The sequence below is a fragment of the Anabrus simplex genome, chromosome 7 (genome assembly GCF_040414725.1).
Source record: "Anabrus simplex isolate iqAnaSimp1 chromosome 7, ASM4041472v1, whole genome shotgun sequence".
Taxonomy (NCBI): Eukaryota; Metazoa; Arthropoda; class Insecta; order Orthoptera; family Tettigoniidae; genus Anabrus; species Anabrus simplex.
In genome coordinates this window covers 99,570,644-99,642,732 of record NC_090271.1, presented here as the reverse complement: position 1 = coordinate 99,642,732, position 72,089 = coordinate 99,570,644, and the positions used below count along the sequence as shown (strand labels likewise).

Genomic DNA, 72,089 nt, shown 5'->3' with positions numbered 1-72,089 from the left:
GTCAGTCACTTGTTGATTGTTAGAAGTGCTGGGCACACTAGTGCCAGTAACGTTATCTTTGAACAGGACGAATATTAGTCTGTGCATCATAACGGTGCTGAGATACTGCTTATCACCCACACAGTACTAACATGATGTCACTAGTAACGTTACCTTTGATATTATCAGTCTTTGCACAACGATGCTGTGAGACTCCTTATCAGCCACACAGTACTAAAATGATGTCTCCGTTTTCATGGGACACAATACGTTGACGCAAGAAATGCATTAGTGATTAGTACAACAAAAATTGAATGTAAGCTACGAATGTGTTTATGCTCAGGACAAGGCATAGCTTAATACACGGCGTCTTTGACTGCGGAAGTACATACAATTTTCCTTGCTGTTTCATAAATGCACCAACCGCATGAAACAGTGGATACAGCCAGCATCCTGTCACACATCACGTAATATCATTGTGTGGTGTAGCGAAGGAAGAAAAACTACATGATCTCAAAGTACGGTAAACATCAGCATACATGAGCAACTAAATACTGTACGTTAACAGAAGACAGTTGTCGATCCACATGGGCAGGAAAAAGTGTGAAATTAAGGAAATATTTTCACTCCTTAGATGATGGTTTTTATTTATTTAGCGTACGACTTTCAGTGCCGCGAGTGTCCGAGGACATGTTCGACTCGCCTGGTGCAGGTCTTTCCTTTTTGACGCCCATTGGCGACCTGCTCGTCTCGTTGTGAGATGGTTGTGATGATGATGATGATGATGATGATGATGATGATGATGATGATGATGAAGTAGGGAGAGAGAGAGAGAAACCCGCTGTCGGCTCAAAGCCTGCTCCTATCGGATAATACCAACAGGTCTGCTCAAAGCTTTACGTCTCCATCCGACGGACGAATCACTATCAACAGCGTCATATGCCCTCACTGCATATAAACACTGCGGAGAGGTGTGAAATTGAATCCAGGCTTTTGGCATGCAATCTTAGTTATTAGAAATTGTATACCATCACCTCTGTATCCTACCAGCCAACGTTCTGGTGGTTATTTTTCCACCAACGGGAATCGAACCGGCTAACCACGGCGTCAGACCAGATAGACTTAACGTCTTAACGATCATGGCCACGAAGTGGGTTGCTGTAATGTTGAGAAGAGGCTAAAATGTATGATTAATGATTGTGCGGTAACTCATGTATGTAATGTAAGTTTATTCTACAGTGTACAGTAGATAAAATAAATTATTCATTTACTATACACATGTTTTGTAACAGACATTTTATGAGTAGACTCATTATTTTACTATTGTGTTCATGAATTTTATGTCGAGGATAAAGTACATTTACCAGTGACTGAATAAAATTAATATGAATTTCTCACAGCAAAAATAGTAATCATACGTTGTCAACTTTTTGTACAATAGGTCTTACCGTAAGTAACATATACTGTAAAATTTACATCAGTATTTTGTATGTGTTCCCCTTACATCCACTATGGCCTTCTTGTCATGGAGCCTACACGTTTCGCTGTCGTTTCTTGGTCATTACGAGACCATTCTTCTTTCAGATGTCTCACGAGACCTCCCCTTGATGGACATCTCCTTGCGCGCTTGTTGCGCTATACACCGTTATTCCCTGTCTGTTAAAGTTCTAGGTCGTCCATATCTCGGCTTATTTACAACAGATCCTATACTTCTGACTTACTAAATACATACTGGAGAGTTGCATGATGGTGGTGGTGGTGATTATTGTTTTAAGAGGAAGTACAACTAGGCAACCATCCTATATAACACTAATCAGAAGGAAAAATGGAAGGGATCCGACACTTCGAGAAATGAAGATATCGGCCAAAGGAAGACAAGGGCCACGAAGGGCGTGAAAATTAAAGACTCCCTAACCCTAGCAAACCTAATAGCGTCGGGGTCGGAAAAGAACAAGAGTTGACCAAGGGAGGTCGGATAGGATAGATAAAATTTAGGAGCCTGGCACAAGTAAGTGGAAGCAATGCCACGACTCAGCTGAGGGCCCCGTGGTCGCCAATCAACGCTCCAAAGTTCACAGCCCCTGAGGCCCCTTCTAGTCGCCTCTTACGACAGGCAGGGGATACCGTGGGCGTTATTCTACCGCCCCACCCACAAGGGGAAGAGTTGCATGAGATACCCCTTCTTGTCACAAGGAACCAATTGTGCATTTGACGCCAGTGGTCGACTCAAACTGTCGGCAACTCATTGCACTGTCTGTCGCTTGTAATCACTGACGTACTCTGTACACGTGTGCTGGACTGGCAGAAAAAGTTATAGTGGGTGCAGTTTATGTAATATACTTGAAAGCATTGTACTGAGCGGAGTGGTTTGTGCGTGTTAACACGCTACGACTATGGAGCCCAGCTCTGCATTCGGGACACTAGTGGGTTGGAACCCCACCGTCAGCTGTCCCCAGAATGATTTTCTGTGATGTCCTATTTTCAGTTGCAGGACATTTCTGTCAACAGGCTATTGCCGATTCCTTTCTCCTCCTTACCCAGTTTCATTCACCATAATTTATTTCATCTTCGTTAACTCCTTAACTGAGGTTGGCATCAGGAATTGAAAGGTCTGGTGCAAGAGGGGGAAACTTCATTTTAGCATCTTTTTCAGGAGAGACATAAAACTGATTAACGTCTTTCATATAGCTTGAATAGTTCGGAGAGAAGCACCTAACTTCAGACGGTAATGCGTGGGTACAGTTTGAAAGTTCAGACTGATTAGTATTATTTATATTAATATATATTTAAAATGGAGTTACCTCTGTCTTGCACTAAAATATTAAACATATTTTTAAATATTTGAGAATGTCTCTTTATTTAAATCATTAACGCGGAAGATGATAAAGCGAATGTAGAATAAAGGTCGTGCTCTTTGAATCCAAATGTACAAAAGAAAGAAAAAAATAGCAATAGCAAGTAGAATGTTCAATATTTAAGCGTTGTCTTCGTCTTCTGTAAGAGAGTCAGTACAGTCTTCACTTGCCTCACGCGAGTTACACTTCAGTGCTCGCAGTAGCACACGTCATTACTTGGTACGTACTGTTCCGCCAATGCCATCGTGTCTTTTAATTTCGCGAGTTTTAACGGCAGCTTACCTTGGTATGCTCATGGAGCAGTAAGGGTAATATTCTGAGATTGCTTCAGTAGCCTGAGCTTGCAGAAGATAAGCATGCTTGCAGATACACTACATTCTGCTACATCACTATTGTGAATGTAACGAAACCCTCGATAAATAGACACTAGAAATCTGTCTTTGGTATCACTTTTAAAGGTTTTTAGGAATTATGATCTTAGATGACTCACACTGATTACATGGAACTTCGATGGTGACGTCGTTTTCACTATTTTCTCGTATTCCGGTGGCAGAAAAATCCTCACTGTTCTGCGCGTGTCCTCGATTAGACCAAAACACCTATCGCAGGGCATAAAACTATGACCTGGTTCAAGAAACCGGAGGGTAATGTTTTCCAGCCTGCCAGCATTAACATAACTGAACTAGTGTCGTATTCTTATTTTGGGCACAACAGTTGTCTGAGAATATGTATAGATGTCTAATATCTCCACTCAGTATGTTCTCAAAGTAGTGGTTCAGAAGTCTGATTACCTCACTTTCACTTTTCTTTCCAGTCGATTCATTATACATATAAAAGTGTGCTGTCTTATTTTTGGTTCCATAGACACAGAAGTTAAACACCCAAACTTCAGTAGATGCTACCTTGGATAATGGCATGTTATGCTGGTAGTCAATACACATTGTTTCAACAGAAGTCTCCTCCCATGCCTCGCAGATTTATTTCTCATTTCATTGTAGAAACATTCAGCTTTTCTAAGATGCAACTCTTTCTCAGTTGCAAGTTCCTTCTGTTCTTCCTCAGATGCAGTACTTTTGATTTGGTTTGTTATTGTGTCATAGGTTCTGCAGGTGTCCGTCCGAGGGCTCTCAAATGCATAATTAAAGCTCTGTTGAAAGTACCGGTAGTAGAAATCTACGAGACAGTAGGTTTATAGCCTTTACCCTCTACTTTCAAAATATGCTGGTCTCGCTCATATTTTTCTAAATGCATGTCATACATCTTGCTCACATTTAACTCAGGAGACAAATAATATTTATTACTCTGCTTCCTGCAGTAGTGGGATGAACGTTTTGGAAAAGTTGTAATGTGACAGTCTATCGGTTGTCTAATGATTTATGGAATGGCATTGGGCCTGGTTACACGTTTTCCTCTCCTGTCCTGTGAAGGTGTAATGTTTGCTGCTATGTAACTTCCAAAGCGCTTTACACGCTTTTTTGCTGATCTCAAATATTGGACCGAATGTTATTTTGCATAGCCTAAATTCCTTTGGTCCCACCCTAGCCTAAAAGGAAACAATATAGGTATGAAACTCCACTACTGTACATAGCAACATATAAACAGTCATACATTTCTGAAAGACTGCAAGCTCGACAAGTCGTAGTCCCTGTTGTTGGTCTGTGTCTCACGACGCTATGTACCGTTATTAAACCACTCAGGTATGGATCTTGTTGTTCTTGATTTGGTATTTTACAGTTAGATGTCGAGATATCACTTTTTTCATCATCTCTTTCGACAAGCAGTTTCCCTTGTATTTGCAGTCTTTAGCAGGCTTCCTTTTCAAGCAACACCTGTATATTCTTCGCCCCTAGCACGTTTCAAATTCCTCAGATTCCTTTTCCACTTCATTGGATTTCTAAATCGCTTTTGACGACTCACATTTATATATTCCCGCGAAGATTCACTTCCGGTATCATTACTGGGGTTAAATCCACTGCCTGAATCTGCACAAGGTTCACTCACTTCACTATCATCCGCCATTTCTCCAACTAACAACTGGAGAAAGCAAAGCAACATGCATAAGAGTCGGAATGTGCGTCTCCCTACCGAGCGATTGCTGAACCACTTTGGCGCAAGAGAGAGGTACATCCTGGAGGTCTCTCTCTCTTACCTCAAATGCAAGAGGGAGTAAAGTTCTAATCACTTTTTTTTACCGTCAGTTTCCAGCGTATCTACCTCATTCTTGCATCAAAGATGTAACTAATTTTACTGCACACATAGGTGCGATAAACAGTTTTTCGCGAATTTTGTGTCCCCCACTTGCATCAAACCCTTCAGTTGTCCGGCCGTAAAAACGTGCCATTTAAATTCACCTGACCTCATCTCCGACCCCGTATCGGAAACGTGACTAAGGGGTAGACATACATATACATACGAGCCGCTTATGTGTTATCATTGAATATCCAAAGCAGTTTGGAACCCTATTTTGCATAGTATACTACGGTTATATTTAAAATACATATTCAATTTTACAATGAAAATGAATTCATGTATCTAATCGGTGGAAAATGAAGTGGATGAAGTTAATAAAATATTTGAACAGCATGGCTTCTTAAACAAGTGATAAAGGAGTTTTGATAATTCAATGTTGCAATGATTTAAATGGAAGTTCAAGTCATGCCTTCTTCTTTCAAATGCAGCACATTCAAACAGTAGGTGGTTCACTGTTTGTGAGGATCCACAGACACACATGTAGCCATCAGGACAATTGATTACAAATCGATGAAAATAATAACCGAATTTGCCATGACCAGTCAAAAATTGAGTTATATCAAAGCTTGGCACCAACACGTTTCTTTGCAGGCGGTTGAAAACCTCAGGAAAGAATATTTCTCTGGTGACTTGGCCTCTAGTGGAAGAAGTCCAAATGTTGTTCCATTGATGGGTTACTTGCTTCTTTATTATGTTTTTAGCGTAGCTAGGTGACGTTTTGTCATAAGTAATTTCCAAATTAGATGTAGCCGCTGCTTTTGCCGGAAGATCAGCTTTCTCGTTTCCAGATATTCCACAGTGATAGTGAATCCAGTCAAAACAGATGTGCGGACTTTCTTGAGCTGTGGTTCTAATAGCTACAGCTATTGGATTCATATTATATTTGTTATTTATCGCATTCAACGCAGCTTGCGAGTCACTTAATAACCGAGATTTCTCGTTGTTAGATTTGCACCATTCGATCACAGATTTGATCGCCCACAGTTCAGCTCTGGAAAATAGAGCAAGTGAAGCGAGTTTGTACTGGGATGAGAACTCCTCAGAATCGTATTCATGAACAACTAAGACGCATCCAACGTTGTCCTGTTCATCTGTACTTGGTATGCGAGATCCATCTGTGTAAATAAAGCAGTTATGGGTAATTGAACAATTTTCATGAATGAAGTTTTTGAAGAGACTTGGGTGATCAGACTGTAGAAAATGACAAGGTTGCTCTAGAGTGGTATTCAGAATGGGCATTGGTGTTACTTTGTTTTTCTTCAATAAGTGAGTTCAGCTTTTGCTATCGCTGTCAGAAATAGTGGCCCAATGCCTGCAATGAAGAGCTGCGTCAGTAGAGGTGGTGCGGTAAGCACGGGAAATATGACGAGCAAATCCTCTTTGAATTTGCATCAATTTATACTGAGCCCATTTCTTCTCAGATGTCATTCGAAAAAAGGAAGCACAATACAATATCAGAGGTACAAACGCAGTATCATAAATAATTCTCAGTACCTCTGAATTTAGTCCCCAAGGAGGTCTTCAGGCAATAACTAAACCTTGCATAAACTTACTGCCTTTCTGTTGTAGTTTGTTGAAATGGGCCCTGAAGGTTAACTTCTTGTCAAGCACAACTCCTAGATAAAGAGAATATGATTTTCCATAGTGATATTTTGTCCATTCATTGTAATTTTATTCTTCCTCAGTTTCCTTTTCATTGTAACAAGCATGGCCTTTGTTTTCTGGGGATAAAAGTATATAAAATGTCAAGAGACATATTTGCTCTTAACTCAGGTCCTGCGCATTGTCTGCTTTAATTAAAAGAAGGACGTCATCAGTGAAGGCCTCAACTTTACAACCAACAGGGAGACATACAGTTAGGTCATCGTACAGAATGTTCCAGAAACTAGGACTGCAACTAGATTCTTGTGGGCTCCTATTCAGGAGCTTTGAAGAGACTGCTGATCCGACTTGAAGTTTAACTTTCCGATTTTGGAAATAAGATTGTATTCATTTATATAATTTTTTGGGACAAAGCTTCTTTTTCAACTGAGTCAGAACTTTTGGCCACCAGGCATTACCGAATGCACTGGAGATATCCAGTGATATTAGGATAGCTACTTCATGCATGGAGAAAACAGTCTCAGCCCATTCTACTATAACAAGAATAGCATCTTCTGTCGATTTTTGTGGAGTTAATTCGTACTGGCATTGAGTTAAATGACTGTTGCTTTATAAGTGGTACATGACCCGATCGATTATCAACTTTTCAAAAATCTTCCCAGAACTGGAAGAAGGCAAATAGGCCTAAAAGATTTAGCAGTAAACATTCTTGAAATAATTCCTTTAGGGATTATTTTAACAATTGCAATTTTCCAAGAAGAGGCTAAACACCAAGCAATTTTGCGTTTCTGTGTCGTCATATTTTTCGGAGAAGAAAGAGTTGATAAGAACATCAGCAGTGTCGGAGAAAGATTTTGTAAAATCGGTGTCTGATTCAATTGAGCCAATAATATTATTTGATGTTTTAATATTATTCAAGTTTTCAGGTTTTCTTGTTAATTAAAAAAACACCCAAAGAATTACATTTCGTAGGGAGTGAGCAGAATTCTTTCCATTTTTCTGATTTTCTTATTAACAAATTATTCTACTGTTCCTCAACTGTCAGGTATATTTCTTCGTATCGCTGACGGAGAAGAGGACAACGACTTCCTTTGTAACGTCTGTGACAAGCAAGAACGCGTTTACGCATGACTGTTAACTCTTCGTTCCACCATAATGTTTTTTTGAGGTTTCTGAGATATTTTTGGTAGTTTTGCTTCAGAAATTGTTACTATGGCATACGTTAGTTCGTGTATAGCTTTTTCTAGGGTTTCCGCAATATTGCTGAATTCTATTTCTTCTGATATGTTATGTGTTGTAAATCCATCCCACTTTTTGACACCTGAACTATAGAAACGAGTGATTGTGACATCATGCTGTAAAAATAATTCCTGTTTACCTCTCTCACTGGCAAATGTACCGACGTGAATGTACAGTAATAATAATAGTGGCGAGAACTAATGACTGTACGTTCACCTAGCAGTAATTATTATTCTGAAGTGGCTAATAAGACAGATACATGCTTTTCCATTTCGGATAGGACTCTTAACATCGGCTGAAGATCGTTAAAATATAACTCTCCTTGTCGGGCCTGCATTTCAGACCTAGATAACAGTTCTCTATATCTCACCTGTAAAACTGTCATGATGGACTGAACCGCTATAAATACTGCAAGTCTCCGGCCAGCATTAACTGTTCTCAACAATATTAAGAAACAGCATAACTGTTCCAACACGACGGGAATATAACTCTTTCAAACAGTTATATCGAACAGTTTGGAATCCATGATTTATGCAAATACAAGAGTAATTTTTTGTTAACACTTCAAATGTTTGCCTAATAGTTTTTTTCCTGATTGGATATACGGAGTGTATCAGAACTATATCAACAAAAAAAAAAAGTCAGGGATGCTCTTCGTGTTATGCTAAGAACGATGGTTCAGTCGGATTGGCGGAGAAATTATTTTCTTTTCAAAAAATGAGGTTACTTTGTTGCTTCCGGGCGCGGGATTCAAATGTTCAAACTTGCCGTATTTGTTGTGCCAGAGAGCCAGCCTTTCGCTGCCTGTTGCTGTGCGTCAGACGAGGGAGGGGAAGTGGGAGACAAAGGTAATGCTCGGTGCGAAAGCACAAGTTTCCTCGTTGGACTCGCACAGAATTGTCCTCATCTCTTACAAGCAATATCTCTGTCTCTATCATACACCCCACTTCCCCTCCCTTCCCTGAAGCTCGGCAGTGATTTCATTATCGTTCTTAGCATAACACGAATAGCATCTCTGGGTTTTTAGTCGGTACAGTTCTGATACACCCTGTATGAAAGTCAGAAGTAGGTTCAATTCCATTTTTGTTTGTTTGTGTCAAAATCACGGCAACACGGCTTAACAAAATTTCTTGAAACTCGGTGTTTAAGTTCAGTGATAGGGTGTGCACTAGACTGTGTATTATTTCATAGTATGTAATGGTGTTGCAGTATTAAAGAAACCAACGCAAGAAATGTAAAAATGACTCCGTTCAATCAATCAACCGGCTTCGCTGGTGGGGTCGTGTGACACGAATGGTGGAGGATAGGATTACCTGTATTGCATTAGCTGTATCGAGAAACTATACCTGCATCGTAAAAGTTGTGCACGTTATAATTTCCGAACTTGTATGTTTTATATGTTTTTACCACACGCGAAATAATGACGGAGATATTCATGATTATTAAATTTCTCGCATTCCAAATATCTAGGAAAATATTAACTCTATCGAAACGATGTTAAATGATAGAAAATCAGATTTCCAGTCTTTTAAGTCCGATACATCTTTACCTTGCAAGCTATAATAATGCAGATATTAATGATTTTGAATTTTTATTACTAAGTCCATTAACAGCGAGCATCACTAATATGGATAATGAAGATACAGTACCTATGGAAGAATGAAAGAAAACGGAATCACGCTAGACCTAGCCGGAAGAAAAATTGTGATGGCCTACTGTGTCATAAGCCTCAAAAATATATCAACAATAACCCTCTGTGGGTGGGGATGGTAGAATAACATCCACGGCACCACCAACCTGTCGTAAGAGGCGACCAAATAAGGCCCCAGGGACTCTTAACTTGGGAACGTGGGTTGCAACCATGGGGCCCTTAGCTGAGTCCTGGCATTGCTTGCATTTACTTCTGCTGGGCTCCTCACTTTCGTCTATCCTATCCGACCTTCCTTGGTCAAATGTTGTTGTTTTCTGACCCCGACGGTATTAGGTATCGAAGCCTAGGGAGTCTTTCATTTTCACGTCCTTAGTAGCCCTTTTCTTTCTTTGGCCGATGCCTTCGTTTCTCGAAGTGTCGGACCCATTCCAATTTTTTCTCTCCTATTAGTGTTAATAGAGGATGGTTGCCTAGTTGTACTTCCCCTAAAAACGATAATCACCACCACCACCACTTACCAACAATAACTGATTGACTAGTGTTGTTAGTTGAGGTGCTCTCTGTCTCGTATTTTGCCACTCATCTCCGCTAGATGGTACTCCTGATGTTATTTACAAATGTATCTAACCTGTCAACAGCGGGTACGCACGCGCGTGTGTGTCCCGTTTCTCTGCGGGGTCGGACGTAGTAGTTAGTGTAAAGATAAAATAAAAGTAAATTCATTTATGATCACTTTCGAACAATACATAATAATATTGTACTTCTGTTGAACAAATTAATTCATTAGGCTAAAATAATATTTACCACTGCTGTCGTAGTTTTCCTCTGAAGCACTCTGCCCAGGGAGAGGTATCCAAGTAGGACGAACGTGTTGATAACAACATACGTTGCAAACACAATTGGTATCAGCACCATCTGGGTCTCCGTTTGGTGTTCGATGTTTGTGGAAAGGATCGTGCAAGTAGAGGTAAGCGCCTGTTGAATACGAAATATATACTCATTAGTATATAATTTTAAGGCAAGGATATAATGTGTGCTTGAAACCTGAGAACATGCGTTTGCATTAGATTTTCTCGAAAGTTACGAATTATTTCGCTAATAAATACAGGATGGAAAACACCTCTACTGGGAGAATAAAACATCTAACACAGGGTCAGTCAACTGCGTGTACGTGTGATGTCAGGTAACACGCCACACACTCTGCTCGGGCAGTACTGTAACTGAGAAGTGAAGGCTAGAGGGGCGAGGGCAAACACAACGTCATTCGTAGAGTGAGGCCCAAGGGCTGCAGGTACAATGTGGTATGTGTAGTACATATTCCTCTCTACATATTTTATTGTACCGGTAACGTAACTTTGTTATGAAGTAGCACAAGAGTTATAAAGCAACATTATTTCTACATATACAAACTAAACATTCAACTGTAGCATTCCTATCATTTTCAACAAATAAATATAGATCTTCCTATAAAGATAAAAAGATCGGAGGGGTACGTAGCTTGTCGCACCGTGATGTGCCCGGTTCATCCATACTTATGTACTGTACCACTACCACCACCACTACGTATGGCACTGCACGTGTTTACTACAAAGCGAGGCTGTCTCTTCGTCTCACTCTACGACAGCGTCTCCCCACCTTCTGCGCTCATACGTCACATGTGCTCTCCGACGTCACACGGGCCCTGTTACACCACACGCCAGCCAGTTTGCTGACCCTGATCTAACAGATACTGTCTGTAGCTTTGGTAGTTTAAAAATAAATGGTGGTTGTTCGGCATTGTAAATTGCGTCATCCCTGCTGTTGGTATAAACCCCCACAAGTCCAGCTGGCTTGTGGCCAAACGCTTGCGTTACATGTAAACAACAACGCATCGCTCTTTCGAGTTCTCCGCCGGCTTCGCCTGAGTTCATGGAAAGCACATGGCACTGGTCGCAACAATGCAAGATGTAATTAGGCAATTTACAACAAATATAAATAATCTCACAAAGTGTAATGACCTTCGGCCCTGTATATGTTCACAGTCTTATATCGAAATTGAGTTTTTGGAAACGAATGCATTAAAAAAAATTGTTAACAAATACATCGCAAATGAGAAATATCTTGGTGGCAGTGTTCATTTACAGTAGTGTGATAATAAAGTAAAAACATAAGTACACAACAACAACAACAACAACAAGAGTGCAACAAGCAATTCCATATAATGAAAAATATTCTGATTTACCTACTCGAAAATGTAAATCAGACTGTCCCTTTAGAAGGCCTACACTTCCCCAGTAGTGGGTATTAATGCAAGGTGAGATTCCTACCTTTTACCTGTATGACAGCTCTAACTCTGCCGGGGCATCTTTCTACCAGGCTATTCATATACACTAGCGGAAATTGAAAGAGTTGCACCATGAAGAACCACTTCGATATTTATCAAACTTTGTGGAGATGTTCACCACATAACAGGTATTAAATGATAAAACTTTCAGCACATTCGGAACTGTCCATCACCATCATAAGTATGAGGTATGACCCACACGGGCATGAATACACTTTTATATTCGGTGTGGCATGTAAGCGAACAGCCCCCGAATGTCATCTTGAGGGATTTCTTGTCATACCTGAAACACGTGCTGTGTCAGTTCATGAAGATTGCTGGCTGGAAGCTGATATGACCGTATACGTCTTCCCATCACATCCCAGACATGCTCTATGGGTGACCAGTCAGAGAACTGGACAGGTTAGTCAAGGATCCGTAAATTCCCAAAGGCGTTTCTTGGGTGATCTGCGCTGTGTGATCTTTCATTACTCTGCTGGAATATGCCATTTGGTACCATCGTCATGAAGTGTATGACAAGAGTGTTTACGATTCTTGTAACTTACTGGCGAGCATGTAGTCCCCCTTCAGCACGTACCGAATCCGTCCTGTTGTCATATCCAGTTGCTCCCCACACCATGATTCCATGAATTGGAGAGGTATGCGCCTCGATAATCTTTTCTTCCTGTGACCTTTCACCAGGTCGTCTACGGGCATGTTCACGTCGGTCTGACCTCCACAAACAAAAGCGATACTCATCGCTGAACACCAAAGAATGCCACTCGATGTCCCAGTTGACTCCGGCTCTACACCATGCAAGTCTCCGTTGTCTGTGGTTTAGTGTCAGCGGTAAACAACGCGAGATCTCAACCCAGCTTCTAGTAATCTGTTCCCGAAGGTTCGTGGTGACACTCCTGCCTGTAACCTCTGCTCGGACTTCAGCTGTTGTCATCCGTCTGTTCGTCAGAGTCAACCGACGAATCTTACGATCTTCTCGTGGTGTAGTCCTTCTGGAAGGATCCGTGCCTGCTCTTCGTGCCACACTGTTGTCCTGAGTCCGTCTCGTCACTACTCGTTCTGCAGTCATTGCATTACAGCCAACTGTCTGCACAATATTTCGGTATGATGTTATCATATCCCTCATGCCAGTGATTCGACCTTTCACAAAGTTCGAAAGATGGCGATAAGCTGCCCGTGCACGTCCTCTAGGCTTGCTGTGTTACGATCTCTACTTGAAAAGAGACAGAAATGTTAGAGACATCTAACAGCCATCACGCACCACACCAGCCGCCGTCTTTTGGAATGGTGTTTTCCTGTATTTACAATTAGACCGTACGAGTATGACATTTTAATCATATCTCACAGGCTTGGAAATACTGGGGTATAAGGTTGGTGGCTTTCGGTCCAGGTATTCATGGTGTAACATTTTCCATATCCGCTAGTGTATTTGGAGGAAATCCAGCCTATTCTTTGTAAAGAGCTGTAGCAAGAACACTGCGTGGTCTTGAGTGAAGTCGGTGTTCTACCATCACAAAAGTGTTCTCTGTGATTCAAATTGGATAGGCCAGTCTGTTTCTAAGTGCCTACACACTATTTGGCGAGTAGCATTGTCATGCTAATGCTGATCTCGTACAGTACAAAATGCGGAACTAGTCACAGTGTTTGTTTTTGTACCCTTCCGCTCTTTGATTTCTATGTTGTATGACGAAAGGACCTAGTCCACGGTTTGCAAAATCTCCTCAAAATGTGCCCATGTTTTTGACTTGCTTGCAGGTGTTATTCTCCAGACATTCGCCTCAACCACACCCTCACATACTGAGCTAGTTTCTGCGCATTACGGGCCACGTGGCTGGTAGTTTGCATTCGGGATATGGTGAGTTCGAACCTCACCATCGGCACCCTTGAAGAGTGTTATTCCATTTTCACACCAGGCAAATGCTGAGGCTGTACCTGAAGTAATGTCACGGCCACTTCCTTCACAGTCCTAGCCCTTTGTTATCCTTGCGTCGCTAGATCCAGGGCTTTTCTGAAGAAATAGCAGTTGGTACGACGTTAAACCACTACAAAGAAAAAAAAAGACACTCTCGCATTGGACTGCCAGGTGGTGTACACCAGGACCTCTCAAATGCCCAAAATCTCACGCGTGGATTCCGAGGCGCAAAAGTACTGTGCACCGTGCATCGGTCCGACTCGGCTCGATTCGGACCAGCGTTTTGTCTCGGGGCGACTCGGCTCAACTCTGCTCGAATTGTGGAGCGCTGCTGAGCAAGTGAGAAAGGGGGAGCCATACGGAGCGAGCGAGACAGGCGTAGGAAAGGGAGATACAGCGCTATTGCTAAAAATCAGGAGTGGGGGTCTGCACTCTGGTCAGCCTAGCGAAGACGTCTTTTGCACCTTGCGCCGCGCTATGCACCAGTGCATGCACCATGAGAGGCCCTGGTGTACACGTTTCCAGTTGGCATTTACTAACCAGCATATTTACAGCTCGGAACCCAATTCCTCTTTACACTTGACTCACTGTAATGATGTTGACTGGACAGATAGTAGCCTTAGCCTACGGAATCCACGGGTGAGTGGAACTCGGTGCCTGGCTATTATCATGAACCACCTCCTTAAAAGCTGTCATTAAAGACCTGTTACCTGGTCGTAGGCTTGTTTTGGTTGTGCTCCTATGTTTCCACTCCAGTCATGTCATCAAACAGTCGATTTGACAGTTTGAAAAGAGTTCATATGTTCCTGCACACATCTATATACATAAAGCGCTAACGTGTATGAATCCAGAGGGAGTTAAAAGGTGCGGTTTGTACCAAAATCTTCCAAATCGTCTCAGTAGTACAGGAAAAATCTTGCTTTTCTTGAAAAGCCAACGGAAATGTATTTATTTTATGTAATTCATTTATACTAGTATAGCCTAATAAAGAGAGAATGCGAATTTGTGTATATCTGGAGGGTTATCTCAGAAACTACTGGATCGATTCTAAAAATTATTTTACTAATGTAAATATGCATTATCCCGGAGGGACATGGACTATATTTTATTTTCAAAACAATTCGAGGGGTGGGGGGAGAGATATAGAAATATTAGGGTAATATAGGTGAAATATCGATTTTGCCGTACAAGGACGGGGCAAAGCTCATTTTAAGCCCCTTGACGCAAAGAACATAACTCGAGCCCGAAAACCATGTATTGAGGCGCTAAAACCAACCGTTATGGAGATGGCGTCACACTACCCCTGCTTTAAGAATCGGATAAAAAATGAACTTCCGTAACCATGGTAACGTCAGCTCCAAGTTTCTGCAGCAGCGAGATTATGCATGTACGTTTGGACATAGCTGCCAACCAGAATTGGTAAACATATGACTTACCATCTGGAAAAAAAATATACTGTTGTGTAAGACACTCATACAGCTCTTTTGGGCGGGGATAGATAGGGGGTGAAGTATTAAAAAAATATAAACCCACCTATATTAATGCAGAATCCATTTTTGCGGTCGCTGAGGCGAGTAGTCACACTCCAGATATAATTTAAGTCCAAGATCATCCCCATTGGCACGGCGGTGAGAAGGGGCGGTAAAGAATATGTCCAAAATGATAGAGATTACGGATGAAAGTACGTATGTTCCAGCATAGCTCTCAACCAAACTTGGTACACATAGGACGTACTATCTGAAACAAGAAACGACTGTGGGGGCAAGAAACCCCTAGCACCCAGATATTAATGTCGAATCCATGGTTTTCAAGGTCCCCGAGTGGAACTGTGAAAATCTGGATGCCGTTTAAGTCATAGTTCAGCCCCAGTCGGAATGTCTAATATGACCAAAATTATGGATGTATGTGTGTGTGCTCAACCATACGTTTTTCATCAAGTCGTAGCAGTTGTACAACCGAGCTTGGCATGGACTATCGTGTTATGTTGAGTGTAATGAGTTCGGTGATGTAGAGAGTGCTTCAAAACTTAGCCAGATGGATTAAGAGGGGAGGACTTGGGGAAGGGGATATGAAAATCTGTGGTTCGCCTTATTTTCCGACCTGTGATTGAGTGTCCGCGAATATTTGACCGATGCTTGGTTTGGTGCGGTTTGATGTTCTTATGGAAATAGTGACTCATGCTTGTTTTAACGCATAAGTCATGCATAATACACCGGGGTAGTTACGGTTAAATGGTACTTGATACCAAAGAGACTACATTAAACATTGTGTGCAAAGGAGCTTAATAAGTCAGAAATAAATTCACCCTTCATACGGATGTGGGGAGAAAGTGGGGGTAAGAGTGGGTAGGCGGATTTCCTCATGCGAGAGTTCTTGCACGGGTACGCTAGTTTATTATTAATGTGGTAACCATTTACTCTTCCATATTCGAGTTCATTCTACCCTCAGTAATTTCAGTCCGTGATTTTCTTTCAGGCTAATGGAGAGCCACTTCACCTATTTGTAAATATTTCACACGTTTTTAAAACTTTCTGTTCCTCTGTCCAAATCCTGATGATGCAAGCCTGTGTGATGCAATTCGCTACATGCCAAACAAAATGGCATTGTACCAAACGAGGCATGTAGGTTGATAACTGGGTGTTAGAAACCAGTCCCTCGTTAAAAAATTTACCATCTAGCTGGTAATGCTCCACCTAATATCTGGCGAGAAGCAGTGGTTTTGAAGGAGATGACTTCCGATCGACACTCACTGGTGAGTGGATTTTGAAGTTGTGCGGTGCGTGATATGAGATTTGTATGAGATATGGTTTCTTTTCTCCACCGAACATCAAGATCAGTTTTCCTGACGAAGTGGACGAGAAACTGATTGAACAAGTCCGAATTCACCGAGTGATATGGTTCTTCCATGACTTTTTGCTCGGCTCCTTGCTAATATCTCTTTTAACGAAATACAGAATACAGAATCCTATGGAAGAATTGACTTAAAGGGGTAAATCTAGAGGCGATCAACTTAGGAGCGAGGGTTGGTGACCACGAGTCCCATAGCTGAGTCTAGCATTGCTTCCACTTGTGTCAGGTTCTTGACTTTCAGCTTTCCTATCCACCTCCGCTGGTTTACTCTTGTTCCACTACAACACCTATACTATTAGGGTACGTTTATGCTGCAGCCTGGCTGCTGGCACATCGCTAAGCCTCGCTGCTCGATGTTAGGCGATGATGAAACAAACCAATGAATCTCAATCAGTGCATTTACCCTGGAGCCCGGCTCATAGCTGCGCTGCTGGCTGCTCTCCTTGCCACATCCATGGTCTCAAACACGTTTGATTTTCGAGCCTGGCCCATCGCTGGCAGTCCTGTAACTTGGACTGTGATTGGTTCTTTCAAGGTCACCCGCTCTCCCACTCTTCCTCTCTTCGCACGGGGTAGCTCTTGGAAGTACGTCTTCGTAGTCTAAGAGGTGTTTTTTATTTGCTTTACGTCGCACCGACACAGATATGGCTTACGGCGACGGTGGGATAGGAACGGCCTAGGAAGTGGAAGGGAGCGGCCGTGGCCTTAATTAAGGTACAGCCCCGGCATTTGCCTGGTGTGAAAATGGGAAACCACGGAAAACCATCTTCAGGGCTGCCGACAGTGGGGCTCGAACCCACTATCTCCCGATTACTGGATACTGGCCGCACTTAAGCGACTGCAGCTATCGAGCTCGGTAGTCTAAGTGTTCATACCCTCTATATCTATAATCAAATTATGCAAAATACAAACCGCCTTAACTATCAGTTCCTCTGTTTTGAATTTTCGACTACAGCTGAGAGCTGCCAGCAGCGTGCGCGCGGGGCTGCTGCAGGGTAAAAGCTCCATGGCGAGCAGCCAGGCTATAGCCAACAGCGAAGTGCTAGGGCGAGCATCCATGAGCCAGCAGCGAAGCTGCAGCATAAACGTACCCTTAGGTTTGTGAGCTCTAGAGGATCTTTTATTTTCATTTATAGAGATCATTAGAAAACATAGCGTTGTGAGCTTGCATTCGGGAGATAGTGGGTTCGAATCTCACCGTCGGCAGCCCTGAAGTTGGTTTTCCGTGGTTTCCCCCACTTCCACATCAGGTAAATGATGGGGCTGAACCTCAGTTAAGGCCATGACCGTAACCTTCCCAGTCCTAGCCCTTTCCCAAGTGCGACGTGTTAAACAAACAAACAAACACCTTGCTGCTGACATGAGACTTTGCCTGCATAGCGGACACTCAACAAGCTTTACACAGGCGTCGCTAGATTGAATGTTGCTGTAAAAAAGTAGTTTTCAGCAGCATCTGCTGAATGTGAGTGTGGTGTGGAACAGATTTCAGATGGCATGTATACTCGTGATCAGAATAATTCCGAGTGGAAAAGGAAAGAGGTAATGTTCGGGCGTAGATGGAGGAGAAGCAAGCGAGGCAACGTCACATGTGTTCGTCTTCTAGGACGGTCGGACTGAGGGGCTCGGACGGTTGAGGCGCTGGCCTTCTGACCCCAACTTGGCAGGTTCGATCCTGGCTCAGTCCGGTGGTAATTGAAGGTACCGGTATTCAAATACGTCAGTCTCGTGTCGCTAGATTTAGATTTCGGGAATAAATTCCGGTACCTCGGCGTCTCTGAAAACCGCAAAAGTAGTTAGTGGGACCGGGACCAAAAACGAGTACTATTATTATTCTTCCAGGAGGTGTGGCTTGTGACATTACGCTCTTAGAGGTCACTTCGACTGCCTTTTTTCTCGGGAACTGATTAATGCAATATGGACAGACTAAAGAAACTTGCCATTGAAACTGGAAAAGCATTAATAATGGCGAAAACCAATTTTAGTAACTTAACGTGTGTTGAATTTGTCATTTCTTGACTGTGAATCAGTTTAATTAGTTCATAATGTTTAAATTTTTCCTTATTTGTGGGTTCCGCTTTTTATTTTTTTTACAAACTATCCCGTATTTTTAGCAAGGTATTTTTTAAATGTCTCGGTTTTCAAATACATAACATTCGAACCCTATTATAAGGTGTAATACCTCGCGGTTATTAGCCCCTATACATCAGAAAGATAATGAGGATGACGGTTTTTTAGACCAAAGGTATCGACGAAATGTCACTGTAATATTTGTCCCAAATGGAACACAATAATTGCTTTTACACCAATAAAGTGAAAAATCCGCGGTAAATTAAGATATCGTCGTTACTAAAGAAATATGTAGCCTATACGTACGTACGGGTTGTAGACAGGACTCCCTTATCTTGTATTCCGCTGTTCGTACCGGCTATTGTTTCTTTCTTGAGGTCCAGCGCTTGCACCGACGAATGGAAGTGCTATGTATGCGAATTGTCATTATCTTTGTCCATATGACTAGGGCGGGCTGTTCAAACGGCAAAATAGCATGATCCTTGGACCAATACATATATTACTTGTTTGTTGAAAGGAAAATAGCATGATTCCTGGACCAATAAATATATCATTTAATGAACGAGTTAGGGTACAAAACGAATGAGGAACATGAAGAAAACGACACCTAATTAATTCAAACAACTTCAGTGAGCAAAGACATCACACACGAAAGTGTTAGACAAACAAAACACATACGGAAGCGCTGCGACGTAGCAGAAAAAATAATTGTAAAGTAGTAAAGTATGTATCCATATTATTCCCTGCAAGTAAAATATTTCTTAATTTACCGCAGATTTTACACTTTACTTGAGTAAAATGAATTATTTAATTTAATTTCGCACAATGTGCATAAGTAGAGGACATACTCTTAAGCATTTTCACAGAATTTTGTCAGAGATATTTCTCTGCGCTTACATGTCATTACGTGATATCTGTCACATGGATTATCACACGGACATATAGCATATATGTCTGTGGATTATCACAAAGTTTGCATACGCATAGTTCATCCGGTTGGTGGTAGATGTCTCTCGTGCAGATACGGTGGTGAAAACCATGAACAGCAAAACGCTTCATGATGCGTCTCAATGCATAATTGGCTTTTATCCATTCTCTGTTGACCATAGCATCTGTAGCGTAAAATTCAGGAAATATTTCTTCTCTTTTTCCTTGCAGTTCTCGGAGTAGACTCTGGTATGCTTCTGTTGATGGCAGGCATAGGTTGTTTCTCAAATCCTCAATGTAGAAGGATTCTCTGGCGAGAACATCTGTCAGACGTGAGGATGTATACTTTGAAATACACAACGCCTTTTTCAGGAATCTTGCTTTTTATTTTTCGATTTCCTTAAGGTTCTTCTTTCTTAGTTGGTCCCAGATTAATGTCAAACCATATGTCACTATTGGGGTGATTTTTAACTTAAATTTTTTTAACGCAGTACTTAATGATAACTTCCTTAAATTCGGTATACTGTTCATAGTTGATAAAGCGGCGATAACTCTCTCCCGAACGTGGAGACTGTATACATTTCCGTGAGTCTGTAATGTGATTCCCAAATATTTGTCATGTGTTACGATCGATAGTGTGTCTCTTTTATAAATTATAACATCGGTAAAATGAATTATTATATTCCATTTGGGACAAATATTACAGTGATATTTCGTCGGTACCTTTCGTCTACATAGCCGAACAGGACTTTTGAAATGAGAAGAAAATCGTAAAGGTCCGATCGGTCGAAGAATGGGGAGAACGGAATCATAAAAGAAGCAGTCAAGCCTTAGCCTCCAGTGCCCTTATTGGACACCGGCGATCCTACAATGTCCTAAGCTCTTAAAATATATATTTAAAAAAATGTTACACTGACTATTATGATTAAGTGAGGTCCCTTCTGCTCAGCGGCGTAACATTAGGGCCTGCAATGCCTTTAATGGCCACCGCAGACTCCTCGCAAAAACATAAAAATAACTAACTTATATTTAGCCTAATGTCACTTTGTACGGAGCTGATTAGGGCGGTTTTGTAGAATCAGTCGATTTTTTTTTTAAATACAATTTTTACCTAGAGAAATTGCCGTTTGGTTGCATATAGAAGCAGTGTAACACAGCACAGCTGTAAAATATGCTTACCTTTGCCATCTCTCACAACATCGCGACATACTCCGCAGAAATGACCTGCACCAAATGATTTAAAGACAACTACAGTAATGATAATTGATATCAAAACATCACATTTTAGTTAGGAACTTCCAGTTTCTTGATGATTCCTGACAGATTACGCACATACTTTGCAGAACATTGAACTTTTGTTATACATTTATTCGGCAAGAGTGCATATAGCCAATGAAATGAAATGGCGTATGGCTTTTAGTGCCGGGAGTGTCCGAGGACATGTTCGGCTCGCCAGGTGCAGGTCTTTTGATTTGACTCCTTTAGGCGACCTGCGCGTCGTGATGAGGATGAAATGATGATGAAGACAACACATACAGCCAGCTCCCGTGCCATTGGAATTAACCAATTAAGGTTAAAATCCCCGACCCGGCCGGGAATCGAACCCAGAACCCTCTGAGCTGAAGGCCAATACGCTGACCGTTCAGCCAGCGAGTCGGACATATAGCCAATAAGAACAGATCTCAAAGTAACAATCAGTTCGGTTTCGACGAAATATTTTTGCGCGAAGTTAATAATAGGCTTATCAGTTGGTCGTTTTGATATTTTTCACACTTTATTTGGACAATTGGATGCCGTTATGCATCACTAGACCAAGCGCCAAAAGTTGGTTGCGAGATAATCGCGTTTAAATTTGGTTCTATGTGTAAATTCGAGCGAACATAATTTTGCTAAATATGGTATTACTGGCGTTGTAGGATAATAGATTGTACCTTCTCACCAAATTTCAACATCTTTATACTCGCATTACATAGATTTTATTGAAGAAATGGCGCTTAGTCTACTGATGCAATTTAAGGTTTTTCTCAAGTGCGAATAATGTATCACGATGCTACACCAATAACCCCCAACTTTTGAGTATCTACTAAAACTTCAAAAAATATAACGTGGCGGCAGCCATGATTAAAAACCGAATCTCCTACTGTCTGAAAAGGCCTGCTAAGTGCTTGATCCACCACGAGCCGCGCCACAACTCCGGTACATTATTCAAGTTTTATATAGAGAAGTTCTAATAATGTTATTTGCTTTACGACCCACTAACTACTTTTACGGTTTTCGGAGACGCCGAAGTGCCGGAATTTAGTCCCGCAGGAGTTCTTTTACGTGCCAGTAAATCTACCGACACGAGGCTGACGTATTTGAGCACCTTCAAATACCACCGGACTGAGCCAGGAGCGAACCTGACAAGTTGGGGTCAGAAAGCCAGCGCCTCAACCGTCTGAGCCACTCAGCCCGGCTGGAGAAATTCTAGAAGGGAAGTTATTCTCTAAAGTCTTTGCTATAACGACTTACTGATTTGAGGAATGTCAACTTATCTGAGTCAAATACAAGTGGTAAGACATGAGCCATTGTAGTCTATACAATTTTTGAATGGATTTTCCTTCACGATATTCTGAGAGTACAGTATTGACGTGATATTTTTAAGCCTATGGGTAAGTTTTGTTCTGCTTGAGACAGAAAATGTGATTAAAGATATTTTCTCCCATAAATACACTCAAATCACTGGACAGGTAATAAGATTGTTGCTCTCAGTTCATTCAATCTCGAAATCAGGATCTCCATTAAATCCATCTACGTCATCCACGATGTCAGAATCTGCTTGAAGATTGTGGTAAAATTGTTTGGCATCTGCAGGTATTAGGAGCAACAGCGAACCAAAGTTTCTTAGTTTGGCTTCAGAGATAGGTTTTCCTTTTGGCCACAAAGCTATTAATGACTGGTGAAAGGGAACTCTACTTTCCCGTGGTCGTCCCTGTCTTGACTTATTTAGATTTACCTCCTGAGATTCACCATCAAATTCTAGAGAATGATTCTCAGACGCAACCTTCTTAGCAAGCTGCATTAGTAGCGTTGTCCTTCTCCTTACTTTTGGAAGTACTTGATACATCGCTGAACTCCGTCACTTGATAAACCACTCAATGTATCACCACGTATAAATGTCAGCACTATCGAAAACGCGAGCTCCCTCGCTGTCATCCGCGCGCAATGTGAGGAATGTGGCGCTTGGTCTAATGATGCAAACTGGAACGTCGCATAGTCTACTGATGCAATTTACATTTTTACTGATTCCCGCTTTGTCGCTTAGATTTTCTGTTTACTAACAACTAACGGCCTCTTGTAATGCAGTGGGGAATTTTTTATAAATAGTTCAAGCCTTCCTCTACAAGATGGCGCTAAAATCTCAATTTTCGCCAAATGGCGCTTAGTCTACTGATGCATAACGGCATCCAATTTTTTATTTAATTTTTGCTCGTATATTTTTCTGTGTTACAATCGAATAAATTATTATAACCGAAACTTCGGTATCGGCTACAGAGTATAGTTCTGTAGTTAATGCAAAATTAAACCAATTAAAGTTCAGTACGAACATCTACTGGTAATCTGATGTAACCTATTAAAGATTATTTTTTTTAATTATCTTACAATAACGAATATTCCTTTTGTTCATATAACTTGACATTAAGTTTCATTACTTCTACCTGCTGTAATTAAATTTATATTTACCCTCAAACTGCGTCTCGGGATCATTTATGATACCGCTGAACTAACTTGTTCTTATAACAGGTAATCATAGCCGACTACAGTTATATGCTGGAGTCATGTAAGTTTGGCAACGTGCAGCGGAGGCCAAGATGAAAGCGCGGGAGCTATCCTTGTATGTTGATGTGTGGTGAATTTCGTCTTGGTTTATTTTTATTTTTTACGGATATGTTCGAGTATATTAACAAGGTAAGCGATTGTATAAGCATGCGTCGAACCCGTTATCGAAATGAGCTTATGTGAAGGCGCAGCAGGGCTGTGTAGCTTGGCAGATTCAAACCTGGCTCAGTCCGGTGGATTTTGAAAGGTGCTCAAATACGTCAGCTTCGTGTCGGTAGATTTACTGGCATGTTAAAGAACTCCTACGGGACAAACTTTCGGCATTTCGGAGTCTCCCACAAACCGTAAAAGCAGTTATTGTGACGTTAAATTAATAACATTATTACTTTTGAAGGCGCAGATTGAATTTGTATCGTAGCAACTATAGCATTAAAAAAATAAGGTCTTGTTACCTCGCTTAGTTTCCCTTCAGATGAAGAATTTAAAAAAAAAATGGATTTGTCACTTTAAACGGGATAGGGCCGGTGACCTTCGATGTTAGGCCCCTTAAAACAACAAGCATCATCATCATCATCATCATCATCATCATCATCATCATTAAACGGGATAATTGGGGAACCTAGGAAGGAGTCAGTCGTGTGCATAAGACATTTCACAGACGAAAGTTTTTCAACAGGGGATACAATTTGTGATAGTAAACCCAACGTAACTATACTACCATCTAAACCCAACGAGCTTCTTCCTGATGCATGTCCAATTATTTTCCCAAATTTGCCAAAATATTTGTCATCGAAAAGTGTGAAAAGAAACGGTCCTGAAGGTAGGAGACTGGAAATGAAGAGTTGGGAAAACAAGATGAAGGTCGATTTGCCAAATGTAAGCCATTTACTTAAAATTCACCAAGATATGAACGTATCTGTATATATTAATAGTTATCAGGTGTCGGTAAAAGAAATTGTGTTGAATGTGTACAAAGAAATGTATTGAAAATGCTTGACAAGCTCATAGAGTTTCGTGAGGTGATGACCTACTTTATATTTTTAAGGGAACATTTTTAACGTTACACTAAAAGGAAAAACAGTTACTAAACACATTTCGTTTGAAACTGTGAAAGAAAATTATTTACTGTTAGGGAAGTTTCAAAGTAATAACTTTAAAAGGTTTGGTCAGTACTGATAGCTTAGTGGTTATAACTACAATGTTACTACACTTTAAGTCCTAGTAAGTGAGATGAAAATTAGGATTACGGGTTTTCTAGGCTTGCAGTGGTGGTGGTATGGTGAAGTGCAATTTGGCTGTAGCCAATTAGAAATATCTGATTCCATCGAGGCAAGTGATATTAGGCCCAGTGTGGAAGTAATATACAAGTTGAACTTACTTTTATCATGTTAATTTTTTGGTGGGTATTTTGAGATATCAGGGGTAATATACTTTTCTGGGTATATACTAAGAACAATATCCATAAGGATAAGCTGTGACACGTTTAGGTCTCCTGCAGATTAATGAAACAGATAACCCCTATTTTGAAAAACTTCAGAGAGGTGGGTTAGTGGTGCCATCAGATGGTGTTGTGTGTGTCTGCATAACAGTGACAGGAATATTTACCTTGCTGGGTATGTGAGAATTACAAGGAAGACAATCTGGATTGTGAAAATTATAAAGAATTTATCTTCTCTCTATCCAGGGTTGCTTTAGGAAGAGATAAAAAAGAAATATTTCTGGTTTGAACGTGGTTATTGTGGATTTGACAATAATGATATTGATAGATTTTTTGACTCCAATGTCGTGTTAAATAATTATAGAAAGCAAATGAAGAATAAGAGTTATGTCAGCAGTGAGGATAAAAACATTAAGCGGTGGAATCTGTCAACGCTCCACAATAATTGAGCTTGTGAATACTGTTCTTAAAGTGTTTTGTTTTTATTGATGTAAAGTGTGTATTTCTAATTTCAGTGAATGCATTAAATGATGTGTGTGTTTCTTAGTATAATTTTACGAAGAGTGTGCATTTATCATAATCACCGTATTGGTCTAAATGTAGTGAAAATAGGTGAAGTCATTCAAAGTAGGACCCCCCTTTTCTCTCGACCTCCGCTTGACAGATAGGTACAGCGTTGCCAAGCGTACCTTCCGGTTTTAACTGGAGATGGTTTTGCAGGTAATAGTTTCGTATGCTACTGTTGGTAGTCGCTCTACCTTCCCGCCTTTGTGTCGTTTAACTGTTGCCAGGTTAGCAAGATTCTGCTCAGTTTAGTTCGTTTTGTAGCAGTGTGATAATCGTTAGTAGTAGCACATTCCAACCCACGACGCAATTTATGTCGTAAATGTTGTCATGCTTGTTCGTTCATGGTACTAAGGTTTGTGAGTGACTGATGGAAGCTGTGGGTACGTTATGTGATGGCGTCTGTCACAGAAGTTCGTGTTTCAGTACTGGACTCTAATTTTTCAGAAATATTTGGAAATGAATTAGATATTGTCCCCGACGGGGATGCTGATAATGGTGAGCAAAGTGATCGCGATGATGCCAATCCCGATTTTAATTCTATACATGATTCTGCGTCTGAGAAGAGTAGAGTACACCAAATTCACAAGTAACTTTGTGGTCACTCTCTGGTGAGTCATCAGCTATATATGGCAGAAACAGGTATAAATGCTGATTTGTCAAGAATGTAGAGATGGAATGTGTAGTGCCAATTGAAGTGTTGTGGAATACGACTGTATGAGAAACACGAACGTAATTCTTAATTTTTCTAGTTGCTATAAGCTTTGCATTTTCCATGAAATAGACTTCATTTAATTTATGCTGATCTTTAATAAAACTCTTACATTTCTTATTATGTTTGAATTTGACTTAGTGATGTAATGGTCGCATACAATCGTTTATAAATACTACCATTGTTAACACTGCGCTGCTCGCGCGGATTACAATTGTCATCCATATTAATTCCTTTATGCTACCTAAAGTATTAATATACGTATTTCACAGGTCATTTTATCTATTTAATATCGGCATTATCTATTCGAAAAATTATACGTTTTATTATCGAAACTTAATATCACGTGCTACAATCAATCTTTTGAAGAGTATGACAGAAATTCCTCAACCACTTTCATTGTCTATTGCCTCCTCTTTTGTTTCACACGAACAGCGGAGGCAGACTGTATCTGCGTGATAAGCGCAAATTCATTTGAAACACGTACTGCTGGATTTCAGGGTGGTTTTGTTGCGACTTCTTCCGCACATGTAGCAACATCCTCGCGCTACACCTTGCGGACGGTTAGCGGGTCTCTCATCATCTTCAATTCCAACAAATAACACAGCCTCTTCAGTTCTTTGCGAACCATTTCTTGTTGTATCCTCCTTAATATATGAGATTTGGTGAGATCCATTGACAGGTCATAGCCTATAGGAACTTTCTTCTCAAAATATTTGGAAAACCACGGTTCTTCTTATGAAAGACTAACCCATTGATTCCACCAAATGTTCATCAGATCAAAAAGTAATTTCAGTGGCCAGCGTCGACGGTTTCTAGAAACATCGTACTCTCCTTAGGTAATGTCCCATGTTAGGAATACTACAATCAGTCTGAAAATTTCGTGAAGATGATACAAATTATAGGTAACTTAAACAAGAAAGTGTAATGTCAGTGCTCGCATGGATGACTCTTGCTTTTTAAATGCCATAATAATGAAGTATCTGGAGAAATTAACCTTAAACTTCAAATATATCATCGTAGTAAAAGAGGCTAATAATGGTATAATCAAGAAATTTCAAACAACAGAGTTATTCGCCTGTACATACCCGGTGCAATTAATGACCTCGCGACGCAGTTTATACACTGGAAATGTCACGACGCAGTTTGAGTGTTAAGTTATCCATAGGTTTTTCATTTTATTTGAGGTGGGCCCGAATTATTATTTTAGTAGGCGGCCCTGCTTCTGCTGTCACTCATCTGTGCTAGATGGCATTAGTGGCTGCAGTTACAAAAACTAACCCGTCAACACAACAGTTAGTCTGAAATAATGCCAAGGCATTTTGTTGTTATCAACAGAGTAGAGTTGTAAGAATAAACTTACCAGTTCTGCTGTTTTCAAGAGAGTTCGTAGCTTCCTGACGACAGCTTGTGTTTGGGTGTAGACACTCATACTGTCGTTTCTACCTACAGTACTTTATCACTGGCTTTCTGCTTCGATTAAAATCCCCTTTTCCGTTCGACTGGAGAAGTATGTCCTGTTTCCTCTTGAAGCCAGCCGCCACAAATTACGTCGTTTTCCTCTTTTTAACATGGTAGGTAGTACTTAGTAGGAACGCGTGTAAGGAGGCGATATTCCATCCTCCATTTTTTGGATGATATGAATGAAAATCAATCAATCAGTCACTATAGATTTGCATTTAGGACAGTCGCCCTGGTGGCAGGTTCCCTATCTGTTGTTTTTCTAGCCTTTTCTTAAACGATTTCAGAGAAATTGGAAATTTATTGAACATCTCCCTTGGTAAGTTATTCCAGTCCCTAACACTCCATACTAAAAACGAATATTTGCCCCAATTTGTCTCTTAAATTCCTGCTTCAGCTTCATATTGTGATCTTTCCTACTTTTAAAGACACTACTCAAACTGATTCGTTTACTGATGTCATTCCACACCATCTCTCCGCTGACGGCTCGCAACATACCATTTAGTCGCGCTGCTCGTTTCCTTTCTCCCAAGTCTTCCCAGCCCAAACTTTGCAACATTTTTGTAACGCTACTCTTTTGTCGGAAATCACCGAGAACCAGTCGAGCTGCTTTTCTTTGCATATTTTTCAGTTCTTGAATGAACTAATCCTGGGAGGATCCCAAACACTGGAACCGTAATCTAGTTGAGGGTCTTACCAGAGACTTACATGCCCTCTCCTTTACATCCTTACTACAACCCCTCAATACCCTCATAACCATGTGCAGAGATCTGTATCCCTTATTTGCAATCATATTTTTGTGATTACCCCAATGAAGATCTTTCCTTATATTAACGCCTAGGTACTTACAATGATCCCCAAAAGAAACTTTCACCCCATCAACGCAGTAATTAAATCTGAGAGGACTTTTCCTATTTGTGAAACTCACAACCTGACTTTTAACCCCATTTTATCATAATACTATTGCCTACTGTCTATCTCACAACTTTATCGAGGTCATTTTGCAGTTGCTCACAATCTTGTAACTTATTTATTTCTCGGTACAGAACATCATCATCTGCAAAAAGCCTTATCTCCGATTCCACTCCTTTACTCATATCATTGATATATATATATATATATAAGAAAACATAAATCTCCGGTAATACTGCTTTGAGGAAACCCCATCTTAATTATTACAGGGTCACATAAAGCTTCGCCTACTCTAATTCTCTGAGTTCTATTTTCTACAAATATTGCCACCCATTCAGTCACTCTTTTGTCTAGTCCATTTGCACTCATTTTTGGCAGTAGTCTCCCATGATCTACCGTACAAAATGCCTTAGTTAGGTTAATCGCCATACAGTCCATTTGACCTCCTGAATACAGGATATCTGCTATATCTTGCTGAAATCCTACAAGTTGAGCTTCAGTGAAATAACCTTTCGAAACAGTTATTTATTTCGCAAACTTGTCTAATATAACCAGAAAGAATGCTTTCCCAAAGAGTACATGCAATGTATGTCAAACTGACTGGCCTGTAATTTTCAGCTTTGTGCCTATCACCCTCTCCTTTATACACTGGGGCTACTATAGCAACTCACCGTTCATTAAATTTGGTATAGCTCCTGCATGCAAACAATAATCAAATAAGTACTTCAGATATGGTACTACTGTATATCCTAACCCATTGTCTTTAGTATATCCCGGGAAACCTTACAAATTCCAACTGTTTTCCTAGTTTTTAACTTTTGTATCTTACTGCAAATGTCATGGTTATCATACGTAAATTTTAATACTTCTTTAGTATTAGTCACCTCCTCTATCTGGACATTATCGTTGTAACCAACAATCTTTACATACTGCTAACTGAATACTTCTGCCTTTTGAAGATCCTCGCATACACACTCCCCTTATTCATTAATGATTCCAGGAATATCCTTCTTGGAACCTGTTTCTGCTTTAAAGTACCTATACATACCCTTCCATTTTTCACTAAAATGTGAACGACCGCCAATTATGCTTGTCATTATGTTATCCTTAGCTGGCCTTTCTTTTTGCTAGTGGCTTTACGTCGCACCGACACAGATAGGTCTTATGGCGACGAAGGGATAGCAAAGGGTTAGAAGTGGGAAGGAAGCGGCCGTAGCCTTAATTAAGGTACAGTCCCAGCATTTGGCTGGTGTGTACATGGGAAACCACGGAAAACCATCTTCAGGGCTGCCGACAGTGGGGTTCGAACCCACTATCTCCCGGATGCAAGCTCACAGCTGCGTGCCCCTAACCGCACGGCCAACTCGTCCGGTGATGGATTTTTTGGTAGATTCTATTTTCTAGTATGTTCCTTCAATTCCTTCTTACTTCCACAGCCATTTCCAGCTCTATTTCTTTCCAACCTGCACCTCCTTCTCAGTCTCTGTACTTCGCTGCTCCAATATAGTGGATCTTCACCATTCCTTACCACCTTTAAAGGTACAAACCTGTTTTCACATTCTTCAAGAATCCCAATGTTTGTTTACATTTTTATTTACCGTTTTTCACCGATCAGAGTTACTTTTTAAAAACTCCCTCATGCCTGTTTTATCAGTTACATGGTACTACCTAATAGCCCTAATTTTAAGACCTTCCTTTCTATCACACTTTTTTTGTTAGTGGCTTTACGTCGCACCGACACAGATAGGTCTTATGGCGACGATGGGATAGGAAAGGCCTAGGAGTTGGAAGGAAGCGGCCGTGGCCTTAAGGTACAGCCTGGTGTGAAAATGGGAAACCACGGAAAACCATCTTCAGGGCTGCCGACAGTGAGATTCGAACCCGCTATCTCCCGGATGTAAGCTCACAGCTGCGCGACCCTAACTGCACGGCCAGCTCGCCCGGTTCATTTATTTTTAACTACGACCAAAACAGCTTCGTGATCACTAAATACCATCTATTACTTCGGTTTCTCTATAGAGCTCATCTGGTTTTACCAGCACCATATCCAGAATATTCTTCCCTCTATAGCTCACTCCATGTTAAGGAAACAGAATTGCTCTTATGACAACAGGGTTGCCGTATCGAACGGCTCTGCTCAACACCATCATGGGTAAACGGCGGCACATAAATTTGTGAAATTCAGTATTTAAGTTCAAGATTAAAAGCGGAAGAAACTAAGCTGCAAATTATTTTTATGAACAAAAGCGGTCGGGGGGTTTACAAGGACTATTTTATGTTTGCACAGAATCAGACGTAAACCACGGCACATAAAAACCTCAGCATTGAACTGCAAGGCATATTGGGGGAGAAAATAGAAAAATATTTTTATGGGCTCGAGGGATGAGGGATGCATTTCATTGCATTTAGTAAATTTCTCCAGGCTACGTGGGGTACTACTGTGCTTCCGTATCGCTCAAAACACAATAGTAAAAATGAAATGCGGTCGTGAAAAAGGTTGTAATATTGAAATGTGTTTAAGAAAGAACAGCTAGAAAACAAAACCAAGCTCAAATAAAACACACGGCAATTTTTTTATCAGTACAAGTTATGCCATGACGTATCACTGCACACCACAACCCCCAAATCTTCAGAACAACTTCTGTAGAGTACGAAAATAATATAAGACACACACAAATACTAGGTAATATAGAACCAACTCTCACTCAACACAAGACAAGTACGCACTGATTTAAAGCCTAAACAAACACGCAATAAATAAATACTGTAGATGACTTCACTACAGAACTGGGCTGCCGGCGGTTCACAGAGTGAGGGACTACATGATGCTTGTACCAGAGCAACACAGAAGGAAAATGAAGGAAGAAAACGAAGCGATGGCTGTTCCTGCCATTGTGCTTCCTCCCTGCGAATATATATTCATGAAAAAATAAAATGTTATGTAGTTATTTTAATAACACACCGGCATAAATGCCTCATACTTTTTATCTGTCTTTCATAATACATTACAAAGTACAGTAAAATATCCCTTAATCAGAAGGAATTATCGGTGTGTGTTCACTCCTTGTAGATCTATGATGGCAATACTGTTTTCTTAACGTGGAATGAGCTATAGTTGGTTCCATCACTTTCTGAATCAGTTTTCCTTCCCATATTAACTTATTTGCCATTTGTCGGCCATGCTTCCTGCCGTTCGCATTACCTGCCCAATTTACATTTGGTAAATTGATCACTCGCTACAATCACGTTCCGTTCTGTATCGTTTCGTATATAGCTGATCATCTTATTAAATAATTCTGAATCAGCGTCAGCGCTGCCCTTCCCGGTCTGTACACTCCAAAGCCATCAAGTTGCTTATTATCTTTAGAGATGAGCCTTACACCTAGAATTTCGTGTTTGACATCTTTAGCTTTTTCGTAGCTTACACATTCTTCTTTCACCAAGTTCGATAGCTGCAGTCGCTTAAGTGTGACCAGTATCCAATATTCGGGAGTTAGTGGGTTCGAACCCCACTGTCGGCAGCCCTGAAGATGGTTTTCCGTGGTTTCCCATTTTCACACCATGAAAATGCTGGAGCTGTACCTTAATTAAGGCCAAGGCCGCTTCCTTCCAACTCCTATCCCTTTCCTGTTCCATCGTCGTCATAAGACCTATCAGTGTCGGTGCGACGTAAAGCAACTTGAAAAAATTCTTCTTTCACCAGAATGAATTCTTCCCTCCTACGATTCCTATCCTATCTCTACGATACACACTCCAGTTCCGTGATAATATTTCTGCATCTATTATATCATTTCTCAGCGATGATTCAACTCCTATTACAATATCTGGTAAGTGTATATCTATTACATTTCTTAATTCTATTCCTTTCTTTACAGTACTTCTCCAGCTCAGCACTAGCATTTTTGTCATCCCTACTTGACTTCCAGATCCCTGTACCCTTATCACCGTTCTCTAGACCACCCCGTTTTCCCCGAATGTACCTCCCTATAACCCTTCTAAACAAATTTCCTAACTTACAGTGTACGAATCTCTGGGGTTTAGGTGAAGGCCATCTGAGCGCAGATCCCTATCTGCTACCCACCTATTAGGATCTAGAAATGTCACTCCCAGTTTCCCATCATATTAAATCATTTTGTATTTTGTTACAAATACCACCGGGAACAATAACATTCTACAGCTACATTTGGAAGACAAGCGTTCGTAACGATATGTTAACGTATGTTAAACATTTTCCCTTGTATTAATGTGTAAAATATTGCACACATTGTTAATCGATTAATTAATTAGATGTCTCGTGAGACAGATCTCAAAGGCAGTAGCGGATGGTTCTGAAGGGCAGAGTGACACATGCCCCTCCAGCTAAATAATTATTGTATGTTTTTAAAAGTACTGCAAATTTAATAAATGATGATGCCGTCAGTTTTAGTACTAGCCGCAGCATGCAGCTAATGGGGCAATGTTTTTATCTGACGAGTAATTCGCTTTCTCTATACTTCGAGTCAACTAAGTCCTTAGTACTTCCTTCGATGTTATACTGAAAGTCAACTCAAGAGCTGAGGAAAAATATCCTTCCGCATGTGAGCATCTCCCTTGTTCCCCCTTCCCGTCTCCGTTCTCCATCTCCGCCACAACCAGCTTATTATTTACGTCGTGCGTCTACCTGACAAGTTCTTCATTCCCAAATAGTGAAGCATCAAAAGAAATCACTTCCTTTCACATAGTTGTACTTTGATTACGTACCATACCTATTTATTCCTCCATTGACCAAGTAAAACCTACAGATTACTGACGAATACCGAGGGAAGAGAAGCAAGGTTTATTTTTATTTAATAATGCAATTTGTGCGAGGCACAGTGGAACTTGCAATATAAGTATACGATTCCGCTCTCGTGTAACGTCTGTCAGTGGCAGTTTCTCGAAGTTCAACAAGCTGAAAATCCACCTGTGAGTGGGATTCAAAATAGTGTTTCCAGGAATGTTGTAAATAGTGTGGTCTCTTCATTCGGAAGGTAAAAGCGAACTCATGATCCCCTCATGACAACATTTCTGTAGATAGAGGGCAGTTACGAAAATGAAGTACAAATTATTATTATTATTATTATTATTATTATTATTATTATTATTATTATTATTATTATTATTATTTCCAGTACGCTAAGGATCCTATACCCATACCGTATTGAGGCCCTTCCTGCTTTACTGAAGGTGAGTGCATAGTTCGAACTGAGCTTACACACAGACCTACTGACGAACAGTCAAACGAACAAACCTTTTCTGTCACATAAATCTGGCATTCAGCTTAGATGAGTTACGTTTTGTTTCACTTTCCTTATCGCCTTGATTGCTTGTTTACATAATTCAGACACTTTCTTTAAAGTACATTTTCAGCGACTTTAGGTAGACGCATCCGAAACACTCACGACATATATAAACAACAGCAGGCCAGTATATAAGATATATGGTACCACAAGAAAACAAACGAATTCCTTTAAATTCCGCGCGAGCCGTGTAAACACTGTACGTAGAAACGCCGGTCAGCTGCGTGGTATTTTTTTCACCACTTCTTCCACAGTCCACAGCGGATTATCATCTCGTAGGCTACTTGTAAACGTTCATAAAAATTTGTTTGCATATCCTACTTAATCCCTCCCCCCACGTTTATTAGCTTTAAAGTATTTCACTTATGACTCAAGCGTCACAGCATCACCCACGTGTTACTCACGGCTGGCAACCATTATGAATATAGAGCATGCAATTGCAGCCAATACTGCCAACAGTTTTCTTGGATCCATCTTCAACGCCATAAAAATCATGCGAACTGAACAGCAATGGAATGAACCCGAAAAAAAGCTTAAAAGTACACAATGCAATAAGATATCAAACTCGTGTTAAATAATTATTTTGCTACATACACCACCGAGAACAATAACTATTCACAGCCATCTGCGTTTGAAATGTAAGAGTTGGCAACGAACCCGAATAACATGCCACTTGTGAAATATTTTCCATATTTTTACAGCACAAAAATTTTTAATTGGTCAAGTCAGTTCACCAGAATATCTAACCAAACTGAGAGAAGCTCCTGACTGCAACAACAAACAACAAACATAGGAACTATTTACCGCTGCGGAAGCCTCTTCACTGACGAGAAGTCCGGCTAACATCAAAGGGACCGCTTAGGTCTTGAATTGACTCTCAGTATAGCCAGGTTGTTGGTCAGGGAAGAGGCTTCCGCAGCGGTAAATAATTCGTAAGATTTTGCTTGTTTTTGAAGTTTGGAACTTCCCTCGGTCTGGTTAGATATATGCTGGTGAACTTTTTTGATCAGTTAAAAAATTCCCTTGTATAAATATGGAAAATATTGCACAAATTGTATGTTAATCGAGTTCGTTATCAACGCTTGTCTTTCATATGTAGCTGGGAATTGTTATTGTTCCTGGTGGTATTTGTAACAAAATATGAAATGATATAATATGAGCTAGATATCTAATTGCATTGTGTACGTTGTAAACCTTTTCTGAATTCATTTCATTATTACAACTTGCTTATTAGTTCACATAATTATTACGGCGTTGAAGATGGATCGAAGGGAATTGTTGACAATACTGGCTCTAGGCTGTCAATATTTATAATTTCTGCCAGCTGTGAGCAACATGTGGTTTTTCTGATGCAACGCTTAAACACCTGTAAAATACCTTAAAACCAATAAAAGTGGGAAGAAATTAAGAAATTAAGTTCGAAATAGCAGCAAATTTTTTTGAGCATGTGCAGTAGCTTGCTGGATAAGAATCTGGAGTGGACCGAGGAAGAAATGATGAAAATGACCGCGGATCTTACCAATGTGTGTAGGTACAGTGTTTACACGGTTCGCACGGAATTTAAACTGCAGTGAAAAACGAAGTCTCCAGTTTAAGGTCGACCCACGGTTACTACACTAGATGTAAATATTTTGTATTGTGTATAATGTAAATATGTATACAGTTTTACCAGCATCATAATAATTAGGAGTATTTATTAGGTGTTTTTAATTATTGATCTTTTGATCGCATTTTCTGACTGTGAGGGTGTTCCCTGTACCACAGGTCTATATGGCTTAAGCCTGTGGAAGCCTCTTCCCCCCCCCCCCCACAAAAAAGAGACCCCTGATATGGTGGAAGAGGTTGATGTTTCTTTAGCGGATTTTTTTAAAAACCAGATTCCACCGGCCAGTACACATTTATAAATAATTACTTATACATAACTATAATATTAGCTGTTTACAATACTACTTAACACTAACAATCCGCCAAAACAACGATAAAAAGCACCCCGTGCGATTGGTCATGTTTCTTTAATTTTAGTAAATCGTTTTAAAAATCAAACTACGTATAACATTGTTCTAAAATCACTGGATGGACACTGGCGAACGATTATTTAGTACCCCCGTACAGGCCATGAAGGCCCTTGGAGGAGTGGAAGGTAAAGGCTTCCACCATTGTTAACCTCGGCACGTGATAGGGTAGAGTGGTTAGCTCTACGCCTGGCCGCCTTTGCCCCCAGGAATTAACCTGGTATTCATTTTTGGTGTAGGCTGAGTGAACCTCAGGGCCATATGCACCTCCGGAAGTGGAAATCTCGTTTCTTAAATTTTACGACTTCCTGACGGGGATTCGAACCCATGTCCTTCCGGGCGAACCGAGCACGCCTTTACCGCCTCGGCCAGGCAGTCCCTAATAGTTCGTGTTAAGCACAGTATTATTGTATTACTTGGAATGTTCTGAAAAATACTGAAATCAATTACAAAATAATTATCTGTACATAACAACTGACAATTACATTTGACAGAATTAAAAAAATATTAAGCAAGTGGTTAAATACAAACAAGCAAATCATTAACAGAAACGCACAATTATAATGAGTCGTGTTCACCGCAAGCCCGACACTGGGGGCCAGATGACGTCACTAGCCAAAGTGAGCCTGCGCGTGACCTCTACCGTGTAGTCTAGAGATGGGAAATCTGATTTGTTTAGAAGAACCGATTAATTTTTAACGATTCACCAAAATGATTCGTTCATTTGATTCGTTCATTCGATTACCACGTGACTGAGAGCCGAAAGCGAAACCATGGACTCAGATTAACCAAGGATGAACCATTCCGTGCTATTGCTTTACTAGTTTACAAGTTACGAGAAGTCAAATGCTGAAGGTAATCGCAAGCATTTTAACAAGAGTAATATCCTTTTTATAGGTTACAGTCGAGAAATTCTGCACCACTGTGTGTAAGCTTTGGGAAAGCATTCTTTCTGATTATATGAGGCATGATTGGAAATTAATAACTGGTGCGATAGAAGGCAGTTCGGCTTTAGGAAAGGTTATTCCACTAAAGCTCAACTTGTAGGATTCCAGCAAGAAATAGCAGATATCTTGGATTCAGGAGATCAGATGGACTGTGTCGCGATTGACCAGTCGAAGGTATTTGATAGGGTGGATTATGGGCGACTACTGGCAAAAATGAGTGCAATTGGACTAGACAAAAGAGTGACTGAATGGGTGGCTATATTTCCAAGAAAATAGATCTCAGAAAATTAGTGTAGGCGAAGCTTTATTTGACCCTGTAATAATTAAGAGGGGAATTCCTCAAGGTTGTATTATTGGACCGTTATGTTTTCTTATATATATATATTATACTAGCTGATGTACCCGTGCTTCGCTACGGGATTCTCAGAAAGACTGACTTGGTGGTTTTCCTAACTTAATCCAACATAGGTCATTACAAAAACGTCAGTAGGAATGTAGCGATTGAAAGCAATGTTATCATATAAAATACTCGATCAAATGAAACACCGCAAACTTTCTCACTTTCAACGAACAGTACTACGGTGCCGATCTAAGAGTCCGAAGATCCAGAGCTGGAATAACCAGGTCACACACTGCCGTGAACACTCCTCTGTCATTATTCCGTTAAACATGCACACTACTCATTCCAATCAGTGCCTCCGAGTAGGGATTGAATAGCTCGAATACTATGATGAACCAATGTGTTACAAACCAGATATATCAGAAAATGTATGAACCAGAGGAATGGCATGCTACTTCCCGTCAGGCTGTTTCAGACAGACAGACAGACAGACAGACAGACAGACAGACAGACAGACAGACAGACAGACAGAAATTACGGAAATGTAAAAAATGCATTTTCTTGTTATTGTGAATATGACCGATACAAAAATAGCATTCTTTTCAAATTCTGAGCAATGTACAGACAAAACTCTTATTTTATATATATAGATGTGTAAAGAAGTGGAATCAGAGAGAAGGCTGTATAGAGTAATGAATAAGTTACAAGATTGTGAGCAACTGCAAAATGACCTCGATAATGTGAGATGGACAGTAGGCAGTGGTATAATGAAAAACGGGGTTAACAGTCAGGTTGTGAGTTTCAAAAATAAGAGACGTCCTCTCAGTTTTAATTACTGGGTTGATGGGTTGAAAGTTCACTGTAAATACCTAGATGTTAATATAAGGAAAGATCTGCATTGCAGATCTCTCCACATGGTTATGAGGGTGTTTAGGGGTTGTAGTAAGGATGTAAAGGAGAGGGCATATAAATCTCTTGTAAGATCCCAAATAGAGTATGGTTCCAGTGTATGGGACCCTCTTCAGGATTACTTGATTTTAGAACTGGAAAAAATCCAAAGAAAACCAGATCGATTTGTTTCGGATGATTTCCGACAAAAGGGTAGCGTTACAAAATGTTGCAAAGTTTAGGTTGGGAAGATTTGGGAGAAATGAGACGATCTGCTCGACTAAGTGGTATGTTCCGAGCTGTCATTGGAGAGATGGCGTGGAATAACAGTAGGCGAATAAGTTTGAGTGGTGTCTTTAAAAGTAGGAAAGATCATAATATGAGGATAAAGTTGGAATTCAAGAGGACAAACTGCGGTAAATACTTGTTTATAGGAAGGGGACTTCAGGATTGGAATAACTTACCAAGGGAGATGTTCAATAAATTTCTAATTTCTTTGAAATCATTTAAGAAAAGGCTAGGAAAACTACAGATAGGGAATCTGCCACCTCGAAGACTGCCCTAAATGCAGATTAGGATGATTGAATAAGATTGGCGAGAATAAAGTGTTTTTAAATGTGTCCGACTCCTTGGTTGAATGATCAGCGTTGAGGCCTTCGGCTCAGCGGTTCCCGGGTTCTGTTACTGGCCGGGTCAGGGGTTTGCTAGTTGCTTTACGTCGCACCGTCACAGATAGGTCTTATGGCGACGATGGGACAAGGAAGGGCTAGGAGTTGGAAGAAGCGGCCGTGGCCTTAATTAAGGTACAGCCCCAGCATTTGCCTGGTGTGAAAATGGGAAACCACGGAAAACCATTTTCAGGGCTGCCGACAGTGGGGTTCGAACTTACTATCTCCCGAATACTGGATACTGGCCGCACTTAAGCGACTGCAGCTATCGAGCTCGGTAAGGTCGGGGATTTGAATCGCGTCTGATTCATTCTTCTGGTTCGGCGACTGGGTGTTTGTGTTTGTCCCAACACCTTCCTCTTCATATTCAGACAACACACTACACTACCAACCACTACACAAACACGCAGTAGAGATAACATCCCTCCATATAGGGTTGGCGTCTGGAAGGGCATCCGGTCGTAGACAGGACCAAACCCACTTGTGCGGTACAGTTTGCACCCACGACCCCACAGATGTGGGAAAAGCGGTAGAAGAAGAAGAAAAAATTAATTTTAAATAAGTACTAGTGGACCCGTGCTAAGCCGCAGCGTTCCTTATAAATAGGTCAGATAACACTTCTTGATGTACCTGTCGCAGTCATATTGGTTTGCGTTTCAGTATTTTTATGGGTATTTAATACCGGCAATGTAGTTTGTAACACTTCTTACCATAATCTCTTTGCTTCGATCATTCGGCCGTAACTAGATCTTGACATTTTAAAAACGATCTTGCCCGAGATAGTGCAACATACAATTGGATTTGGTTGAATACTGGTTCGGATAAGTAGACTCCCCACTTTTTCAAGAGTTTGTCCCTTCGCTTTATTAATGGTCATACAGAAGGCAAGTCGACTTGATGCCTTCCCGTTTGTACGTACGTAGACTCTTTTCTTTTAGCAGCGTATAAGTTATTAGGAACGTTCTGCCATCTGTTGAGTATATTCAGAAGCTGGAGAAGGTTACGGAATCAAAGAGTACCTAACAGAGAATAGTATTCTTCCTTGATTAGAGGAAGTGTATACTCTCTGGCTTGGCAGGTAGGAATCAAATAAGGATGAAAATCACATACATCAGAATATTAATGAAAGTGTTAGTCGCTTAACAACGTGCTAAGTACAGAATGTATTGCAGTATAGGGTAAGCCTTTGCCTGCAATAATTAGAGTTATCATTTAATGATGCGATGTTGTGATTACACAAGGTTGGCTGAACTTTGAGACCTATCAATATCTCATGATTCACTGACAGGTAATTCCGGAGAGAGAGAGAGAGAGAGAGAGAGAGAGAGAGAGAGAGAGAGAGAGAAAAGAAATGAGGCAAATCGGTCCAGTAGAACGGATGGACGGATTTGCCCAAGCTGCTTTTAGTAAACTCTTTTAATGTGTATATTAGGAAAGTATTTCAGAATGGACCTGTAAGACCCAATTCGTACACTCGGGTAACATACTGTGACCCGTTCTCTGGCGTGTTAAGTATGATGGAATAGTATTCACCAGGTGTATACATAAGTTTTTGCCGGTTTTTTGTAGTAAAGAAAACACGTAATTCTCAAAGGAAGTTCATTTTTCGTTTATTCAAAATATTGGCCATCGGCTTCTACACACTTAGCCCATCTTTCAGGTAAGTTATGAATACCTATCCAGAAAAACTGCTTGTCTTTTGCGGCAAACCATTCGTCGAGCCATTTGCTGAAGTGCTGCTCTGCGAGCGCGTGCCCCATTGATGCGAAGAGGTGATAGATGGTGCCAGGTCCGGGTATTACGGCGGGTGCGGAAGGATGCCCCATCCAAGCGATTTCAAGATGTCTTTCAGTTGTTTAGCTGCATGAGACGGCGCATTGTCGTATAACAAAATCACTTTCCCATGCCATGTCTTCTGGCCCTTTCCGGTCGTCTTTCGACCAATACGTCATTTAAATTAATCCTTTGTTGGCGATAGTGTTGGCATTAGCGGTTTCGCCTACAATTCCTCGTCTTCGCACTTTTGTGGTCTACCAGAGCGCGCTGTCTTTCACATTGAAATCACCACGTTTAAATGGTCGAAACCATGTCTCACATGTTCTAATCGATGGAGCGTGTTCACCACATGTTTCTACCAGCAAACGATGACTTTCCATAGCATTTTTCTTTTGAATAATTAAGAAAAGCAAAGCGTGCCGCAAATGTTCTTTTTCAGGAACAAACGTCAACATGATCACTGAACGATACAAAAACAGACGCTAGTGTTTGGCGGACTCAACGTGTGTGTATGGTTAGGTTAATGTCAGACGAACTGACGTTAAGTGTCTGTTCGCTGGCGCCGTCTCTTAGTGAAACCGGAAAAAACTTATGCATACACCTGGTAGTGGAGACGAATGGGTACAAAAGAAACAAATGATGAATTGGAAAAATACTCCAGGATGCAGGCTTGCAAAGGAACTGATAAAAGGACCGAACAAGAAGCATACTAAAGAACTGTTGAAACTCAGCAGAGAAAATATAAGATGGGTAGTAGGTCTGTTGACAGGACACTGCCATCTGAAAAAAATACCTACATAGAATTGGAGTAATAAGAGACAATATATGTAGGAAATGCAATGAAGCAGAGGAATCAGCTGAACACATACTTTTCGAATGTGAGGCGCTGGGTAGAATCAGACTCTGCACTACAGGACTACCAGGTGAAGAGGGAGAAAAAATCCAAGAAGACCCAATAAGAACAACCTGCAGCTTTGTGAAGGGAGTAGGTATATCTAGGTGGGAATGAAGGAAAAACATGGTAGCAAAAGATCTTAGAGGTCGACGCTAATTAGGAACTAATATTTGGAGGCCCCTTGAAGAAGAAGAAGAAGAAGAAGAAGAAGAAGAAGAAGAAGAAGAAGAAGAAGAAGAAGATGATGATGATGATGAAAAGAGGATCACAGAATAGAGCGGCATAAAACCGATCTATGGACACGTGACTCTTAACAACACACAACAACGCCAAGAGTAATCCTGTATCAGTCGTGAGTTAGTGCAGTATGGAGAATGACTTTATATTTCTACTTCAAGCATTTTATTTTCAGGCGTATTACAGTGACCTTTCCCTTTTGAAAAATTAAGAATGGTGCCATACGTTGAGATTTTACAGTTCGAGTGCGACGCTGTGATAGGATTGGTAGATTGAATAAGCGACGTCTGCCACGTAGAACCCACAGTTGACGAAGCTGGCGACCGCCTCGACGGTCAGTAGTATACAATCTTGGTCTGTCATCTCCCACTCCTCGACTTTACTGCTCACGATGATCACCAGGATGCACCCTGTCACAAGGAACATGATGGCACCAAGCGTGAAGTAGATCCTGATCTGTAAAAGAGTAACACATCAGTCAATGTGACAATAATGAAATCTACAAAAATTCGCTTCAAACAATTAATGCAAATACTAATGTTATACATTCAAAGAAAGTGCCCGAGCAGAGCTGCGTACTACAGCTATAGTAAGAAATAAATTGAATGCTTTGGAATAGACTTTTAAACGATGAGATAACAATATTCAGTTTTGTTGTCCACAGGTCATTATAAAATCAAGTTTGTTGAAAGTGGTGGTGATAGTTGGGGAAGTACAATTAGATAACCCACCTGAATGCTAATTAGAAGGGAAAAATAAAGAGTTAATAATAATAAGCAGACATTGAAAACATTGAGGAGAAAGGAACGCAAAATCATAAGAAAAATTCTAGGGCATAAACTCACCAACCCCGCCCTGTTTGTCTACCAAGCGGGGCTACAGAGGATGTTAAGTCACGCGTAAGGAAGGCTAATGGTGCATTTGTGCTGCTCTATCCACTGTGTAAAAACCGTGCCATATCTCAACGATCGAAACTGAGGATCTTCAACAGTTACGTCAAGTCAGTCATCCTCTATGCATGTGAGACCTGGAAAGTCACTACAGGAATTACTAAGATGTTGCAGACCTTTGTAAACCGGTGTTTGCGCAGGATCTTAAACATTCATTGGCCGGACACGATTAGTGACGAAGATCTATGGGAAGTGACTGGGGAAACACCCATTGGAAATAAGATCAAACAGCGGAAGTGGAGGTGAATAGGACACACGTTGAGAAAGCAGGATGGAGCCATGGAGAAGCAAGCCCTGGAATGGAATCCGCAGGGACAACGAAAGCGGGGTCGACTACGGCAGAAGAGATCCGTATTGGAGGAGGCAAGTGAGGCAAGAAAGTCCTGTGGAGAACTACGTCGGGTGGCCCGCAACAGAGTCCGCTGGCGAAAATTGATCGAAGCCCTATGCTCCTGAAGTAGCCGCAGGAAAGAAGTCAAACTCGCCAATGGACAGTGGGAATTTAGAAGCAGACCGGAAATCATACAATACACAAATATTCACAGGGACATTAGAAAACGCAGGCTAAGTTTCTATGGACATATTAAAAGAATGCATCCTGACAGACTTATCAAACACATAGCCGAATTCTATGAACACAGGGCGTAAAACTAAAACAGACACAGTGAAATGGATTGGTGAAATCAAAATTTAAATTAAATCAGTTTTTAAAACCGATGTGAAAAAGGCAGAAATTATACCAGCGGATGTCCAAAACAGGGTAATCCACAGATCCAAAATTCACAGGTGGCAAGTTGACCAAGAGGAAAGACAAAAGAAGAAGACTGGAACAACCTGGTCTGAAGACAGAAAGGAAGTCCACAGTAAAATAATGAAATATGGGCACAGAGAAAGGCAAATGCACGCCTTTGCTTTGCGTAGTCCTAATGGGTTTATTCGCGTATATATCCACAGCCTGTTTCCAATCATTCGATCGGGTCTGGAATGAAGAGAAGCCCCATCTAGCGGCGAGGATAGGAATTGTGCCGGCTGCCGAAGCCTGTCGCACTCCTCAGGGGCAATGATTGATGAATGGCAGATGAAATGAAATGATATTGGTGTGAGCTGCTGGAATTAAATATGGCAGGGAAAACCGGAGTACCTGGAGGAAAACCTGTCCTGTCTCCTCTTTGTCCAGCACAAATCTCACATGAAGTGGCCGGGATTTGAACCACGAAACCCAGCGGTGAGAGGCCGGCGCGCTGCCGCCTGAGCCACGGAGGCTTTCATAATATCTTCAGTGAATAGAATAGAATGTACAGTAGAATTCAACCTCTCAAACCGGTGAAGCAAGTACACATTGGATGGCCAGTTGTAAACAATTTGTTACATACATAAGGTAGTAAATACAATTAAGTACCTATCCTGGTTAAATGATTTGTAGAGAATTTGGTGGTTAATATTGTATGCTCTATTATTCGAGAAGGCAAATAAAGCTGATGAATTCCCATACCATTTCCAGCTTTTACTCGCCGAGGAATTCCAGAACTTATCTACAGAGGTAGCTGAATGAACGAAGAATACTTAACGTTACTGGTTGTACGTCGTAGCAACCACTGTTATGGTTTCCAGGCACACAATGGCAGCAATAATACGGAAGTTTTTATGTTTGCCTGTCTGTGTTTTTTGACGTAAAATCTACTTGACTGATGGAGCTCAATTGGGGAAGCTTATAACTGATACCCTTGGTTAATACACTGGGGTATGTAGCGAAAGAAAATGTAAAATAAGTCAGATGAAAACATACGCTTGGGACCCTTAAAATTGAATACGCTGTTTAAACTGTTAGTCCTGTTAAACAATGGATCAAAGCAGGTGTACTTAAAATTCGATTTACTAATAATGAATTTTCGTCATTAATAATTTTCGAGAACGGATGCTTTTGTGTTTTTTCGATAATCCCCTTCCCTGTGTTTGGAGAGTGAGAAATAACAATTCTCAAGGGTTGATGTGTATACTTTTTCTTAAAGAATGTTCTAATTTTATTTAACTTAAGGTATCAATATTTCTCATTTCTTAACTTTGATGATTACTACTTATTTGATGTTTATTTCAAGCTTAAATTTAAATTATATCAGTTTTTAAAGTTAATTTAGTTTGTTATCTATTTAAATTCATGTTATTTTAATTATTTTATATTGTAAACACAATGTGGTTAAGCCTGAGCCCTAACTTGAACACTGAATAAGGCACTAATAAATGAATAAATAAATGAAAGAAAGAAAGAAAGAAAGAAAGAAAGAAAAAAGGTAGTGAAAATGCCATTTTTAACCCATAAAGTTGGATCTCGTCCTTAGAATAATAATTACTACCACTATCACTTTTCGGCGTTGACTATTATATTCACGAAATTAATTTGCATGCATCTTCATAGTATTATGTCTTTCTGCGTTTGGTCTGCAAGTTTCTGTGAATAAACTTTTTTTTTTTTTTTTTTTTGCTATTTGCTTTACGTTGCACCGACACAGATATGTCTTACGGCGACGATGGGACAGGAAAGGCCTAGGAATTGGAAGGAAGCGGCCGTGGCCTTAATTAAGGTACAGCCCCGGCATTTGTCTGGTGTGAAAATGGGAAACCACGGAAAACCATCTTCAGGGCTGCCGACAGTGGGGCTCGAACCCACTATCTCCCGATTACTGGATACTGGCCGCACTTAAGCGACTGCAGCTATCGAGCTCGGTTGTGAATAAACTAAGCGTCTTCACAACCCTATTTGTAACAAACTCTGTGATCTCAGTTTAGTTCTACACCTATCATTTAATCATTAAAAAAAAATGAAACGGGGCTGTGTCCGGGTCACGGTTGCAAGTTGTAACGTAAAATACGCACCGCGTGATGAGTTGTCGAAAGAAAGTATCTAGTCAGTGTGAGTCTGAATTTATATTTTTGACATTTCATTTATTCATTTTAAACACATTTGCACATCTTCAGTACCATGATTTCCAAATAATTCATCACTGGGTCCGTAGATGTGTTCAGCTGGGCTTCCAGCAGTGCGGAACGATGCTCGGTCGCGTTAAATTTGAGATGCCTTCGCTAAGCCTTTTGACGTTCGACATTGGTGATACTGGAATTTTTTTTTTTTTTTGAAGTCCGACAAGCCGCTCTATTCTGTCCAATGCAATTTCGACAGGTGTGAAGCCATTTCTTCTTTTCAATTTTGGCCCTCTAAGGACTCTGGGCATTTATTTTGACCCTTCACTTTTTGACTTCCAATATTGTTCTTCATCCTTTCACTTTGCTGTTTCCTCCTCTCTTGTGTACAGATGTTACCTTTCCTCTTCTTCTTCTCCTGGAATCCCTTGAAAATTTGCATCCATCTTCTGAAAGTTGTTCTGTCTTGTGTTATATCGTATGTTATTCCAGTCTCTGTCATATATTTTTTATTCCTTGGATCCATTGGTTACCATTCTTGCTCTTGTAAATATCGTTAAACACTCGTGTTGTCAATCTGCTGTTGTCCATCCTCCTTACGTGACCAAAAAATGTAATTCTTCCCTTTCTCATCGTGTCTGACATCCTTTCATTTTCTTCGTCCTTGTACAGATCTTTATTCTTCGTTTCTCTAAACTCTCCTTCCTTTGTTTTCGGTGGTCCGCAGATTTTCCTGTTTTCCTTTCTTTTCTTCTCTATCTCCTCTATTTCACCGGTTTTCATAGAGAACATGCATTCTGTGGATACAGACTCTTGGTTTGATTACTGTGTTGTATTGTTTGATTTGAGTTTTCCTTGAGATATTCTTCTTATTGTAGGCATCTTTAGTGTGTTGATATGTTAGCTCCAGTTTTCTTGCTCCATATAGATCTGTTTGCTTCCATTAATCTAAATTATTTCACATAAGTATTTACATTTATTAACTTTGTTGATTTTACCGTACTCTGTTCTTAGCGCTGTGGGTGAATCTCTAATATTGGTCATGAAATTAGTCTTCTCGAAAGAGATCTAAAGTCCAACTTTTCCTGCTATTTCTTTCAGAAGGTTGATTTATTCTAAGACAGTCTCTATACTTCCAGAGAGGATTGCTATGCCATCAGCGAAGGCCAACCAGTTTACACTAACCCCTTTGTGCTTTGAACCTAATCTTATCTCATGATGGAGTCCCTTTTTTGAGTCTCTCTTCCCATACTCATATCACATTTTTCGCATTTCTTCGTACCACACATTTCTCAACTGTTACTGGTTATCTTTTTATTGGTATTGTATACGTATGGAACCCACTGAGACGAATCACACGATGTGTTACCTTGAAAGTGTGCAGAGCTGTACTAATTGTTAACCCAGCTGGATAGCTGCAGTCGCTTAAGTGCGGCCAGTATCCAGTATTCGGGAAATAGTGAGTTCGAACCCCACTGCTGGCAGCCCTGAAGATGGCTTTCCGTGGTTTCTCATTTTCACACCAGGAACATGCTAGGGCTGTACCTCAATTAAGACCACGGCCGCTTCCTTCCCATTTCTAGCCCTTTCCTTTCCCATCGTTGCCATAAGAATTATCTGTGTCGGTGGGGCGTAAAGCAACTTGCAAAAATTAATTGTTAGCCGCGCGACACGGCGATTTTAGTGCCTCAAGATGGTGGCGCTATTGCATCACCCGATGACGTCAGACTGAGGTCATACTCTTTACAATGAAGTACTGAACGCTGTCGTTGCACGCGTTTCTAGAAATGATTTAGATTTTATTGATGTTTTTAGAACTCTCGCCGGTCCGAGTACGATTCCGAAACTACAGGTGAATTCTACGTCAAAATTGAGTCTAACCGTCGTCGCTTTGGTCTCTTTCTACTTCTCCTACCGGGCGAGTTGGCCGTAAGGTTAGGAACGCATAGCTGTGAGCTTGCTTCCGCGAAATAGTGGGTTCGAACTCCACTGTCGGCAGCTCTGAAGATGGTTTTCCGTGGTTTCCCATTTTCATACCAGAAAAATGCTGGGGCTGTGCCTTATTTAAGGCCACTGTCGCTTCCTTCCCACTCCTAGGCCTTTCCTATCCTATCGTCGCCATAAGACCTGTCTGTGTCGGTGCGACGTAGAGCAAGTTGTTATAAAAAAGAACTATTTCTCTTGCCCTCTTTGGCTGAGTAACTTATACTCATCCGTTCATGTCACATTACCTGCCATCGAAGCTTATTATAAGTGCCTTTGAACAGTATAATTATTGTCGGGTATGGCGTATTTTCGTTTAAATCTAGACATTTTTAGTAAGGAAATCCATGCAGTGCCTATGTAATGTTGCATGAGTTACATGCTTTTTTTCTTCTCAGTGTCTGTAGTTCTTATTTTCCTGTAAACCTGTGAACAGTAACGGTCAAACCTTTCAAGTATATTTGCATGTTTTTCAATTTAGACACAGAAAACGAAGATAGAATTACCAGAACTTCGCGCATCTTCTGCCCCAACAGGTAGCTGAGAATGATGATTCCTGTTATTATCATGTAGGTCCATGCAGTGACGTATGGGAAGATCCGGTACGAAAAGCTGGTGACTTTTCCGGTACCTTCAGAATGTAGTCCTGTACATAGCAGACACATACCCTGAAACAAAATTTGGTTATTAAATAGAGTCCTTTGAATTACGTTATTGGTTTACAATTACTGCACATTCTTCATCCGGGTTAAACAATGCCATTGTTTTATGTACATTCGGTTCTATTAGGTTTCTTACCGACGAGGAGTAAGGGGGTTGGTATAAATTGTCAAGGGAAATACTGTGTGTTCGATATACATGTTTAAGTTCTTTGAAAACGTTTAAGAAAAGTTAGGTGAATAATTAATAGAATATCTGCCACTTGGGTGACAGCCTTAAATGCAGATTATTGATTGATTGATTGATTTATTGATTGATTGATTGATTGATTATGTACAGGCTGCGACGTTCATAGTAGTTTACTTTAGCTGTCTGGGGACACTCAGCTGGGATCGAATATGGGTTTATCAGTCTCCTTGATAAAGGATACTGTAAAGTATTCGAAATTTTGTGAAGAATTATCTCGTTTAGGCTTGATTCTATCATAAACGTTGTAATGAAAAAAATCAAAATTAAAGTTTAGATAACTTTTGTTTGAAACTTTTCTGAATGATATCGACCATTTTCAGTTTGAGCAAACGGCTGTTTTCTAGGTTATTCCCAATTATTTCAGTCAAGATTGGCTCTGTCAAAACCGCCGTCGGCATAAAATGTTAAAAATGAAATTTAACTTTGTTTGAAAAATATCAAAATAAAGTTGACCGTTTTAAATCATCAGCAAGAAGCCATTTCAACCCATCCCCTCTTAATCCTCTTTCAAAATATTATCAAGAAGCCATTTCAACCCTTCCCCCCTCAGCCCCCTTTCCTCCTGATAATTTGCATAGCATCTACAGTAAGTGACGGTAAGATTTGGTGCAGATTTTTCGAGTTAACGCCCATGGGCGACCTGTGTGTCTGTCACTATGGGTGCCCTACCTGGGATTAATTCTAATGTCGAAGACGGTATATATATATATATATATATACACAAGCCGCGAGCCAAAGAAGTTAACAAATAAAGATTAAAATCCCCGACTCGGCCGGGAATCGAACCTGGGACCATTTGGACTAAAGGCCATTATGATAACCATTGAGCTTGAGCCTCGTCGGTCGCGATTGACATTCCCGACTTATTTGATCTCTGATTTCGTTTTGACATGGAGCTCCTGGAACGTGGACGTTTGGTATTTAGGAGGATGGGACTGTTGTTGATTGACCTATTTTAAGGCGTGTTCAAAGGGTTTTTGTTTCGTAAGGATTAATTTACTTTCTTGATAATCAGTACCTTTCTTGACGAAATTCGAAGATGGGTCCTTGGGTTCGGTAAGTTTGAGGGCGCGTCCTTGGGTTTGGAAGGTGCGGAGAGTAGGGGGGGGGGTATTTTTTTGGGGGGGGGGGGGTGGGCTGGCAGTATTTACGGGATGGAGGGGTAAATTTTAACTTGTGAACTGGGTTTTTCTTGATTGACAAGTTGCTCAGCTACTCAGTCCACCAAGCCGTTCTGAGACAAATTCGTCTGACATTTCCCTGGCATGCTGTCGCGTGGCAATGCTGAATACGCTCATTTCCGAAGAAAATGTATGTGATATTTTTTAGGAACTTTTATTCGCAATTCTGTTCTTATTTTACTTCTCTGACAAGTTTGCCTGTTATTCTTGTTTTCATCGAGTAAGGCATGTACCGAGAAGTATGAGAGCTCCTGGAAAAACGGTCATCTTTAGGTAGAATCTTCGTATGAGATTTTTAAAATATTGAATTCTAAACACACTTAGTAAGCTCTATTTTCGAACAGGACCAACCGCTTGGGCAGCATATTCAATTTTAAGAGTTCCAGACGTATATTTTCGTCCGACTTCCACCACACATTATTTCGCTGAATGGCCCCCTTATGAGACCGCTGGATAGCCTGTATGTTATTGTGAAATTTAATCCTGTTGTATCAAACATATTTTTCATTTTCAGTTTTATTATATTAGTACGGATATGTGCGGAGTTTCATAAAAATATGCCCTGTCGTGTTTGCGTGATACACAAACAAACAAACAAACAAACAAACAAACAAAGGAGCATAATACAAATACATGTAAATACATACATTGAAGCGGAGGTGTCTTAAGGTCTTTATAGGACATGGAAAGATATTTTAGTCAAATAAAATTATCAGTTTCGTAATATACAGAAAATTAAAATCCACAGCCTGTTTCCAGTCATGCGACCGGGTCAGGAATGGAATAAATGGAGCCTCCATCTAGCGGCGAGGATAGAAATTGTGCCGGCTGCCGAAGCCTGTCGCACTCCTCTGGGGTAATTATTAATGACTGACAGATGAAATAAAATTATACTGGAGAGTGTTGCTGGAATGAAAGATGACAGGGAAAAGCGGAGTGCCCGGAGAAAAACGTGTCCCGCCTCCGCTTTATCCAGCACAAATCTCACATGTGGTGACCGGGATTTAAACCACGGAACTCAACGGTGAGAGGCCGGCGCGCTGCCGTCTGAGCTACGGAGGCTTTTCATAATATACAGACAAAACGCAAATATTACTTGTAGAAATGAAATTCCAAATATGTCTAGTGACGATATCCGACATTCAAGAGCCAGTTAAAGATATTCTAATACAGTGCAAGTATAATACGTATTTACCTCGATATCTGACTCTGGTGATAAACGTCTGAATTTTACAGGATATTTTTAATATGCAGCACTGATCAAAAAGAATTAACATTGCATTTACATTGGCTCAGGTAAAGAGGTTCTAGGTCTGTGAGACGGTGTACGTTCACAGGGACATTAAATGGGTGATAATCCGTTTTTTCCCATTAAGTAGCCAGTACAACTTATTCTCTTTGGCCAGTACTTGTTTACCATTGGTCAGTTGAATCCTTTACGGATGTTACGTCAGTGTGTGAGACGGCCGCACAGTGCACATAATGAGTTTAATTTTTTTATACTACGAAACCAATTTTTATTTTCAAAGTAGAAAGTAATAAAATTTAATTTTTATAGTTTGTCGGTTATAACATAACACATATACACATTTTTGTAACATTTATAACATAACATACCAAACTTATACAAGTTTTTGTTTGATTTACCATAACTGTATATTTTCTACTTAATATTTTGTAAAATACACTTTTTTTAATGAATAATGTGTTTAGTATATTCCTACCTAACCCAAAATTTAAAAAATCATGATCGCTAAATATACGTTTCATAGGGCAAAATGATGCCTTTGCTGGCGGGACCTAGTGTTTACAGTGCACCATGTCTTCTGGTATGGGCTAGAGCAATGTTGTTACTTTCATTGATCTGTCTCTGTCTTATCCTTGGCTTTGACAATATGAAAGTGACTGAGGTATGAGCGATGCTAGTAATGCCATTCCTTGTGCAGCCAGTCCCTGCTATGAATGGTGTGAAAATGTTGCTCATAGGGTCGGTTGGTGCATGCATTTGAGTAGGCTTGGCAGACTAATATGTAATAGCAACTTCTGGCTCGGTGAAGAAAGCAACGGGAAACTACACCACTCCTCATTTCCCTAGTACGCCTCTTCAGTGATGCCTAGGCCATCTTTGACAGCTGATGGCAGAGCTGTTGAGGATTCAACCAGCCTTAGGGCTGAAGACTGAACATACATACAGGGTAAAATGGCAAAACAAAGTGGAGGACACCCTTCCTCTGCGCGCCCACTCGCGATACGGCAAACCGCGCGCCCACTGGAGTGTTGAGAAGATCGCACGCAGTTTTGACCCAACATCAACAGAAACAAATGATGATGAATACCTTACTCAAAATGTTAACGAATTTGTTTTAAGTAGCCTATACTTTGTCTGATAGGCAACCCAGAGACCTGAGAAGTGTAGAGTGAATAAATTATAGTAATAATAATAATTGCATGTGGCCTTCGAAGAGGCTTGGTGCTGCCTTTCGAGATGACGCCGTATAGGCGACCTGCGCGTCTGTGATGAAATCTAATGCTGAAGTCGTCACACGCACCCAGCCTCCGAGTCGTAGAAATTGACCAGTGAAGGTTAAAATCCCCGATCCGGCCCGGACCCCCAGGGCTGAAGGCCAGCACGCTAACCATTTAGCCATTGAGCCAGACATTATACATATTAATATGTACTGTGATAATCAGTTTACCCGCAGCTGCCTTATATTTGTCGAATATTTATAAATGTAGTGTACAGGTCGGGTTCTTTGTTCACTCCTTTTATATTTGCACTAGAGTTGATGAACTTACTTGCTAACTATGCCCGTAATATTGACAGAAGCATTCTGACAGACAAGGCTAGAGGGAGAAGCATTGCACGTGCCATTGCATGGTGTTGCCACATTCCTGCAATTCTTTCTCCTCCTTGCTTCTGGCTCACTTGTTCGTTGGTTCAGACCGGCCAGAAGTGAGAGGTTTGGCAACTCCAAGCAACACGAGCCGGCCAGCAGGCTTAATTAACTTCATGGAAACCGCAATCGGACCGCCCACGTTTCCATGGCATGGCAACAAAACTCCCTACTCCCTTCTTCCTCTAAGAAATGTCAGAACGCTTCTTTCAGTAGTACGACCATACATGTCCAGTAACGTACCCATTCGGCCAATTTCATGTAGAAGGGGAATGTGAAGAGGTTAGGCCCGAAATTGGGTGGTGGGTCTTCTTCGTGGCTAGATGTAGTGAGAATCGGAACCGTTCCTTCGTACCAACTTCCAGAGCTGCGGATGGATGGATCTGTACTGTAACAAGGGACAGAATTAGGGAATGTCGAAACTAAGTATTTCAATGAAGAGAAGAATTTTTTTTTTTTTTTTTTTTTTTGCTACTTGCTTTACGTCGCACCGACACAGATAGGTCTTATGGCCACGATGGGACAGGAAAGGCCTAGGACTGGGAAGGAAGCGGCCGTGGCCTTAATTAAGGTACAGCCCCAGCATTTGCCTGGTGTGAAAATGGGAAACCACGGAAAACCATTTTCAGAGCTGCCGACAGTGGGGTTCGAACCTACTATCTCCCGAATACTGGATACTGGCCGCACTTAAGCGACTGCAGCTATCGAGCTCGGTATGAAGAGAAGAAATATTGACACAAAATACCCTACAATTTTATCTTAGTAGCGTGTTGTACACGTATGCACAGAAATGGTGTCCCGATATAATCAAAGCATGGCGTCTGCCCACCTCCTCGTTTAACGCCTTGCTGCAGGAAGACAGCCCTCTACAAGACTGTTGTGTTTGAAATGGGCACAGTGGTGAACGTATAGCAATACACACACTGTGTCTTCAGCACTACCCGTTCACTCCCTTCTCCTTTTCTGTACTAGAGTGACCTTTAACACAACCCCTTCACTCCCTCTCCTCCTTTTCAGTACTGCAGTGGGGCAGTGTTGATTGTTTATGTCGGGACACCATTTCTGTGATCTGTGCATGCGTGTACTGTACAACGATCTTTTCACCCAAGACATGAGCTGGAGGATACGCTCTCTCCACCACAATTCCTCCATGACTTCACGCGCCGAAGTAATCAGGCTGACATTAATTTCAGATAATACGCTTTAGAGATGTGCTAAATATATCGGTTTTATTGTATTGTGATATTACAAAATATTTCAGTGGACGGTTGGCATGGCAGCAAAATACACCGCATTGGTCTGAAGATAAGGCGCACATTTAATTCAAATGTCGGTCGCTAAATATTGAGATGTGGATTAGGTGCACTGCCTACGAACAGCGGTTGCTATATTTGCAATTTTTACATTTTTTAAACCTTTGTCTTTTCCTTACTTTTAAAAATTCTTTCCATCCTTTTCCGTTTTCTTATTGTCTTTACTTGTTAAGGACGACACACACACCCAGTCCCCGAGCCAATGAAAAAACCAATTAAAGTTAAAATCATCGACCCGGCCGGGAATCGATTTCGGGGCTCTTTGAACCAAAACAGTGGTGCCGGGAAATTGATGGCGCTAATTCCAGATAGACACCGAAAACCTATCCATCATACTATGACGAATTGCCTTCGTTCCGTACCCAAAAAGAGAACGGGAAATGACACTTTGCCGTACTTTCCGCACTGTTTCATTAGAAATAGTCTCTGTTTGGTTGAACTCCGCTTCACAGTAAACACGGATAGTCAGAAAACTGAGCTCGATAGCTGCAGTCGCTTAAGTGCGGCCAGTATCCAGTATTCGGGAGATCGTGGGTTCGAACCTCACTGTCGGCAGCCCTGAAGATGGTTTTCCGTGGTTTCCCATTTTCACACCAGGCAAATGTTGGGGCTGTACCTTAATTAAGGCCACGGCCGCTTCCTTCCCACTCCTAGCCCCTTCCTGCCTCATCGTCGCCATATGACCTATCTGTGTCGGAGCGACGTAAATCAAATAACAAAGAAAAAAAAAAGAAAGTCAGAAACCCCGCCGATACATCGTTACACTTTGCCAACGCCGCATTTCAATTACTCCACTTTCTCTTATAGTTCTACCTTCCCTGAAACATTGGAAATTATCCGCAGTGACGTCTATACCACATCTTATAATACTGCAAGTGAACAAAAGACCTAAACAACCAATATGCCAACACCACATTTCATTTACTCCACTTTCTCTTATACTTCTACCTTCTCTGAAATACTGGAAAAAATCCGCAGGGACATCTATACCACGTCGTATAATATTGCAAGTTATCAAAAGGCTTAAACAAGCAGTACTCCCAACCAACAGTCATAGGACTTAGAACCTAACGGTCGGCGGTCCCACCATTCATTATTCACTTGTGTGCCCCCGGGAGTCGCAGACACGAGTTCAAGATCAACCCGCACCAAACTTAATCTCGTTGAATTGTTTCTCGCCTGATTGCAGCATTCTGGATTCGACCCATACCCACCTGCACAAAAAATGACATCTCTGCATTCCCGGCCTGAATAATATGTCGCCACCCCAATACCGATGTGCTCGTAGAATTTATCAATTTCCAACAGATAAATATCGCATATATCACATTTCATAAAGTTCGTATTACCTTCATAAATCCAAGACCAGAGGACCATGTTTACGACTCTCGTAGGTTAGTGGACGACTGCTTCAAGTAACATTAATATTCATGTTTTATTATAACATAACCCCATGTACACACCGTTTATATCTTTCATATTAAAAAAAACACAGACAACAGAACAGGAGGGGCCGATGACCTTCGATGTTAGGCCCCTTAAACAACGAGCATCATCATCTTCACAGAACAAGAAAACGTCAATGCATTGATCAAACATGGACGATTTGCGTCGCGCCGAATCAAAATTATTTATAATTAACTGAATTTAAATTAATACCTTTGCTGGCGAGACCTAGTGTTTGCAGTGCACTGTGTGTTCTGGTATGGGCTAGAGCAGGGGTTCTCAAACTTGTTTCGTTCGCGGCACATATAAACCAATCAATGGTCACCTGCAGTCAGTTCAGTTGGATTCAGAGAGATGTTTAAATGTAGTGCAATTTGAATAAGTCGCAATATTTGGTGTTAATATAAAACTGAAGTAAGTATACAGATATTGTGTTGTAATATGGAGAAATTTGTAACTAAACGCCAACAATTAAACAGCAGTGAAGATCATCAGAGTGAAAATAGGACAAGTGAATCACCCGGATCAAGTGTCCGTGAGAAGCTATTTCTCCTTCGTCCGGTGCTGTGCACAGGTATCAGGATTCTTATTTAAGCTTCCGATTTACATTTAATGAATCTGGAAATCGTGAACTTCCTGAATGTGTTGTATGTGGCGAAAAATTAAGGAATGAATGTATGGCTCCAAGCAAACTTAAGAGACATTTGAAAACGAAACACAGTCACTTGGAAAATAAATATAAAGCTTATTTAAATCGTTTACTCTCTTCACCGGCAAGGCAATGAATAAAATAATTGCAACTTAAGAAAAAAGCGCTAATAGCTAGCTATAAAGCAGCAGAAATAATTGTCAAGAATATGCAGTCACATACAGCAGCAGAAACTTTGATTTTACCTGCTTGTAAAGAAATACCGTAGTTACTCCATGTTAGGGGAGGCTGCCGAGAGGGCGATATCAAAAGAACCTTTGTCAAACGATACAATTGCCCGCCGCATTGAAGACGTGTCAACTGATAGTAAAAAAAGTAGTGAAAAAATTACTTGATGGTAAAAAATGTGCAGTTTAACTCCATGAATTAACAGACATAAGTAAAAACTGTCAATTAATGAGCTACATAAGATTTTTGAACGAAGAATCACTTACTGAACAGTTCCTATCCTGCAAAGAATTGCCTGTGACGTCAACAGGATCAGACATATATAAATCTGTGACAGCGACATTGGAAGAAAATGGACTGAGTTGGAACAATTGTATTTCAGTGTGCACTGATAGAGCCCTAGCAATGACTGGTCGAAAGAGAGGTTTTACTTCAAAGTTCAAGCAAGATTTTCCGTACATTGGATTCATACATTCTTCTTTTTACATCGGGAAGCTTTGGTAGAAAAATCCATTCCTTCAGATCTAAGGAACGTAATGAGCTCGGTTGTTGAAATGTTTAATTACATTAAAAGCAGAGCTCTAAAAACTATATTTCTCAAAGCAATGTGTCAGGAAGCAGGAGCTGTTTATGAAACTCTGGTCCTTCACACCCAAATTCGCTGATTGTTCAAAGGAAGTGTACTTTCCAGGTTTTATGAACTTAGAGAAATGAGTTACAGTATTACAAATATTTGCCACAGAAAATAACTGAGTTTGCTGACCTCATTAGCGACGAAACTTGGTGTTCCAAAGTTGCATACCTAGGTGATATTTTTGGACATTTGAATAATCTGAATGCCAGTATGCAGGAAAAGAAAGAATATTCCTACATCAGCTGAAAAAAAAAACTAACTGAATGGATTCTTAAGAAAAATTCAACTGTGGAAGTTACAATTTGAAAATTTGATATTGAAATGCTTCCTCTCACAACTGATACCGATATCTGTTCCAGTCTTATTTTGGAACATCTTTCTCTTTTGGAGAATAAACTGCAAGAATATTTTCCGTCCCTCAACGCGAACGAATGCGACTGGGTTTGCAATCCCTTTCCTGTTACTGCTGAGAACACAAAACAATTACCATTAGAAGAGGCAGAAGAATTGGCTGAACTTCAAGCCGATCGAACTTTGAGGCTGAAATTTACGGAAGAAACACTATTTCAGCGAAAGGAGTTCTCACTTGTCAGCGTTACCAGAACATGCCATATCTTTAATACAGGTTTCAACAACATATCTGTGCGAACAGGGATTTTCGGCACGGGCCTGCATTAAAAATAAGAAACGTGAGCGACTTATTACTGTAGACCAAGAATTACGGGTGTGTTTGTCTGCGATTCCTCCCCGTACTGAACAGTTGTGCATAAGTAAACAAGCCCACATTGCCCACTAAATTCTAACAATAGTGTAATATTATTGGCAGAGCATCTTACTTTTTTAGTTCTTACTGCATGCAGGCTTACGGCGTTCTGTAATTTTAATAAATAGTATTACTAAAATATTGAATACACAAGCAAATTTTTTCGCGGGACAGTCCAACAATTTCACGGCACACTAGTGCGCCGCGGCACATCCTTTCAGAACCCCTGGGCTAGAGCAATTTTGATACATTCATTAATCTCTCTCAGTCTTATCGTTGGCATTGCCAACATGAAAGTGACTGAGGTATGAGCAATGCTATTAATGCCGTTATGGTGTAAAAATGTTGTAGGGTCGGTTGGTGCATGCATTTCAGTGGTCTTGGCAGACTGATATGTAATAGCAACTTCTGGCTCGGTGAGAAAAGCAATGGGAAACTACCTCACTCCTCATTTCCTTAATATGTCTCTTCAGTGATGTCTAGGCCATCTATGACAGCTATTGCTGAAGCTGTTGAGAATACAACCAGCCTTCGGGCTCAGGACTGAACACACACATATATATATATATAGGCCTATATAAAAGAACAGTTTTGTCTGTACATTGCTCGGAATTTAAAAAGAATGGTATTTCTGTGTCGATCGTGTCCACAGCAACAAGGAAATGCACTTCTTGATTTTCCGTAATGTTTGTCTGTCTACATGTATGTATGTATGTAGGGGCCTATGTATGTATGTATGTATGTATGTATGTATGTATGTATGTATGTACGCGCACCACGAGAAAACGGCTGAAGAGACATAACTTAAGTTTTATAGTATTAAGTTTCCGGTCATTTATGTCTTATACATTTTTAACGTACCGGCTAATAGCAGAGATATTCATGAATTTGTATTTTGTTGCTAAGTCATTATCAGCGCCGAGTCACGAAAAAATGGGTAAACAGAATTTAATGAAAATCGGTATGTAAAGTCGGGGAATAAGGAACTACAGTCTACGCTATAAATAGTTTTATAAGATGCCCTAATATCACAGAATTGGAAGAAAACTAAATGTGAAGGTCTAAAATATAGAAAGCTACAAAAATTGATCAACAATAGCATACATTGACCATTGTTTGTTGTTATGTGCTTTGTGGCATCTGCTGCCACTCATCTTCTATAGATGGGATTACTGCTGCGTACCGAGTATAACAGCCTGCCTGAATATTGGCGCGAAGCAGCTGGGGAGTTAAATCTGTCTCTTCTTTAGCTTCGCATTCCTTCGGTTCATAAACTTTCTGATACTATTGGTACGTAACACACTGGTTCATCATAGCATTCCAGCTATTCAATCCCCACTCTGAAACACTAATTGGAATGAGCAATGTGCACATTTAACGGAATAATGGTAGAGGAGTGTTCGCTGCTCTATGCGGCCAGGTCATTCCAGCTTTGGACTGTTAGATCGGCACCGTAGTACTGTTCATTAAAAGTGAGAAATTGTGCGGTTTTTCATTTGATCGAGTATTTTATATGATAACATTGCTTTTAATCGCTACGTTCTACTGACGTCATTGTAATGACATGTTGACTTCAGTTGGGAAAACCACAAAGACAGTCTTTCTAAGATTTCTGTAGCGAAGCACGGGTACATCAGCTTGTACAATTTAAAATAAGTAAATTCACCATAGTATGTAATAAAATATTGTACACAGTAGCCACTAAAGTGATACGTTTACGTTAATCATTTTGAAACTGGAACGTCTCACTCCACATAAAAGTTCACTTTCCGCCCATTGTTGCGGTGGCACGCCCATTTAAGAATAATATAGAATCCCTAAACACATCGGTTAATTACTCATTTAGTAGCCTACCGAGGGATTTGATGCGATTTTTAATAATGTTACTGTTTTTTTACGCCCAACTAACAGCTTTTTGACGGTTTTCGGAGACGCCGAGGTGACGGGAGTTTGTCCCGCAGGAGTTCTCTTACGTGACACGAGGCTGACGTATTTGAACACCTTCGAATACCATCGTACTGAGGCGGGATCGAATCTGCCAACCGTCTGAGCTACTCAGCCCGGCGGTGCAATTCTTGAGAGGACAGTGATAATTAAGAAACTGTTCTACGTTAATTTTCATGTTGAATATTATGCGTTTTTCCTACTACGAAAATACAAACAGGCCAAGCCATTGCAAGGCCATCGCAAAAAATATTTCACGTACGCCTATCATTTTTCTTCAGAATACGACACAATACCAATGCCTTTCTAGGGAAAATGAAATTGGTAGTTAAAATAATAATAATTTCATGTGGTTATTCCTAGCCTGGGGCAGTCCTTGTAAGGCAGACCCTCCAACGAGAGTGGGCGACATCTGCCATGTATGGGAACTGCATGTTTCTATAGTGGGGGATAGTGTTGTGTGTGGTGTGTGAGTTGCAGGAATGTTGAGTACAGTACAAACACCCAGTCCTCGAACCAGGGGAAATAACCACTTAAGGTTAAAATCTCCTACCCGGCCGGGAATCGAACTCGGGGCCCTCTGATACGAAGGCGACTACGCTGACCATTCCCGCCGAGTGGGAGATAACAAAAGAAAGAACCCACCGAGCTCGATAGCTGCAGTCGCTTAATTGCGGCCAGTGGCCAGTATTCGGGAGATACTGGGTTCGAACCCCATTGTCGGTAGCTCTGAAGATGGTTTTCCGTGGTTTTCCATTTTCACACCAGACAAATGTACCTTAATTAAGACCACGGCCGCTTTCTTCCCACTCCTAGCTCTCCCTGTCCCATAGTTTCCATAAGATCTATCTGCGTCGGTGCGACGTAAAACCATTTTTTTAAAACCTAGAGATGTGCGTAAATTGTCACACATTTGCTTAGAACGCCGGATCCTCAATTCCGCCACTGAGTGCATCGCACACTGTACATATTACTTGTTCATTCACCGAAATAACATCGTGATGGATGGAGTTTCTATAAGAACTACTTTAGATCTTTTTTCAGCGCCAGTTTATAAACCCGTAAGGGGTGTTTATTTTAAATTCCTTTTTGTTTAAATAAGTTAGTATTTAATTAAACATATTTGAAACTTTTATGATAAGTTTTTCTTACCAAAACTGACCAAGATCTTCAACACATTCAACTAAATTCTTAATCAAACCAGTTATTTTTGCGAATGAAGCTGCTGTTAATGACCGACTTAAGTTTGCAAATGGGGCGAAAAATGCTGTTAATGTGCCTGATTTATAAGTGGAATGTGTGGATATATAAAACTTCAATTTATCTAACAGTTAACCGTTTATTCATATAAATTACTAGCAATTACCCGCGGCTTCGCTCGTATGGATTTCGTAATTTCATGAAAGTAATCGTTCCTCGGTACTGCACTAAGACATTACCTGAAATTCCGTAAAGTATAAAAACTCGCCAAAAAATTGGGTTTCATTTACCCCAGAACTTTTTTTTAAACCTCGTCGGTTTGCCTTTTGTAGCTATGATGACTAGGCTACTGGCAGAGCTAACTCTGGAACATAGACGTAGAGCCGTACATGGGAGAAACAGTCCTCAAGTCGAAAGCAAATTATACGTGTTTCTTTATTCTTAAATGGGATTCCAAATACCTATTTCCACGTCTGTAACATCTTCAGTTTTTGAGATGTAAGTATCCCCATAAAAAGAACTCAACTTCTTTATCAGTCCTTCAGTCCGCCCCTGAGAGGATTTTCTGAAGAAAAAAAAGTTTCTTTATTTTTAAAGGAGATGCCAACTGTCAGTTTTCACGTCTGTAACATCTTCAGTTTTTGAGATATAAGTATTCTCATAAAAAAGAATTCAACTCCTTTTTCAATTATTTCCACCCCTGTTAAGTGGCTTTTTTCGAGAACAAAAAATTTCCTGTATTGTTGAAGGACATTCCAAATACCAAGTTTCACGCCTGGAACATTTTTAAGTTTTAGAGATATACTGTAGATATTCTCATTTTTAAAATTCAACCGCTTTTTAAAATTCTTTTCACCGCTTTAAGTGGATTTTCCGAAAAAAAATCATGTTTCTTTAAAGAAAATTCCATACTAAATTTCACGTCTGTAACATCTTCAGTTTTTGAGACATATGTATCCTCATAAAAAGCATTCAACTCCTTCTTCACTTCTTTTCAACTTTCTACAACCCCCCCCCCTCGCCCCTTAATTGAATTGTCCAAAAACAAGAAATACGTGTTTCTTTATTTTTAAAGGAGATTCCAAATACTAATTTTAACGTCCGCAATATCTTCAGTTTTTGAATTATAAGTATCCTCTTAAAAAGAATTGAACTCCTTCCTCGCTTCTTTTCACCCCCACCCTCTCCCCTAAGTCGATTTTCCGAAAACAAACATACCTCTTTCTTTATTTTTGAAGGAGATTCCAAATATCAGTTTTCATGTCTGGTACATTTTAAGGTTTTGAGATATACTCATTTTAAAAATTACCCAATTTTTCAATTCTTTCCACCCCCTTAAGTGGATTTTCCGAAAACAAGACATTACCCATTTTTAATTTTGAAAAGATGCCAAATACCAATTTTTACGGCTGTAACATCTTCAGATTTTGGTATATAAGTGTCCTCTTTAAAATAATTCAGCCCCTTTTTCGGTCCTTTTCAACCCCTTTAAATGGATTTTCGGAAAATAAAAATCTTGTTTCGTTATTTTTAAAGGAGATTACAAATACCAATTTTTACGTCTTTAACTGTTAAGTTTTGAGATATAGATATACTCATTTTTTAAATTCTTCCCCTTCTTCAGCCCGTTAGCGACGGAATATAAAAAAATCGTCCTTAGTGAGCACATACGCTGTAATATAAATGTATTCACATTGTTTCATTCCTTTAAGTCCAGTAGTTTTGGGTAGGCGATGATGAGTCAGTCAGTCAGTCAGTCAGTCAGTCAGTCAGGACATGTTATTCTATATACAGTATATAGATGGAATAACTTATTTTTATTGCAAATGGTATTCTTTGATTCATTGCAGTCTGCAATGTGAGAAAGACATTTAAGTAAAATATTCGAAGTAGCTCATGTTATTTTGATTCATGTACATTAGCAATTAAGTTCTGACATGTAGAATAACCAAAGTAATGAGTTTTTCACAAGCTGTCCAATACTAATAGCGAAGAAGTTAGTGATGACAGAACTGTATTTCACAGGCAGACGGGCGTCTCCGAAGCTAAGTGTGAGCAAATCTGCCTCTAAATTTTGCTGAAGTCAGTTCTTCTTCCTGTCTCGTGAATAGGAAGACGTCGAAGTATAGGCTATTTTCCTACTAAAAGGACATTCAGCAAAGTTTTTGTGGTTGTAATACAAGATATGTTTCCTGTGTGGAAGAAATTCCGTCAAAAAGGGGGTGTAATGCTTCATAAATTCGATTATATTTATGAAAGGAATAAACTTAGTGGCGACCAAAGCATTAAGAGTGGTTACTGCCTTTTGACTTCGAATTTCAAGCCGTGACTTAAAAGTTACGTGTTTATTGTATCTACTTTATTTGTTTCACTTTCTAAGTTCTGTTCCATTATTTACAAGTTATTTTCACAGTCTCATTAAAATAGTAGCTGAAAATTGTACTCACCTTAATGTTCTTGTTAATGTCCGCATCGAGAATTTTCGTGATTTTGGTGTTTGAGGGACATCGGCTACATTTTCCGGCTCCTTCTCGTTATTCAGTGATTCTTCAGTTATGTCCCCCATGCTGATAGAGGTGTATTCGCAACTACAAATGTAGATCTGTCATGTTCGAGCTGCTTGTTGGCTCAGTTTAACCGCAACATCCTTCCTTCTCGTCTTTTCCCTGCCACACACTTGCTTCTCCGGAATCCGCCGAGATAGCTCAGTTTACTGGAAATGCTCGTGTCAGCTGTTTATACTTACTCTCACGTGGACAATAAAAAAAAAAAATAATAATAATACCGGGCGAGTTGGCGTGTGGTTAGGGGCGTGCAGCTGTGAGCTCGCATCCGGGAGATAGTGGGTTCGAAGCCCACTGCCGGCAGCCCTGAAGATGATTTTCCGTGGTTTCCCATTTTCACACCAGGGGCTGTACCTTAATTAAGGCCACGGCCGTTTCCTTCCCATTCCTAGGCCTTTCCTGTCCCATCGTCGCCATAAGACCTATCTGTGTCGGTGTGATGTAAAGCAAAATAATAATAATAATAATAATAATAATAATAATAATAATAATAATAATAATAACAACGTCCGTGTGTCTGTAGATTGATTATTTTGCCGAAATTTCCGTACAGTTATGCGTTTCCCGTGTGATAATGGCCATGTATTTTTTAGTTTTGGTGTCTGTCTGTTAGTTTGTTTGTCTGAGTTCTTATAATTTGTAAACTACTGGAGATATTTCTACCAAACTTGATATTTTGAATCCACCCGTCGTTGGGTAGGTTTTAGGACCAATATTATTTCCGAATACCCAAATTTACTGAGAGTTGTCCACCTCCGTAGCGTAACGGTTAGTGTTATTAGCTGCCGTCCTTGGGGCCCGGGTTCGATTCCCGGTACTGCCAGAAATTTAAGATTGGCAGGAAGGCTGGTATGTGGTTAAAATGGTACATGCAACTCACCACCATTGGGGGGGGGGGGGGGTGTGCCTGATAAGAACTGCACTACCTCGGGATGATGACACGAGTTTACTTTATTGAGAGTTTATCAGAAACCATAATTTTGCACTCTCACAAAATATGCACATCCAAAATTAATGGAAATCAACTATTGAACCTTTTTCTCATGTGCATCATTTCGATAGGAGGATTAATAAGGGAGATATCATGAACGGACGGTTTTTCAGCACAAGTCCCAGCGGACTCAACTCAAAAGCGGGTGCGTGTAAAGCGCATTTCTTATAACTTGAAAACTACTGAAGATATTTCAATCAAACTTTATATTTAGCATCCGCCTGTCCAAAGGTAGGTTTAAAGGTCCATACTCTTTCAAATTCCCGGAATGGACTGGGATTTTATAGGGTACCGAAACAGTTATTTTACTTTCACGCAATACATACAAAACCAACCTGACTGGAAATCGACTATCCTTGATGGAAATCCATTCCTAAAACTTTTTCTCTTGCGAATTTTGTGAATTTTTCGACAGGAGAATTAATAAGGGAGATACCATGAACGGTCGGGTTTGCAGGTTAAGTCCAGCGGACATAGCGCAAAAGGTGTTGTACGTGGAACAGATTCCTTATAAATCTATATATATATAAAATAAGAGTTTTGTCTGTACATTACTCAGAATTTAGAAAGGATGGTATTTCTGTACCAGTCGTGCCCACAGTAACAAGAAAATGCACTTTTTACTTTTCCGTAATTTCTGTCTGTATGTATGTATGTACACGCATCACGAGAAAACGGCTGAAGAGAATTTAATAAAAATCGGAATGTAAAGTCGGGTGATGAACCGCTACAATCTGGGCTATAATTTAATTTACGCTGAGTGAAATGGTAGTTTAGGGGAAGGCCTGAAATTTAATTCTCAAATATATATATATATGGGGTAGGGAAGGCCTAGGAATTGGAAGGAAGCGGCCGTGGCCTTAATTAAGGTACAGCCCCGGCATTTGCCTGGTGTGAAAATGGGAAACCACGGAAAACCATCTTCAGGGCTGCCGACAGTGGGGCTCGAACCCACTATCTCCTGATTACTGGATACTGGCCGCACTTAATATTTATGTTATTACTGGTCGTGTCTTAATAAAAATCGGTGTGCAAAGTCGGGGTAGTAAGTCGATATAGTCTAGGCCATAAATAATTGTATTCACGCTGAGTGAAATGGTAGTTTAGGGAAATGCCTAAAATTTAATTTTCAAATATTTATTATATTAGTGGTCGTACCTTCACGAAAATTGGTATGCAAAGTCGGGAATAAGTCGCTACAATATAGGCTATACATAATTGTATTCACGCTGAGTATTCACGCTGAGTGAAATGATAGTTTAGGGGAAGACCTGAAATTTAATTCTCAAATATTTATTTTACAAGTGGTCGTGTCTTAATGAAAATCGGTATGCAAAGTCGGGGTAATGAGTCGATATAATCTAGGCCATAAATAATTGTATTCACGCTGAGTGAAGTAGTAGTTTCGGGGAATGCTTAAAATTTAATTTTCAAATATTTATTATATTAGTGGTCGTACCTTCACGAAAATTGGTATGCAAAGTCGGGAATAAGTCGCTATAATCTACGCTATCAATAATTTTATTCACACTGAGTGAAATAGTAGTTTAGGGGAAGGCCTGAAATGTAATTCTCAAATAGGTTATTTATGTTATAAGTGGTCGTATCGATAAATACTACATAAGTAACATAACTTTAGTTATGTCGTAAGTTAGTAGTAGTTATGTAAGAAGTTATTAAATTTCCGATCACATCTTATACATTGTTACCGTACCGCATATAATCAGAGATATTCATGAATTTGGATTTTTGTTACTAAGTCTATATCAGCGCCAAGTCACGAGAAAATGGGTAAAGCAGAATTTAGTGAAAATAGGTATGTAAAGTCTGAGAATAAGGAACTGCAGTCTACGATATAAATAATGTCACAGAGTCGAAAGAAAACTAATGTGAAGGCCTGCAATATAGAAAGCTCATAAACTTTATCAACAGTAACATTTGTTGTGATGTGCTTTTTGTCTTCTGTTTCCACTCATCCCCGATAGACAGGATTACTGCAGCGTACCGAGGTTTTTTAAAAATTTTATTTACATCGCACCCACACAGGTAGGTCTTATGGCGACGATGGGATAAGAAAGGAATAGGGGTGTGAAGGAAGCGGCCTAGGCTTTAAGGTGCAGTCTGGTGTGACTGGAGTGAAAATGGGAAACCACGGAATACCATCTTCAGGGATGCCGGCATTGGGGTTCGAATCCACTATCTCCTGGATGCAAGCTCACAGCTACGCGCCTTTAACCACACGGCCAACTCGCCTGGTCGTACCGAGTGTAACAGCCTGCCTGTATATTGGTGGGAAGTAGTTGGCGAGTTAGATAACTTTCTTCTTTAGCATGCCATTCCTCTGGTTCATACATTTTCTGATATTACTAGTACGTAACACACTGGTTCATCATAGCATTCGAGCTATTCAATCCCTACTCTGAGGCACTGGTTGGGATGAGTAGTGTGCATATTTAACGGAATCATGACAGAGGAGTATTCACGGCAGTCTGCGGCCTGGTTATTCCAGCTCTGGAACTTTGGACTGTTAGATCGGCACCGTAGTACTGTTCGTTGAAAGTGTGTGGTTTTTCATTTGATCGTGTATTTTATATGATAACATTGCTTTCAATCGCTACATTCCTACTGACGTTTTTGTAATGACCTATGTTGAATTCAGTTGGGAAAGCCACCAAGTCAGTCTTTCTGAGAATTCCGTAGCGAAACACGGGTACAGCAGCTAGTCTATAAATAAAATCGTAACACCCGTGTGTCTGTACATTTTCTATTTTCGAAATTTTCGTACACTTATCCGTTTAAGGGGTAATAATGACCATCTGCATATTTTGTAGCTTTAGTTTCCTGAAAGTCCTAATTTATGCCCCCTCCCCCAAATTCAAGATTGCGGCACAATGTGCCAGACGAGAAATTTGCCAGAATTATACTTTTTAGTCTGTAAGCCACGGTAAACTTCCAAGATCTTTACATTTCTCACTTTTTTTCACCATAGAATATCGAAGTATGGAGGCAATTTTATTGACGGCGCAGACCTTCGTTTCGAGGTATTTCGTTGCTAAACGGTAAGTCCTATTACAAAACGAATGGCACCATCTCTGTTATATTTGGAGTGATCTACAGCTTTAGTCGTATGACTTTTTGTCGTCTCTCTCTTCCTTATACGTTAGATTTGTCTCTTTTTCTCGGGTTTAGGTAACGTTTGCTAATTTTACACACATATAATCGTAATAATGACCATAATTATTGTACTTATAAGAAAGATACAATCATCAAATTCTACACGGACATTGGCCCACCCAGTAGCCATATGTGAGCCAAATGCTATCACATAATTATCCGAAAAGTAATGCACTGTGAGACAATGTTACCCAAATTTCACCCATTTCAACGTTTCTAACTCAATCTGACCCATGAATACATGGAATACAAGAAAATATCATAGGACCGCTAAATACGGCGTCTTATGGTACAATCCGTTTGTCGACATTATGTACCGTTTAGCAGCAGTTAATCTGTAAATGAAGGTCTGCAATATCGTAAACATGCATATGCTGTACTTTCGTATGTCGGTCTATATATGTTCATTGATGTCGATTTGTAACAATCGAGAAAGGGTGCGTCTGCTATTGTAATCAATACTCCCCACATCGACTCTGAATGCCAGTAGGATATAGGGTCCTTCTCTAACTCCTGTGTAACTGGCATTAGTAAGGAGGGCGTACCATTGTAAAGAATAATTCCCTTATCGATTTGACTTGCAGAAGGAAAGGGAGCATGCAGTTTTGTTCAAAACTCCCCTACCCGATTGTGTTTGGCTGTAGGCAAGGCTGCCCGGCATTATAAACAAATGTACCCATCGAAAATGTGACTGGCATTGGGCATAGTGGTCTACTATTTTAATGGAAACTCACCAACTCGGTGTGACTATCCGTAAGCTGGCTAGCATTAGGAAAAGGGGCCTATCATTATGATAACAGCACAATTCAATTTTGACTGATAGTAGAGAACTTGCCTGTCATTATGATAAAACCTCTTCATCTTTAATCTGTCTGGAAGTAGGGAAGGAGGCCTGCCATTGTACCGAAAACTCTCCAAATCGATTGTGACCGCGCAGTAGGCAATGGGGCCAGCAATTATAATGTAAAACTTCCGTACTCGATTGTGAATGACAGTAGGCGCGTGAGCCTGCCGTTATCGTCATAACTTCGCCTCACGCTTTACATTGGAAACAACGTATGGGAACCTGTCCGTGCTGTTTCTTGGATAACGGTAAGAGACAAGCAATTTAAAAAAAATTATTCACAGCATGTACAGTAATTTACTTCGATATCCGTATACAATGTAGAATACCGTAGCGAAGCACGGGTACATTTGCTAGTCATGTAATGTGATTTGAATGGCGGGAAAAAGCATTGGATGTATGGAGGTAATACCATGTAGTTCTATTGCAGGAAACAAAATTTCCTTCTGCCTTCTAGACTAATTTCTTCGTCTATTTAATGCAACCTGCGTCAACAGTATTTTTCTCTTCACTTTGCCCCATGTATGGGCAACAAATTTAATGCTACCTATTGGTGGCCTCGTAGTCCTAATTCTTACCAAGTTCCAGGTTGGACTGATAAAAATATAGGTGTCACCATCGCGCTGTACTTCCTCATACTTCACCTCAAGTTGTAGTACTAATTTAATATGATGTTGCCCGTGCAATATTTCCACTTAAATGTTGCTAATTAACTATCCGAAATCGGGGATGGATATACCAATCAAGTGCGGTGGTTGCATGTCCATATTACGTCAATATCTCAGGGTAAAAACATCTATGTATATTCAAAAATACTATTTACCTTCGTAAGTTCCGTTGAAAAGGTTGTATACTTCAATATGTTACTCATTTTCACCAAAATCCTACCGTAGAATCAATATGAGCCTCTGAATATCATGATTCCGAAATACCAGTCTAAATATATCCTATAACTACTCTTCCTATCTCTACGTTTGAAAATAAACGCTAAAATAATCTTAAAACTAATTTATTAGCATGCCAATATTATAATTAACAAAAATAATGATAATCTTTGGTAACAGAGGAAAGTAAACTCGAAAATCACATATTATTTTTCTTGACAACTAACATTGACGAATTAACATAATTAAAATTGGGCAGGTCTCTTTAATTCATTTGGGCAATTATTATTTTTGCTGTGTGACCGCATTTCATCATTTTATTTCATCATGGGGACAATTGGGATTTACTCTTTATTAAAGGAGGGAGTGGTCTTTCTTTCCTTTAGGTCTTTTTTGCAATATTCTTTGGGATTGGTTTGGGAATTGCGTATTGACTTGTTTATGGCATGAGATAAGTAACTCTTTCCAATTATGGCTTCAAAATGCCATTTTAAGTATCTAAAAAAAAATTAATCCTAACCATAAATATTAATTCCAACATCCTTATATATTAAAAAATGTGTGCCAAAATAAAATTAAATATCTTCATTTACGAGTGCCATCGCCATGTTCTTCAACCGTCATGACCTGTCAGAATCGTACCGATCAATTAATTATTATGTGTATTTTCAATTAAAATTACTCCTTCTACTGCCTACTAATTTTACCATTTTCAGGTTAGCGCGTGCTCCAGTGCTGTATATTCACTATGTGAAACAAATATATTACTAGGCGACTATATCTCTTTTCGATATGCACTTCAAATTCATGTAAATTACGATCAATCTATCTCCATATTCCATATAAGTTCGACCAATAGACCATTTAATCTCACTGCTATACTTAATATATTCACGTATCTAGGCCTTAATTCCACTGCTTGCCTCATTTTCAATCGCAACATAACTGTAGCTAAGCATAAATTCGCACCTATTTCCTTCAATCATTTACTTACACAATACCTATTCAACATCTCAAATCTCCAACAACATATTACATTTATGCTTTAAATTACGGCGATTCCTCCGCATACAATCAATATCTCTATTCAGCTTCTTCATAATGTCTACCACGTCGCAGTAAAACATTTCCTTTACCTTAATATCTACTCAAAACACCGCAAGCTGCTACTGTTTATTTCAACTCATCGTAAATGTGGACGATATCGGCCTCGTTATTCAATCTGGTCATTGGGTAGCCTAGGTTTATTATTATTATACTGCACTTCACTTTCATATCTCAGCCTCGCCTAGCTTGAATACGACGTTCTCGTAAGCATATAGGTTCAAAAACATCACAATTCTCTTCCCGATACTGCTCACATTAACCTCATATCAAACTTATGAGCACGGCAGTATATTACTACACATAAATAGTACGTATCTGTGGTTATTTTCTCCGGCATGTGCCTTAGAATTCACACAATGGCACAAACAGGTCATATATTTGGCACTACAGCATTCCTACAATTATACTACACTAAATGAAATACTTTATAGTTAAATTTCTCAAAATGTCACTTATCTCATGCCATCCTAGGTCTGACGCTGCTTTCTTCTTCCTGCTCACGGCATCTCGGAACGTCTAGCCTTGCACTGGATCACGTCATGCTGGATCTCTAGGTCTTCAGGCTTGAGCTTACGATGATCTGGTCAGCCTCCCTCCATCGCTTTAGGCTAGCTCCATTTCGTGTCCAATTTCCATGCAACGAAAAGATATTATTAAATTGACAGAATACATCTTAATTTTCAGTATATAGAGCTCTTCCAAAGACTTTGTCTAACTGTATTTATATTTCTTTTCCTCTAAAGATACTGCTCAGATTCAATTTTATGTTCATAAACTGGCTCTTCCTTGGTTTTTTATGTTGTCTGAATAATGTTCTTTAAATCTTATAAATGGGCTATACGTATAATTTGATGAAAATTTGGCCGTTTATTAAGTCAGTGTAGGCCTTATTTACGAATGCCGTATTCCAACACCTCTTCTTCCGTACAGTATTTGAAATCTATTATGCGTGTTTCCCTGCCGTTTTTACGTATTTTCCAGTAGTTTGTTTCTGGATTCTTCCTTCGTATGGCTCCTAAGTAGTATAATTGGACAGTTCTGGCGCCACCGCCACCTCCGGCTCCCAGTGGCCGCCTCCACCTCAGCCAGTGGCCTCTTCCAGTACTGCCAACTTAACCTAACTAGCGCGACAGTACTGCCAACTTAACCTAACTAGCGCGAAATTTGAATTTGTAAACAAAGCCACGTGCTTTTTGACAGCTGTCATCGACAACAACGCATCGCTAACCTCAGTACTGCCATCTTGACGGGCCTAAACCTCAGTAGTGCCAACTTAACCTAACTAGCTCGAGATAAACAAAGCCACGTGCTTTTTGACAGATTTGTAAACAAAGCCACGTGCTTTTTGACAGACAACAACGCATCGCAAACCTCAGTACTGCTATCTTGACGGGAATAAACCTCGGTGGTACCAACTTAACCTAACTAGCGCGAGGTAAACAAAGCCACGTGCTTTTTGACAGCCACATGCTTTTTGACAGCTGCCATCCGCCATCTTTGAGCACCGTGCTGCCCTCTTTCGTCACCTGTCATCGGCAGTGCTGCCATCTTGACGGGTCTAAACCTTAGTGCTACCAACTTAACCTAACTAGCGCGAGGTGAACAAAGCCACGTGTTTTTTGACAGCCGTCATCCGCCATCTTTAATCCATAGAGCACAGTGCTGCCCTCTTTAGCTACTTACCTTTGAAATGTGGTACGTCACAGCTGTCATCCGCCATCTTGCATCCGAAACCTCAGTGCTGCACTCTATGTAGTGACGGTAAATTCCACGTGCTCTTGTTTGGAAACAAAGCCACGTGCAGCTGTCATCCGCCATCTTTGAGCACCGTGCTGCCCTCTTTAGCTACTTACCTTTGAAATGTGGTACGTCATCC

At 40.3% G+C, this 72,089-nt stretch overlaps 1 protein-coding gene across 1 annotated transcript; it reads right to left on the bottom strand.

Moving 5' to 3' along the window:
- Nucleotides 1–41,849: 41,849 nt before the first annotated feature.
- On the bottom strand, nt 41,850–63,215 carry LOC136876937 (uncharacterized). Its single transcript, XM_067150699.2, has 4 exons — nt 63,097–63,215; nt 52,716–52,860; nt 47,995–48,156; nt 41,850–42,095 (listed from the first exon to the last, which is right to left on the bottom strand). Exons 1-4 carry the CDS (start codon nt 63,213–63,215, stop codon nt 41,874–41,876), a joined length of 648 nt encoding a protein of 215 aa, XP_067006800.2. The 3' UTR covers nt 41,850–41,873.
- Between the last annotated feature and the right edge of the window lie 8,874 nt (nt 63,216–72,089).

What these genes read in the sequence shown, in the direction of transcription:
- LOC136876937 (XM_067150699.2), bottom strand. Translation starts at nt 63,215, where the DNA reads ATGGGGGACATAACTGAAGAATCACTGAATAACGAGAAGGAGCCGGAA. An exon ending in ACATTAACAAGAACATTAAG is followed by an intron (nt 52,861 to 63,096) that starts GTGAGTACAATT and finishes CCCTTGTTACAG; the next exon opens with TACAGATCCATCCATCCGCA. An exon ending in AGAAGATGCGCGAAGTTCTG is followed by an intron (nt 42,096 to 47,994) that starts GTAATTCTATCT and finishes ACTCTTTTACAG; the next exon opens with ATCAGGATCTACTTCACGCT.